The sequence below is a fragment of the Mastacembelus armatus genome, chromosome 22 (assembly GCF_900324485.2).
Source record: "Mastacembelus armatus chromosome 22, fMasArm1.2, whole genome shotgun sequence".
Classification (NCBI taxonomy): domain Eukaryota; kingdom Metazoa; phylum Chordata; class Actinopteri; order Synbranchiformes; family Mastacembelidae; genus Mastacembelus; species Mastacembelus armatus.
Window position 1 is genome coordinate 23,113,512 of NC_046654.1, and position 60,948 is coordinate 23,174,459.

General features: G+C 40.6%; 1 protein-coding gene across 3 annotated transcripts; it reads right to left on the reverse strand.

Moving 5' to 3' along the window:
- Nucleotides 1-17,971: 17,971 nt before the first annotated feature.
- bcl11ba (BCL11 transcription factor B a) lies at nt 17,972-59,496 on the reverse strand. 3 transcript variants are annotated; one of them, XM_026302881.1, is made up of 3 exons: nt 59,220-59,496; nt 49,304-49,792; nt 17,972-22,730 (listed from the first exon to the last, which is right to left on the reverse strand). In XM_026302881.1, exons 2-3 carry the CDS (start codon nt 49,740-49,742, stop codon nt 20,728-20,730), a joined length of 2,442 nt encoding a protein of 813 aa, XP_026158666.1. In that variant the 5' UTR covers nt 49,743-49,792; nt 59,220-59,496; the 3' UTR covers nt 17,972-20,727. The 3 variants fall into 3 exon arrangements, with proteins under 3 accessions (XP_026158666.1, XP_026158657.1, XP_026158648.1); XM_026302872.1 differs by having other exon boundaries at nt 58,995-59,496; XM_026302863.1 differs by having other exon boundaries at nt 49,304-49,795; nt 58,995-59,496.
- Nucleotides 59,497-60,948: the final 1,452 nt, after the last annotated feature.

Here is a 60,948-nt window from a genome sequence, read left to right on the forward strand (position 1 = left end):
TCTGTAATAAGATGTTGTGGTCAATAGTGTCGAATGCAGCACTAAGGTCTAGGAGGAGTATAGAAACAAGTCCATTATCTGAGGCTAAGAGAAGATCGTTGGTGACTTTTGACAGTGCTGTTTCTGTACTATGATGTGCTCTAAATCCTGATTGAAGATTGAAAATGCAACCTCTCGATAACCACTACCAGCAACAATTAGAAAAGTTCTACTCCCCCCCTCTGCCTCCGTCATATCATGGTGCAGTTTTGGGAAAGACTAGGCAAACTGTCACTGTTTATCATACTGCCAATTTGTCATGTTAAACTAACATTTCTCCTTTACATGGGTATTTTCAAGGCAGAAGAATTTACTAATATATTAACAAATATGTTTAAAGTAAATTGAACTTTTAAGAAATATGCTAAATTACTAATGAAGTAATGATATCATTTCAATATTAAAATTTACTCTAAATATGCTTTTTGGTATCAGTAACTCTTTTACTAATCTTGTACTTTGGAGACTAAGTACCAGAAATGTACTTTTACTGTTTTAACACAAGCACAAATACACTTAGTAAAATTTTTGCACATCTATACGGTAAAAGTATAATTTAAGCATGAAACAATATATTTATTTTTCATTTGGGTGTATTCTTGACCAACAATTGAATTAATAAAAATGTTGGCCAGCATACAGTATTTTCAGATGAATAAGCATTGTTAGAATATGTAAACCAATCTCTCTGTACTATGGCAAATAATGTGTTCTATTAAACAAAACACCTAACACACAAACTACTGTCAAGACCACACTATGTTGATGCTAGTGAGAAAGATAAGTGAATAAGAAGAGAATGAAAAGCAAATGTTTAAAAAGAGTGGGAAGAGAATGAATAAGCGCAGGACCAGAGGAAGACAAATAAAAAAGATGAGAGGAGAAGAACTATTTATCAGTCTAATTATGAGAGACAGATCAGAGGCCCCTGTGCATAGTCGGATAGTCTGAGGCAGGGAAAAGAGTCTGGCCAGTCACGTTGCATATTAATAGAAAGCTGTGGGGGGGGGTTCTATTTTTTTTGCGTCCTGTCCCTGCAGCTGAAAAACATCCCCACAACATGATGCTCCCACCACCATGTTTCACTGTAGGGATTGTGTTGGACAGGGGATGAGCAGTGCCTGGTTTTCTCCACACATACCGCTTAGAATTAACGCCAAAAAGTTCAATCTTGGTCTCATAAGACCAGAGAATCTTATTTGTCATAGTCTGGGAGTCCTTCATGTGTCTTGCACTGAGGAGAGGCTTCCATCGGGCCCCTCTGCCATAAAGCCCCGACTGGTGGAGGGCTGCAGTGATAGTTGACTTTGTGGAACTTTCTCCCATCTCCCTACTGCATCTCTGGAGCTCAGCCACAGTGATCTTTGGGTTCTTCTTTACCTCTTTCACCAGGGCTCTTCTCCCACGATTGCTCAGTTTGGCTGGACGGCCAGGTCTAGGAAGAGTTCTGGTAGTCCCAAACTTTTTCCATTTGAGGATTATGGAGGCCACTGTGCTCTTAGGAACCTTGAGTGCTGCAGAAATTCTTTTGTAACCTTGGCCAGATCTGTGCCGTGCCACAATTCTGTCTCTGAGCTCCTTGGGCAGTTCCTTTGACCTCATGATTCTCATTTGCTCTGACATGCACTGTGAGCTGTAAGGTCTTATATAGACAGGTGTGTGCCTTTCCTAATCAAGTCCAATCAGTTTAATTAAACACAGCTGGACTCCAATGAAGGAGCAGAACCATCTCAAGGAGGATCAGAAGAAATGAACAGCATGTGAGTTAAATATGAGTGTCACTGCAAAGGGTCTGAATACTTATGACCATGTGATATTTCAGTTTTTCTTTTTTAATAAATTTGCAAAAATTTCTACATTTCTGTTTTTTTCTGTCAAGATGGGGTGCTGAGTGTACATTGAGAAATAATTTTTTTGATTTTGGCAAATGGCTGCAATGACACAAAGAGTGAAAAATTTAAAGGGGTCTGAATACTTTCAGTACCCAGTTCTCAGTATGTAGAAATACCACAAAGCAATTTTTCTTTTAATTTTACTATGCAGTAATATTGTAATAAGTGTTAAATCTGATCACTAGCCCAGATTTCCTAAAGGTCAACTCCTTTACGAATGAGAGGGAGCAAGGCAAAGAGAGAGACTGGTAAATAAATATATAATGAAAATGTACTGCTCAAACAATGAAAGGCAAGAAAAGATGTTATCATTAAAAGTGACAGGGACAGTTTTTTCTGTATGGAAAACTTTCCTATAGCCAAACCTAAAAAATGCTATTTAAATATTTATTAATCTGGTGACCGCCTCAAATGGCCTCAAACACAATATCTGTGTAAAAGCCAGTAATATTCCAAACATTTCAGGGCAATTCTGAAGTCTGATTTAAAGTCCTAGAAAACAGATTATCAAGTTTGTATCTTTTTGTATAATTTTTGTTCTGGTTGCATCAGGATGAATGCGCACAGCACTGTGTGGAAGGTCTGCCTGGTTTTATGTAAGCCTATTGTCTTGATCTAATGTCATCAACCAATTTTGTCCCGTTTTATGAGAAAGTAGGGATGGTTGTATTGAAGGCTAGCAGGTACTAGGCTGAGTGTTTGAGGCTTGCCAACAGCAGACATTCAACCTTGAAGCAATAGAAGTCGTAGAGCTCGATTTCCTATGTTCCTGTCTTTCCGATAAGGCCAAGCAATCCTGTCACCTGTCTCCAACCCTCAGGCCTTCTTTAGAAAATTGCAGCATTTTCACCACAACTTAATGTATTAGAAACAGAAAGAGGGATAGATTGAAATGCAATGTTTTAATTGAGGACATTTACTCAGTGCATCTGCATTTTCAACAATAAAACTGTCTCTAACCAAGCGCATACACCTTGCAGCATTTCTCCCTCTACAAATGACCTCAATTTGTGGACTTCATTGAAAGGTGGACAACTATCTGAACTCGTGGTCCAGGAGGTAATTGCTAATGTTACTGCTTCTCCTTGGGGATGGAAGATGCGATGCCTCGGCCACTGCTTCTGTTTGGAGCCGGGCCAGTTATTTCCTGTGGAATCAGACAGCATTAACCTCCTGGATGCAGATTCATTCGGTTATAAATTAGCAACTAATTAGAAGGCACTCATCATTTTCCAGGAACTCTGCAGATGAAAACACATCAACAATGAAACAGAGCCATGATAGAGGTAGGTCCTACAGTTGTTTTTGTTTGTTTGTCTGTTTTTTATTTATTGTAGCATTGTTTTTAACACAAAATTAGTACATTACAGACATGAGACGTATAGGAGACAGAACAAAGTGTTAATGAAATCCTTAATTAAATGTTATTTTAGCTAAAGAAAATGAATACTTTCATATTTGCTTTTAAATTAGTGATGAAGGTTCCTTTAAGTGAATGTGCTGCAAGAATTTATTGATACAAAAAAATTAAGTTTTTTAGTTATGTTTACAGATATTCAGTAATACTGTACTTATGTGTCTCTAAATGTTATTAGTGCAACATCTCTACTATTTGTCTTAGATTTTATTAGCTGCTGATGACCTCACCTGACAACCTTTGATTAAAGGCTTGTCCTAAAGTTTATGCGACTTGAATGCAAGACCAAGGATTAACCTTGCACAGTTCCTGTTCATATCATTTAGCCTATCTACATGCCAGGTTAGTGGTTTGGTTACACACAGAGACACCACTTACATTTTCTCAGTAGATATCTGCTGCTGGGGATTACCCAGTGTTAGTGACACTGACAATCTCTTCCTGTGTGTGTGTGTGTGTGTGTGTCTGTGTGTGTGGTCAAGCAGGATGATGGCGAAGTGGATTATGAAGAGGTTGTGCAATCCACATGTTCTCTTATCTCTTCATCGCTGTTTGCCTTCTAGGTCAACACTGTGTTCCTGTAGTGCTGCATAGTTTGTTGTTTGTGTGTTAGTTTACCACCCCTACCCCGTACATATGACAGTTTAAAACTAGACACTATATACATGATAGTTGGATTAATTTGTTAAAATAGGTTTACAATAATTAACAATAACCAGATTATCATTTTATTTATCATCGATGTCTATCAAATTCTCTATACCTTGAAAGAACCCATTAGTGATGTAGACACCCTTTGGACCCGTCAAGATGTATCATCTATTTAAGTTTCTACAGATTAGACTGGTGGTGTAGCCTTTCTGGCCTTTCAAAGTTTGAAAATTTGACCTTTAATTAAGAGGCTCCCTACCGGGCCAATCAGTGGAACATCTGAAACGTCAGACCTCATTGCCAAAATATACCATCAGTTGTGGTTTTGTCAAAATCTAAGAGGCACTCTGAGATCATTTGCTTTAAAAATTTTGACATTTAATCAGAGCGCCCTCATTAGGTCAATCAGTGCAGTTTTGTGTCACCCCACTCTCAGCCCTTCCAAGATTTCCATTAGGCTAATGAATATATTCTTTTTTTTTACATTATATGAAACAAATAGGTAAAAACTAATACATTCTCTCAAATGGCTAAAAGCCTCAGTAGTTGTCACTAGAGGTTGTTATATCAAATGTACAGTATTCTAAAATATGAAGGTGTTGGAAAGAAGAAAAGAGAAATAAGAAAATAAATGGGAGCACTTGTTGTCTACAGTACAGCGTCTACAGTGCAGGTGTCTCAAGGCAGACTCATAGCGGAGACTCCTACAACAAATAGGAAATTCACTGTTGCTTTATTTTGAAAATCCAAAGGGATGCTTCTTGACCAGGTGAGGAGGTGGAAAACTTACTGTGTACAGACAAAAACATAACTACAGGTGTGTCCATCTGTGTGTAGTGGAGACAGACAATGAGCAAAGCATATTGTGCTAGGCCAGCCTAAAGAGTGAAATTAGCTTAAATATGCATTCTTTTAGTATTCACGGACACAAAAAGCAAATGACAAGCAAAATACCAGGACTGTGTTTGGACCAAGCGAAGGTATGTTTTTGTTCATTTCTTTTTGAAGTTGCAATAAGTGAGCTACTTGATGTGGATGTGTTGCTTTATGCTATATCGTGTATTCCAAGAGAATCCTCTGGCATGAGTTTGTGTGCATAATATTGGAAATAGTGATAATTAGAAAGCTAACTGTGTGGCTCTAACAAACATACAAACCACTGAATGGATTACTTTTGTACAGACAGACATAGTTTCCTGATAATGTATTCTGATTAATTTGATTTCCTGTAGCACCACCAGGAGTACATGTGTGTCTTTTAGTGAAACGTCTCAACAACTATTGGATGGATTATCGTGTAATTTGGTTCAGACATCCTTCTACTCTTTCAGATGAACTGTAACAACTTTGGTTATCTTCTGACTTTCGATCTAATTTTCTATTTTTATAATATTTAAATTTATCCAGTACTCTGCTTAAATTTGTTGGAATGAGAGTGAAAGAGCAAGGGCACTATAATCCTGATGAGCTGATATGTACAACCTTGAAATCCCTTCAGCTCCATCTGTCTCTGTGTATTGTGCTGTGCTCTATACAGTCGTGCTTGTAACACCAGTCAAGAACACCATAATCAATTCACCAAAAACATATGTGTGAATGTGCACACACACGCAAGATGCCTTGCATGCCTATGATGCATGTCATTATCTGTTTTTGCCTCGTCACTCTCTTCTTCTGTGTATGCGTGTGCATGCAGTTTGCCACATGGGCCTGGCTGGCACTGAACACAGGAATTGGATAGATAGTAGCACTAGTTCTGTTTGTGTGTGTGTATGTGTCACGTTCATGTGTCTGTGTGTTTTGTGTGCTTATGCGTGTCATGTTCATGTGTCTGTGTGTTTTATGTGTGTGTGTGTGTGTGTGTGTGTGTGTGTGTGTATGTGTGTGTGTCCAGCTGGCAGGCTAAGGCCTTTGTACAGCCTTTCATATTGCCTTATCAGTTCACAAATAAACATGGCTGCCGATGAAGCCCGCAATGCCCCCAAGGAAAAACAATGTCGGCCTGTGAGTGTGTGTGTGTTGTGTGTTTACTGAGCTTCCCTGCCTCATTTGCTTTTACATTCATACTTATAGGAAGAAATCAAATGTGATACCTTTGACCACTTACACAAGAAACTGTGAAACATTCTACATTATTGTTTATAATTGTTTAACTTGTCCATCCATTAGCTCTGAGAGAAGCTGCTCTTTATGCTCTTAGTGTATCCACACATACAGTAAAAGACTGGTGTGGTTAAGATGAACACTGTGTTTTCTGCAAATCTCAGCTCTAGTGGCTCAAAAATCTGGACCCTAAGAAAAAAAGCTGATAAAAGACCTTTTGAAATCCTGCTGGTATTTCAAGTGGTTCAAACACTATTCTCTTTCTCTCTTGCTCCCAATCGTAAGCACAAGCTTTGTGTTGTATGAAGAACGACGTGTGTTTAGATTTTTCAGGTGTAGTAAACATACCACATCTGTCCTCTTTAGTTTGAGTCTGAAATGTGCGTTATCCAGCAGTGTTGTGCTGCAGTAAAGTGACTCCCATCGCTCCATGTTTTGTGTGAGTTTTATCTGAGAGAGTAGCACAATGGGTAAAGTCCTCATGGAGGAGTCTATAGGAGCTACTTTGTCTTAATTACTGCAGGAGGAAGAAGTCAGCTCAAAAGCAATCGTGTCTATTTGTTAAGAAGATGCTGTCTACCTGGACACATTACATTACACATTACAGTTTCATGGTCGTAGGTAAAATAAATGAATACAAGGAGAAGAGAATATGGAAGGATAAACCGAAGAAAGCAACCAAACAGAGGAAAAAAAATCCCAAACATCATCTTTCCCTTTTGTTTCTACCTCATGCTCTCCATTTTCTGATGAGACTCACTCAGTCCGTGATGGCTGACTGATCGTCATTACCAGTTGTCACCCTACCTGCTCCTGATGTTAATATCCTTACCACTGGTTCAAGGTGGAGTACCACTCTAGGTTCATTAGTTTAATTTATTACCAGAGAAAGGCTGGAGTTGGTGGTGTGTAGGAGATGGGGTAAGAAGAGGGAGAAGAAGAGAGTGGAGAAGGTATCTGCAATAGTGGGTCTGAGGCAGGAAGAGTGGAGATGGACAATAAAGATTAGCACAGACAGTGGAAGAGCCAGGGGAAATGATAGAAGGAAGCAATCTAAAAAAAAGGCCTGAAAAAAAGACAAGGAGGGGGACAGATACTGACATGAGAAGGTGTGTGTGTGTGTGTGGTGTGTAGATATAGGCATGCCACATGTGAACTACCCCTCCTTGAACCACCACCTTATCGTGGTGGAGGGGTGGTGGAGTGCCCGTATGATCCTAGGAGCTATGTTGTCCGGGGTCTGTTGGAGAGTGCTTGGTGGCTGGGTCTCCCCCTATGGGGCCCAGCCGGGCAAAGCCCAAAAAAGCAACGTGGGGCCGCCCTTCTGTGGACCCACCACTTGCAGGAGGATCCATAAGGGGCCAGTGCTTATTAGATCGGGCATTGGCCGAGGACGGAGACCTCGGCGACCTGATCCCTGGATGCTGAAACTGGCTCTAGGGACATGGAATGTCACCTCACTGGGGGAGAAGGAGCCTGAGCTTGTGCGAGAGGTCAAGCGGTACCGACTAGAGATAGTCAGGCTCGCCTCCACGCACAGCCTGGGCTCCAGCTCCTTGACAGGGGCTGGACTCTCTTCTACTCTGGAGTTGCTCTCGGTGAGAGGCGACGAGCTGGTGTGGGCTTGCTCATAGCTCCCCAGTTCAGCAGCCACGTGTTGGAGTAATCCCCCCAGAGTGAAAGGGTCGTTTCGCTGCGCCTTCGAGTTGGGGACAGGTCTCTCACTGTTGTTTGGCCCATCAGAGTACCCGGCCTTTTTGGAGTCTCTCGAGGGTGTGCTGAAAGGTGCTCCTACTGGGGTCTCCATAATTCTGTTGGGGGACATCAATGCTCACGTGGGCAGCGACAGTGAAACTTAGAGGGGCATGATTAGGAGGAACGGTCTCCCCGATACAAACCCAAATGGTGTTCTGTTGTTGGACTTCTGTGCTAGTCATAGTTTGTCCATAACGAACACCATGCTCAAGCCTAAGGGTGTCCATCAGTGCACATGGCACCAGGACACCCTAGGCCGGAGGTCGATGATCGACTTTGTAGTTGTGTCGTCTGACCTTCGGCCCTATGTCTTGGACACTCGGGCGAAGAGAGGGGCAGAGCTGTCAACTGATCACCATCTGGTGGTTAGTTGGATCCGCTGGTGGAGGAGGAAGCAGGACAGACTTGGCAGGCCAAAACGTGCTGTGTGGGTCTGTTGGGAATGTTTGGCCGAACCCGCTGTCAGAGGGGTCTTTAACTCCCACCTCCGAGAGAGCTTCAACCAGATCCCAGGGAAGGCTGGTGACATTGAGTCCGAATGGACCATGTTTTCCACCTCCATTGTCAATACGGCGGCTAGGAGCTGTGGCCGTAAGGTCTCCGGAGGTAAGGGATGCCGTAAAGCAAGCACCAAGCATGCTGCAGCCCAGGCGATGACGGCGGCAAAAACTCGGGTATGGGAGGAGTTCGGTGAGGCCATAGAGAAGGACTACCTGTCAGCCCCGAAGAGATTCTGGCAAACTGTCCGGCGCCTCAGGAGGGGGAAACAGTGCTCTACCAACACTGTTTACAGTGGAAGTGGGGAGCTGCTGACCTCGACTGGGGATATTGTCGGACGGTGGAAGGAATACTTCAAAGATCTCCTCAATCCCGTCAACACGTCTTCCATAAGGGAAGCAGGGGATGGGGATTCGGAGGCTGATCCATCCATCACCCAAGCTGAAGTCACTGAGGTAGTTCGGCAGCTCCTCGGTGGCAAAGCACCGCCAGTGGTGGATGAGATCCACCCCGAGTACCTCAAGTCTCTGGATGTTGTTGGGCTGTCATGGCTGACACGCCTGTGCAACATTGCATGGCATTCGGGGACAGTACCCCTGGATTGGCAGACCGGGGTGGTGGTTCCTCTTTTTAAAAAAGGGGACTGGAGGGTGTGTTCCAACTACAGAGGGATCACACTCCTCAGCCTCCCGGGGAAGGTCTATGCCAGGGTACTGGAGAGGAGGATCCGGCTGGTGGTCGAACCTCGGATCCAGGAGGAACAATATACTCTATACCTCTATATCCTCTCAAGGGTGCTCAAGGGCTCATGGGAGTTTGTCCGACCAGTTCACATGTGTTTTGTGGACTTGGAGAAGGCATTCAACCGGGTCCCTCGTGACATCCTGTGGGAAGTGCTCCAGGAGTATGGGGTCCGGGGCCCTTTGCTGAGGGCTATCCAATCTCTGTACAAACGGAGCAGGAGCTTGGTTCACATTGCCAGTAGTAAGTCAGACCTGTTCCCAGTGCACGTTGGACTCCAGCAGGGCTGCCCTTTGTCACTGGTTCTGTTTATTACTTTTATGGACAGAATTACTAGGTGTAGCCAGGGGCCGGAGGGAGTCCAGTTCGGGGACCACAGGATCTCATCTCTGCTTTTTGCAGATGATGTTGTCCTGTTGGCTCCATAGAGCCAGGATCTCCAGTGTGCGCTGGGGCGGTTTGCAACCGAGCGGCTGGGAAGAGAATCAGCACCTCCAAGTCCAAGGCCATGGTATTCAACCGGAAAAAGGTGGCTTGCCATCTCCAGGCCAGGGGAGAGATCCTGCCTCAGGTGGTGGAGTTTAAGTATCTCAGGGTCTTGTTCACAAGTGAGGGAAGGACGGAACGTGAGATTGACAGACGGATCGGGGCATTGGCAGCAGTAATGCGGTCGGTGTACCGGTCCGTTGTGGTGAAGAAGGAGCTAAGCCGGAAGGTGAAGCTCTCGATTTACCGGTCAATCTATGACCGGTATCTCTCACCTATGGTCATGAGCTTTGGGTCATGACCAAAAGGACAAGATCTCGGATACAAGTGGCTGAAATGAGCTTCCTCCGCAGGGTGGCCGGGCGCTCCCTTAGAGATAAGTTGAGGAGCTCGGTCACCCGGGAGGAGCTCAGAGTAGAGCCGCTGCTCCTCCACATCAAGAGGAGTCAGTTGAGGTGGCTTGGGCATCTGTTTCGGATGCCTCCTGGGCGCCTTCTTGGTTCCCATTTGCCTGTGGGATTCCAAAGTACTTGTAGCTTCCCTCAACATCCACTATGCTGGAAGTTTAACTCCTTCAGTCCTGATAACCTTCCCTCTCTTTGTTCTCATTCGACCACACTTGTCCAGTCCGAATGACATTCCAATGTCGTTGCTGTATATCCTGGTGGTATGGATCAGTGAGTCAATGTCTCGCTCATTCCTGGCATACAGCTTAATGTCATCCATGTACAGGAGGTGGCTGATGGTTGCTCCATTTCGTAGTCGGTATCCAAAGCCAGTCTTAGTGATGATCTGACTGAGGCCTATGCAGAACAGCAGCTGCGACAGAGCATCTCCTTGGTAGATGCTACACTTCATGGAGACTTGTGCAATTGGCTTGAGGTTGGCCACTAGGGTTGTTTTCCACAGTCCCATTGAGTTCCTTATGAAGGTTCTTAGAGTCCTATTGATGTTGTATAGCTCCAGGCATTCCAGGATCCCAGTGTGAGGCATTGAGTCGTAGGGTTTCTTGTAGTCAATCCAGGCGGCACACAGGTAGGACTGTCGGGTCTTACAGTCTCGAGTGACTGCTTTATCTACCAGTAGTTGATGTTTTGCTCCCCTGGGGTCCTTACCCATTCTTTCTGGGCCCCGCTCATGTATTGAGCCATGTGCTTACTCATCTTAGCCACTATGATGCCTGACAGGAGCTTCCATGTTGTGCAGAGGCAGATTATCGGGCGGTAGTTGGATGGGACTGCTCCCTTTTGGGGGTCCTTCAGAATCAGGACTGTCCTGCCTTCAGTTAGCCACTTTGGGTGAGTTCCATCCATTAGCTGGTTCGTTTGAGCTGCCATGGAGGGCAATTAGCTTCTTTAGCCAGTAGGTGTCATGTCATGTCAGGCCCAGATGCTGTCCAGTTCTTCATGTTTGAGACCCTTTCTCGGATGTCTGCCAGTGATGGTTACTGGTTCCTGGTTCAGGGAGGTTGCTGTGGTCTGCTCTCAGGAGCTACTCTCACTGAGAGTACACTTTGGATGGTTCGGTGGAGAACATCCTGTTTATTCTCCTTGCTTCTATTTCTCTGGTGTACCTCTTCAGGCGTGTGGCTAGGGCTGTGAGTCGTTGTTTGTCTCCAGGGCCTCTGGTATGGACAGCTTGCTGTACTTCTTACCCAACTTCATCCCACTTCTCTGTAGTTCTGATAAGTTGGCTAACGTGCCGTGTTGCCCTTATTTTTGCCTCTAACCTCCTTCTCCATGCAGGATACTGCTCCTTGGTGGTGGTGTGTATTTTGTGGCCAAGCATCTCACTGTTGCCGTGGTGTATATCAGCTTGTTGGTCTCAGTGATGGTCACAGTAGGGATTGTTCGGAATGCTGCATTCACATCTTCTAGTAGACTTTCAGAGGGTACATCACTTAGTCTTGGTAACTGGCTACGGAGGTTCCAGGTGTCCATCTTACTCACGATCTTCACTCTCAGGTCAGCTGCTCTTGTGTTGAGCATGTGGGGGCTTGTTATTGGGGCTTGGTACCCAATTTCGGGTGGGGATGGTATTGTTTCCCCCCTTACCTTGCGCCCTGGCTCCCCCTTGCCGTAGCATTTGTGTTGTATCTCTTCGAGCTCCGGTTGTGATAGCAGTTGCCGTTTGCGGATGTTGGAATACTGAGCTACTAGTTTCAAAGTTTCCATAGGTCCCACATCCTCTTAATGTAATCCCTATCGCTGAGGTTACTCATGTAGTAGCATTCCAACAGTTCTCTATTCTCAGCCCTCGTCCATGAGTGTCATGTTCCAGTAGTCCATTTCACATCAGGTTTCCCTGGTCCCCTAGCACCTGACGCGGACCTTGTTGACCTGGGCGACATCAGCATTTATATATATATATATTTTATATATATAGATATACTGTATATATGCATGTGACTGAATCTAACACAACTATATACATTCAGTCACATGCAAAACTTGTAACACCATCATCATGGTTTGACATCTTACTGGCTCTTTCCTGGAAGGCATCATTTCAATAATCATGGCCAGTGTGTGGAATAAAGGCTATGAAACAGGGCTGTAGCAGAATGATAATGGTACTGATAGTGTCACTCAAGCTTCACCTCTCTCTCACTATTGCTCTTGGCCTATAATCTGTTTTTCCCCTGTACCCTCCTCTCTATTTCAAAGCAAAAAAGAAAAAAATGCTGTCTGGTCAGATCTATCTGATCCTTTCTCTTGCTGGATTTGATGTAAGCAGATTCACAATCAGCCAAGATGAATCCAATCAAGGGAAAAGGGGAGGCACAACATCTAGTCCCCCTTTCCCAATGGCTGCTGTAGGCCAAGAGATTAGAGGACAGAGGCAGAGAGTAATGGGGTGTGGAGTATAGGAAACTAACTCACATATCCATTCATCACCTTCACCTCCATTTGTCAACTCCTCTTAAAAACAGAAATGCAACTTTCCCTCCTCCTTCCTTATTTACTACTTTTTAAAATAATTTCTACCATATGGACACCAATGAGGATGGGAGTGGGCACAGTGTTTCTTCAAATCAGCATGACTACCAGTTGATTTATCCTCAGACTTTCCTCCGCTCCCTTCAATCTCTTCATCCCTCCACCACAAACGCCCGGTGACGGCTCTCCTTCTCCTCTTCTCTCTCCTATTTCCAAAGCTTAACTTCATTGTCTCAAGCCCCAGTCTTCTTTCATCTTAAGACAAAGATTTATGTAAATCTTTGGGCTGGGCGTTAATGCGGAGCGCAGTGTGAGAAATAGCATCCCTAAATCGTGGCATTGTTGTTGAAAATGACAAGGCAGGCCCGTTAATCCTACAATGCGATCATCCAAATGTGTCATAATGCTGTGTGTAGGCAGGCGAATCTGAATATCAAAAAGACGCCAGACACCTCTTATAAGGCGCCTTCAGTACTTTCCACCACTAACACACTACTTCCCTCTATCTTCCTCTTCCTCTTGGTCTCTTTTTTAAAAAACTCGCCCTGCTTGTCTCTTTACTTGAGAAAAACCCAGAGAATGACACCCTCTGAAGTTCATTGCAGAGCAGGAATCACCATCACATTTAGCATTTCTTTTTTATTTAGCTTTTTTCTCCAACACATGAAAGCTCATTCAAATAATAACAAACTACATCTGTGTAATTGGCTAAGTGGCTGTGATTGTACAATGAAATAAATTGATGACTTCTGCTTTATTCCAAAGACATATTTATTTCAGAAACAGCAATATGAGGCTTTGTGTTGGAACAATATGCAGATACAAAGGGAAACAAAGGGCTGTACTAACATGTACAGTCAAGTCACTACATGTTTGGAGCGTTTAGCCAACAATCCTTGTAACCTTGTATTCCTTTATTTGGGCTTTGAGGAGTAGTCAGTGCTGCTTCTTCCTCTTACATGTACGCTTCAAATTGATCAAATTGAGCCCACTGATGGGAATTCATTTGTATGAGAAAACTGACAGTGTAAGTGAGGCAGAGACCATGATAGTGATTTTTTTTGGGGGGGGCCATGAAACAGGCATGCCAATCAGTTGGACAGCGACCAGGCGGGTTGATGATAATGTTAATATTCACCAGCCATGTCAAATGACTCTTCCCTGACTATCCATGAAACCTCTGCCATAGTTAAATGCCTGCCTGACTCCAGCTCTTCCTGTCCTTTCCCTACCAGCTCTACCTCCTGACACTGTGACACCTCCTCATCTGACCCCTTCTCTCTTTCTCCTCCAAATACCCACCTTCAATCCAGTGCCAATCTAGTCAGGGAGGAGTCCAGTGGGGGTATTTTGTCAAGAAGAATAGTGGCGTTGATCTTGAAGGCTTAAGACCCTACTGTACCTGTCAACAGTGTGGCTTTGGTGCTGACGACCAGCAGCTTAAGCCATTTGAAGTTGCTTTTTTTTTTTTTTTTTTTTAACAAGGAAGGAGGAGGAGGGGCAGTGAGTGCTGACAGCCAGTCAGGGTCTTGAAATAATTCCATACCTCTGAATAACCAGAGGTGTCTGTCTGACTTAATCCAACACAGCCATCTCTTTCTCTCTCTCGCTGTCTCTCTCTCTCTCTGTCTCTCTCTCTCCACACACACACACAGGTGGCAAAGAGTGGTGTCACTGTGGAGTGACTATGAGCCAAAGACAAATTTCAAATGGCCATCTTTTATGATAAATTACTGGGATTTAAATCTATGCCCACAACCAACACTTTTTTATGTACTAGTTTATAATAAATATTTCAAATGTATCATTTACTGTATTCTTTTTAAATATTGTAAAATGTCTGTCATTGTTTCTCAGTCTTCAAATGTCTTATTTTGTCCAAGTGCATTTTTTTCAGTTGATTACTGTGGAAGACTGAGACAACGTTCACATCAAAAAGGCAAACAGGAATTTTCTCTCATGATTTCAGCTCTAATAATAATGTCACTGCTTTAATATATATTTCAACCCTGAGAGATTTCTTTGGGGTGTTGTTTTACCTGCGATACAAATCCATTCATCATTCATCATTTCAGCCTTTTAAAAATGAATTGCATGCAATTTTTAATCTCTCATTACAGTGGCGCTTCACTCCCTGCTTTCTCAGTTTCTCCCCCTCTTAGTGGGTCTCATTTCTTCGCACTCACTTTCTTTCTTTTTGCTGGGATAATCCCCCCTGTAGGGGACTTCAAAGTGCAGGCTGGCCAGGGAAAAGCCTTAATTACCAATTGCCTTGAAATGCAAGCCAAGTCACAACTTACCCTGGCCTGTCCGGCTTCGCTCTCATGCCTCCCTCAGACTAATTGTGGTTCTGGATTTCTTTCTCATTTTTTCTGTTGCCTCCTCTGGTGTGGAAATGAAAAATCAGAAATATTGAGGCATGATGAGAGTATTATTGACCTTATTTTAAGGAGCTGATGTTCCTCCATGTGAGTTTCTTGTGAAGACAGTGAAATTCAATGACGCAAAGAATCATCTTTGAGACAGTGCTGCAGTCAATGTGCATGTATTTAAGTTTCTTTGTAAATGTTGTCATTCAAAGTCATAGGATTGCAGAGTTTTTGAAATGAAAACAATACATGATCTCTTCTGTTTTATGTTGCTTTTAATAGAAACAGTTCTGCTGGCCAAAGATTTGGTCTTCCTTTACAATCATTAAATTATCATAACTTTTCATTTATTCATTGTGGTCTTTGAAAAATATTGAGCACCACAGATTGATGGCAAGGTTTAACATTTTAACAAGCAGCAATGCCACCTCTGAAGTGGTGCTCACTTTTTGACAAGAGATGCCAATCAGAGCAGCAGGCAGGAGAAAAAACTGCTATTGTGGATGATAATTGTGTTCACAGTGACTTTTAAATTAGCTGAAAAAAACTAAAGGGTTAGACATCTTTTCATTGAAGGTTTCAGATTTAATTATAGACACTCAGAACAAATTCACATCTACTTACAGACTAGGAAATAATCCTTTTAATGACTGAGTGCAACATGCAGATATTAACAAAATGATAAATTCTGATGTGACCTGTCCAGGGTGTACCCCTGCCTTTCACCCGAGAGAGAGCTGGGATAGGCTCCAGCAGATCCCCGTGACCCTGGCTTTCAGGAAAAAGCGAGTATAGAAGATGGATGGATGGATAAATTCTGATATGTTATGTTTACTGCCCTTCCCATAGTTACTGTATCTGATAAAGAGATAAAGACATGCAGCATTGGTATTTAGTTTGTTTATTTAATTTTTTGCTGGAGGTTAAAGGTTAAACTGCATATACTGATAAATTAAAAGATGCACAGTATATATATACACAAAAACTGTGACAGCACTGCATAGTGTAATCATGAAAAAGATAGCTCTGGCTACGGCTCATAGTTCAGACCACAAGTACAGATACCGCCACTAAAAGTTTGTGATTTGATTATAGATGCTGACATGGAATTACGTTATTCTTACACTGTATCTATAAAAGAATATTCTGAAGAAACATTTGAGTGTAGTCTACACACAGGAGGGTGACATATGTTGTTACTGACAAATTCAGATTATGTTAAAGACAAATTAGACTGTATACACACACTTCAAGTATAGTATTCTGTTAACTGACTAGGCTACAAAGTCAATCTGTTGTCAAGTTGTACGGGGTCAGGAAAATGTAGTGTTGGATGTGTTTTCAGTGAAGGTTTCAGGTTTAACTGTAGATTCTCAAAAGTAAAACACATCTCTATTATATGTATTAAAGTAACTTGTCAAAAGTTATTAATTAATGTTTTTTAAAGTTTTAATGTGTAACCAAATGTGTTGCAAAACCATCTGCACTTGAATCCTCTGCTGTGGATGTGAGTGCTTATTTCAGTGTATTTCTGTGCTGGTAATGCACTAGAACATCTCATTCGGTACAGAACAGAAAGACACAGTGGGAGTGTGCATGTCATGTTTACTGAAATCAGCCACTGAAATCACTTTCACTAGCTGCATCTCATTGACATCATATAGAAAACAAACCACAGCCCATGAGAGTCAGTTTATGTATGTAAAGTGACATCACAAACAGCATTACAGCCCTACTCCAAAAAATCCACACCCCTAGTCCAATCCCCTCCCCTTTGCATTTAGAAAGTTTTACCTATAAAAAATGAGATTTTCACAAATTCACTGCCACATTGCTTTTCATTTATTATTTTATCAATTTTAATTACAAACATAGGGAAATATGAAGTATGCTGTCATTATGGAATGTGGTATTGATTACATTTCTACATTTCTTCTCATTGAGAGAGGCAGTAAAAACAAGAGAGCACTGGGAAAACGTCTGCTGTCATAAGAAAAAGAAATGCCGCTTTACTGGATTAGCTTTAGTTTCAGAGGAGGGTTGTTGATGGAAAATCCAGCAGCTTTCAAAGGTTGTATTTAATCAACAAGCTTTTTCTGTGAGCTTCAAAACACATTAAAGGAATAAAATATTCAAGTCATATTTTCTTCTTCATCATCTCAGCACTACTTTGACTGACTGGTAGATGGTGTTCCTATGTTCCTATGTATTGTGTCTAAAACCTTAGTGCATGAAACACATTTTAGATTTATGTTGTAATCATGTTTTTTTCTATGGCTCCTTTCTGTCATCTCAAGGAACAAAATGAGACAAACTCGCAGATGCTGGATAATTGTAACAGCTTGTATTTGTGCTCTGTTCTCATGCTGAGAAATATCAATGGGAAAGGCATGTGCCTGAAAACTGACATCAAGGTCACAAAGGTCAGACAGAACACCCCCCCACGCCCCCTCCCCACGCCAACCCTGAAACATAGGAAGTCACTGCCAGTGCCAGTTAAATATCACAAAAAAATAAAAATAAAAATAAAAGTCAAACAAATTTAAAACAGTGTAGTCATAGAAAACTATGTACAACCAATGCAGCAGTAAACAAAACATTGATGTTGAGTCACTAAAAGGCTGTCAACCAACCGTTAATGATCGTTTTTTGTACAACAGATTCAATAGCTATAACAGTACAAATTCATCAGGTTCTGTTTATCCTGCCAAGTGAGAGGAAAAATAGATCATGGCAGAGTGTGAGTTGTGTCTTTATCATTGGAAGGAAGTCACCCCATAAGAACAAGATGTCCAGGTACTCACAGTACCCTATTCACACAGATGCACATAGCCTATTAGTTATAAAAGACAAGCTCCTTAGGAAAAGACAGCAGGTGCCTACATGGGTATTTCAAACCATCCATGAAGAATAATCCATTCCAGAAGAAGAAAGTAGATATAAGTCAGGATTCTCAGTGTTTTTTTTTCCTGATGAGCAGAACCAATGTTCTGTTGTTTCTATGGGACAAAATCTCCATCTGCACCCACCTATCCTGATCCCAAACCCCATCTCTCCAAGCAACCACCCAACCACCAAATCCAAGTGTGTAACCGCTCAGTCATTTTTTAATTCATTTATTTTTTTTTTATTTCATTACACCCAAGGCAGAATAAAGTTACTAAAACTCAAGACTTTTACAATTACAGTGACAAAAACAGTTAAAGAGACCCACAATTTAAATTGGACTGCAAAATAAAAAATAAAAAAACATTTTTTTCTATTTTTTGTGAAATGCCCAAGCATTCTCCAATTTTACAAATACTGGTATACTTTTACAGGAAACAAGAAAAATGTCTTATATATTCATATATATTTATATATATACCAAAACCCCGTCACCAAAAAATAAGGAAGAAAAACAAAATATAAGAAAGAATATCAAAAGAAAACAATATACACATTGCCACTATGGCATTCAGAGAAGCTTTAAAAGCAAAACTGGAAAAAAAAAACTTAATTCAAAACACATACAGACAAATATTATTTTACCCTTGTACTTGTTTCAATACTGTAAACTTATTTTAAGACAGAGTGCACTAAATTGTTGGGTTTTTGTTTGTTGTTTTTTTAAAGTTTCTGTAGTTCCTGATTTTTGTCCAGTCTTTCCAAGATGTTTCCTGTGGCCTTTGTTCACTCCTGGAATTTTCTGTTGTGGGACAGACTCCTGTCCTTATGAGTGAGGAATTTGATATATATCTATATATAGGTTTGTGCCTTTATATGTACATATGCATACATATATACAGACACAGACACATCAGTATTGTGCTGGGTACCCTTAAACTTAAACTCAGCATTGTTTTATTAATTTAAATAATTATATTGAAATGTCAAATTATATGTTAATATTTTACAGTTTTTTGTCATGCATTTTGATGATAAAAACTGGTGCATTTGTCTGAGACTATAAATAGGAAGATCATTATTCAAGGCACACTCATGTCAAATTGAATGGCAGTACAAAAACTGTCCCAAATATATATAGTTTTTTATTTTATAGTGCCAGCATTGGGAAAGCCAAGCCTAACAACACTGGGCACTTCAGTGTCAGGAGATCCCAAACTCTAGACCCTTTAGTACCTTTTCTGTCCGGCTCTCTTTGTGTGTCGGACGGAAAAATCATAAAGTGCGGGTCTGTTGTTAAGAGCTCTGAATTTGTACATTGATATTCAAAACAGATCAGATTCAAAAATTAAAAAAGTGGGGTTATGATATTTAAAAAACAAAAACAGCATGGAGCAAGCTGATGCTGCTGTTTTAAAATTTGTCTTATCAGGATATGCTGATATGTTTTTCTCTTCTATACAAAAATGTTCCACACATAAAATTTGATTCTTTTTTTTTCCCCTGGAGAGGTGATTTCATTCATTAGATTATACAATTATAGAAGGACTATAACAATACAAGCCAAAATTGACAAAAAATTTTAATATATTTTAGCACAAATGCATAGGGATTTTGAATTTTATAAATTTCGACAATAAAATCTGAGTAGCACATTTTCTGCAGAAATTCAGTTAGAGTGATGTCATTTGCCATGTATACACATAAATTTAACCCTCTCTAAACTAATTTAAGTTGTAATTACAAGCTGTGACTTCAAATATAAATATCTACTTTGAAATGAGGAAAAGCCTGGTCTCTAGCCAGATAAGGGGGGACAGAGGGAAGCAATGGATGCTGTAGAGGATATAGCTACTCCTCATGTTATCAAGATATAATGAATGAAAATGTCTCTGGAACACAGGAAGTAAGGGGTAAATAAAGAAAAGTAGTATAGCTCACCCTGAGATGTTTCTGTGCTCACGCTTGTTTTGTTCTTACATCTGTTTCTATGCATACTCATCTTACATGGCTTCATGCTCAATTTACACCTAATAAATAATAGCCTAGATCATATGGCTTCATGCAAAATAGCAAAATATAATATATGGATGTATGAATATAGGAAAGATGGTAGTAAGTGTGTGTGTATGGTGGGTGGAGTTCACAAGAGGGTGGAACGCACAAGAAATGAAGGATGGTTGTCGTAGCGTTGTCACGGCTTGGTACTACATACCAGTCAGCAGCTGCCTTATCTAGAATCTGTTTCTTCTCACTGGTTATGGTGTTCTTAGGAGGAGACAGGGTTTATGAACCTTGGGATTTGATTTTACATTTACTGTCAAATATGATACTCAGTGCCACATATCCAATTACATGTTTTAGAGTCAGTTCATGCTACAGTGCCAAAGGATTGTTGTCCGCGTTTCATCATCACACAAAATAGACTAATTCTAGCATTCTCAGTTAACTCCACTTTCAAACTGAAGATTCAATTCTGATTCTCTTCAAGAAACCACATTTAGCTTAATATACAATTTCCTACAAGCAGCGGCCAAAAAAGTTTACTCAAAATTGACATTTGTTTTCTAAAAAACTCTCAGGATATCATGTGTTTAAAAAAACGAAAAGTCAAAGTAAAACAAATTTTAAAAATGCCTAAATAAAAATGTACCTGCACATGCCAAAATATAAAATTCAATAAATACAGAAATTATTGCACAGTTAAAGGCTCCACATGTTATAACTTAATTGACTGATTGCTTAAAAAGGAACGCCAAGAGAGGCAGTTTAGACAGCTTCAGTTGGTGTTAAGATTTCTGTTCTCACTTCTTCTCAGTTGGCAGTTTCTTAGACAAAAACACAAAATAAATCCAAAACCAATATTTCAGGAGAAGAGTATCCAGCTACCCCGTTTTGTTCATTTTTTAAGTCAAAGTGTGGTGCAGAGTATGGAAATAGGGAACCTACTTTTAGGTTCTCTCTGCTTGTTCAATTTTGACCTCATTTGTCATCAAATGTTCTCCATGCCACTTTTTCATATGTTTTTCCAGAGTGCTGTACACGCTGAAGGGCATTTGGCAAATGTCACAGCGGTAGACCTCCTTACCTAGCTGGCCATGTGTCTTCATGTGGCGTGTCAACTTGGAGCTCTGGGCACAGGCATAGTTGCACAGCTCACACTTGTACGGCCTTTCGCCAGTGTGACTGCGCCGGTGCACCGTCAGGTTGCTACAGTTCTTGAACACCTTGCCACAGAATTCACAGGTGTCACACCTTCTGCCGTCCTTGGAGCTAGGCCGGCCCGGCCCGGGGCCTCCACCCAGATGAGGTGTGCTGCCCCCACTGGCAGTGCCGCTACGCCCTGACAGGCCACCATCCAGCAGGTCACCTGGAGGTGTTGAGAACCGTAGGCTGCCATTCTCTGAGGAGTGCTCAGAGGAGGTGGCAAATGGAGATTGTCTCGAATCGGTGAAGCCTAGGAAAGGGTCTTTGATGAAGTGGCGTGAGGCAGCATAACCCACCAACCACTGGGAGTAGACATTCTCAGAGGGGATGTGGGGTGCTGGCGGAATGTCTAAGTCCTTCTCAATCTTGATCCTTTTATTTGACGAGTTGGACAGGCTGGGGCTAGTGATAGGGGTGGGCTTACGGGGGAACAGGCCTGAGAAAGAGTCGCCGGAGCCACAGTTCCGGCCATTAATGGTTGTCCTCTCTTCCTGCTGGTGGTGGTCCATCTCCCCAGCCACTGAGTCCTCATCCCCAGTGTCCCGCTGGCCTTCCAAGCCCCTCTTGGAGAAGGGTATTCTCTTACGATTGTCAACTATCAAATTATTGTACTGCTGTATAGAGTTGAGCCCCCCACCTTCCACAATCTTCTCAAGGGTGAGTGATGACTTATCATCTGAAGGCGGCTTAGAACCATTTTCCCTGTTCCGGTAGAACTCAGACTCAATGCTGAAGTTGGATTCTGGTCGACTCTCATTCTCAAGTTCCTCTTCTTCTTCCTCCTCTTCCTCCTCCTCATTGCCTTCCCCCTGGAAGTCCCCATCACGATTCTTCATGCCCTCACCTGTGACATCACTAGTACCTGGTTCTGGAGAGCTTGTTGTAGACAGTCCATCATCTGAGCGCCCTGTCAGGGATCCAGCCTTGTGCATGTGGGTCTTCATGTGCCGCTTCAGTTTGCTCGCCTGTGAGCAGGCATGGTCACACAGCTGGCACTTGTATGGTTTTTCTCCAGTATGGCTGCGCCGATGCACCACTAAGTTGCTCTGGAACTTGAAGGTCTTACCGCAGAACTCACAGGACTTGATCTTGTTCTGTGTCTGTGGAGGGGTGGTACTGTTAGGGGGGATTGGCGGCAAGGGTGGTGTGCTCAGAAAGGGCGATTTTGGCCCAGGCTGAAAGGGATTGGGGTTTAGTAGTCGGTGTATAGGGTTGGTCCTACTGGGTGATAATGGTGGTGTGGTGCTGTTGGTGTTCCCAGCCAACTCACGTAGCCGCCTGGAGAAGTCCATCGACTGGGACTCCATGGCCATGGGCGTTAGCCGCATCACCCTCTCAAAGGCACTAGGGTGCTGGGAGATGAGGCCCATTTCCTCTGCACTAAGGCGCTCCAGCCGATGGGGATCTAGATGGTGGCGCGGAGGTGGGCTGACAAATGGAGGCGTGTTGGGAAGGCGGCTCTCCACAAAGCCTGGGGGAGGCTCCCGGAGCAATGGACCCGTCATCCTCAAGAGATGAAAGGGGTTGTTGTCTCCAAGAAAGTTGGTGAGGGGGGACTGGGGGATGGAGTCATTGCCCATGGGGGGAGGCATAGTGATGCGTGGGGTGAGGGCTGTGTTGGAAGGGTTGGATTCTAGGTAAATGCGAATGCCGTGGGTGTTCTGGGCATGCTGTAGCAAAAACCAGGCACTGGGAAAAGGCTGCTTACACGTAGTACATATGTAGCTGGAAGGCTCATCCCTGCCACCTGCAACACACAAAGAAAAAAGTCCATATTTCAGCTGAGATCCACTCAGTCTTCTTGTAATCTTAGGACTTCAGAAATATCTGAAATAATATTTTCTTGTCTCACTTTTTAAATGCTGTTTAAAATGCTGTTCATGCTTTTGCCAAGTGCATTTTCGCATTGGATTGGCCAACACTGGATCAATGGTTTAAGAGGTGCTTAATCTCACACTTAGAACGGAGTCAATCTCCTACTCCAAACCTTAGAAATAATACAGTGTGTGTGTCTGCATCTGGGTTTACACTTACAGTAAGCATGATGGTAGATGCATGTATGTGTGGGGGCATTCATGAATGTGGTGAGTGAATGATTTTAAAAAACTGGGAACCTCTCCAAGCTGAGTCTGTAATGTTTGCTTAGAGATGCCAGACTAAATGTTGGTGAAGATGGAGATTGTACAACTTTAAAAGTTATTTAAGGAAGACTAATCACACAAATAAATAAATGTCTTAGCTCACTGAAGGGAATCAAATAAAAAAACAAGGTTATGAAAAACACAAATAGTGAGTTATTAACAGTGCAAAAGCCATTCATATCAGTGTTGTGACATATAGCTTGACTAAAGAACTCACAGCCCTCAATACTCAGTGTATCAATACGAGTACAACTATAATCTACAAAATCTAAAAATCTGTTTATATTTTTATGTATACACATACACTACAAACAAGATCTTCTGCTTTCTTTTGTTAAATGTAACAAATAAGATAAGATATACTTTATTACTCCCCAAAGGGAAACTCGAATACAGGAATCAATAATAATAATAATAATAATAATAATAATAATAATAATTTAAAAGAAGAAGACTTAGTGTTCTACAACACCAAACAGGCTGAGGGTCCTAGAAGGATTATTTGGAGGGGGGTACATAATGGTAATTGTGCTTTTGTTCTTACTCTTGTACTTATTAACCCTCCTGTTGTCTTTGGATCAATTTGACCCATTTTCAAAAGTTAATATGTGATAACTTTGGTTTTCTTCCATATAATTAACTAAAAATGACATGGATGGTTCCATACTATATGTGCAAAATATATGTTAATATGTTGGGTAAATTTGACCCAGGAGGACAAAAGGTGTGTAGTAAATTTGAAGACAATACGACATACCTTTTGTCCTCCCGGGTCAAATTTACCCATTCTGTTTTGACTGCTTATAAAGCACGAGGTATAAAATGATCACCATTTTTTTTAGTTTCACCTTTTTAGTGAACTTGTTTCCAACATATTAACATATATTTTACACTTATAGTAGGGAACCATCCATGTCATTTTTAGTTAATTATGTGGAAGAAAACCAAAGTTATCACATATTAACTTTTGAAAATGGGTCAAATTGACTTGAAGAGTCTAGTACTATCACTCAATTGCCTGTTCCTGTATGTATGCTACTTCTAGCAGCCACAGACACATACAGATAAGTTCTACATTAATGTTTTAAGTGTATGTATTTATATATGTGCTTATAACAGAATGCATTACTGTGGGAACAGTAATGCATTCTGTTATATTTAAAGTTAATTCTCACATCATCGACCAAGCTCCTGTCTGAAAAAGCATTTCCTTTAAAAAAGAAACTGAAATGATATGCATGAAAACTGCAAAAATATAACCAAATCAATAAATGTAAAATATATATAAAGCCTATATGATATATGAAAAATATATAGGCCTAATAATTTAATATAACGACATATCAGCCATATTTCTTATATTTTTTTTTTGGGGTTTGGAAAAACTTAATAATATATACCTAATATATATATAATTTATAAGGAACTTGGCACTTACATTTCTCCCTATTATACATAAAACCACCAGTTAACATCCTCTCATAGAAACATCTCTCCCTGTCTTGCTTGCCTATCTGTGTATGTGTGTGTGTGTGTGTGTGTGTGTGTGTGTGTATTAAGGAGGACAAGCAAGAGGCGGAACAGCTGTTCACCTCCACAGTCCTGTAAAGCCTTTTGACTTAATTATAGTGGACAGCAAACTCACATGTGATGGCGTAATGAAAATAACAGCTCCCCATGTCTCAGCTTTGGTTTGCAGCTCTCTGTCCCTATGCCCACACGCACGCACACACAAGTTATTGAATGTTAAGACCGAGAACACTCCAAAAAAAGAAACATCCACCCCTCTGCTCTTGCTCCCTCTCTCTCTGTTTGCCTGATCCATTGATCCATGAGTAAGAAAGAGAGAGAGGATCCTCCCTCCACCCTCCGTCTTTCAGTTAAACTACTCATCTGACAACAGAATTCATCGGGGGGGGGGGGGGGGGGGGGCGTTCAGTTCTACCCCATAATTAAGAGCACAAGAGTCTGTGTGTGTGTGTGTGTGTGTGTCAGTGAGAGAGACATAGTGTGTGCACTGAAATGCAATTTCTCTCCAGCCACAGTGTAAGGATGGGGTCATGGTATTTGTTTGGTGGAAGTGTAGGAGTAAATGTGGATGTGTGTGTGTGTGTGTGTGTGTGTGTGTGTGTGTGTGTGTGTGTGTGTATGCACCGTCCCAGGGGAAGGGAGTCCAACGCAGATGGCAAATAAAGTATGCAGCCTGAGGCGAGAGCACATTATGCTAATTCTAATGTCAGCTGTACTTTAATATACGACTCTATTTAATCACCCCATTATTTCCTATTTCCATATGAAAAAACAGAGAGAGAGGGAGCTGTTCATCACTTTATTTGGTAGAATGCAGAGCCCCATGTTTTATGGAGTGTTGTGTGTGTATATGTGTGTGGAGGGTGGGTGGGAGTGAATGAGAAAACACACTCCCTCCTCGGCATCTCCATAGATACTTTCTTCCTTTCTCACCTTACTCTGTGTTTGTCTTACAGGCACACATCCAGCGTTTGAATTATAACCTACTGCATGTGCATTTACAGTAAGTGTAAGATTATTTTTGTGAATGGGTGGGTGAGCGTGGTAGAGGTTACATTCGTTCACTTTCTGTTTCTGACATGCAGCTTTCTTTTTGTAGAAATATTAACTCTAGAAAACAGTCTGAGTCTCTTTTCTTTACAGATGAGTGGAAATAAATGAATAAATGCAATTTAGTACTCCTTTGAAAAATGTTCACTGATTAGTGTTAGCTTTCTATAATAAATCCTACCTTGATAACTAGCATGTGTCCTTCTGACCAGCTCTGAAACATCAAAATCCCCTCTTCATTCAAAGCTGTCACTCACGTGTGTGAAAAATACTAACCTCTTTGTGATCTCATCAGATTCTTTTAGAGTAGATATTAACTTTAAAGTTATAACCTTTAAGTTTTACTAAAAATTCTTGTTAGAAATATGTAAGAAAAATGTAATAAAATGTAAGCAAATATCCACTGTGTGAATTAGCTGGATAGAAAACAGAAATGATACAACGTGAGAATGTTTTGAAAATAATAATTGGTTTTACATTGACAAATAAATTCTCCACACACAAAATAGGTTTCCATTTCAATACAACAATGCAATGTCCTCACCATGAAATAACCACATGAAAAGAATAAAATCAATGTCAAACACAGAAAAGTGACTTCAGTCTGTCAGTGAGACTCCATTCAAACCATTCCTCTACATATTTCTCTCTCTGTGTCTCTGGTGTCTCTCTCTCTCTGTCAGTGAAGTGTGGTCTGGCCCTTTGCCTGTGTTTTGTTTGGCTCACACACACACACACACACACACACACACAGACAATGTGAGGAAAAGGAAAATATGTAGTGCTGCAGATGTAAAAGTTCTTTAATCTACATTTCATCATAAGTATTGTCACACACATATTTAGATATTACACACACACACGCACACATATATATGTATATATATATATATACATATATATATACTGTATATACATAGCTGAAATTGTGTCATTGCTCAGAAAAAGATGTGATAATATGAAGTCACAGTGTGTTAGAATCTGACATTATAAATACTGCAGTGGTGTTCGGATCCCCTCCAGCAGCAGGTATATGGAGAAGAAAGAACACAATAAGAACAATACACAGTGACAAACACACTCACATCCATCTCTCCCTCAGCATCCCTCTATCCGTCAGCAGTTCTCACTTCTCACTGTTCTCTCCTCTTTGTTGCTCCTTTCCGCTTCAGTTTCACACAGTATAAAACTCTCATTACTGACTGATTCCAGTTTTCACTATGATTCAATTTGCCATAATTACTGTGGCTGCTGCTAATAAAAAAGGGAAGAGAGGGAATGGCTAGAAATCCGGTGCGAAGGTCAACTGGCAGTTAGCGGCGTTCATTTTCATCTCAGTGTATTCATCTGGGGCGGCTAATGGCCCAATTTTCTCCCCCCGCTCCTCAATAAATATTGCTGGAATTACAGGTTAAATAGCTAAATTAAATCACAGCTATTACAGATGAGGGAGGGAGGAAAGAGAGAGACAGAGAGAGGGAGTCAAATATGTACAATTATAGTGTGAGCGCCAAACGCCTCAAAGTGTGCGATTAATGTAGCAGGTCTCAGAGGAGCGCCGGCGGATTAGTGCATCAGATTATTGCATAGATCACTTTTCTGGAGGAGAAGACAAACATAAAGAATGGACCACAAAGAGCAAGTGCACTTTTTTTTAACTCCACTTACAGTAGAAGGACACTTGCACATTATTATTTTGCTCCCTCCCAAATTGGCATTGTTGTAATGATTCACTTTGAGCTTTATTGCTTTTTTAATCATGAAGATGAACAGTAAACTAAATCCCATCACAGGGAAGATAACTGTACTAATGAGTAATCCAGTAAAACTCAAATCCCCCAGGTTCAAATGCAGACTTTTTTCACTCACTGAACTTTACTGCATCAACAGCAAGTGAACTAGGAGCTAAGAACATTCCCTCATGGATTTGACCAGGTTTCTCAGTAGCAGGCATCAATAGGAGGGAAACAGCCCATAGTTTGAAGAGATTTCCTTAAAACTGTAAAAGATTTTCACAAAACCATGCTCTTGTTAGGATGCACTCTTTTTTGGATTTAAATTTTTTATTAACTTTTCCTGGAGAGCATTGTACATATATAAAAGGAAAGCAAGGCTTACCATAAACATTATGAGGATACATAATGGGGATGTAAGAAACCCCGAAGGCCATACCAAAACACTCTTAATACTTTTAATTACCTGATATAGTTCATTGTTTTCATAGGGGCCCTGTCTTAGAGTGGCTGCCTGTGTCAAAATATAAGTTAAAAACCATCATTATTTCAATGATGTGTATGTGTGGTGCATGTGTGTGTTTCATCAAATTACCACACAGCAAATTCTGATTTGTTCTACCTTAGAAATCTGGACATTTTGCATCAAGATGCAGAGGAACATGGGTAGCTTGTTTTTGCCCTAAAGCCTCTGGCAATGAACAAGACTAAATTTATTAATCTCTTATTATTTAAGAGATATGAGATTATATCATCATGTGATTTTGTATTAGCATCAAATTATCACCTAACAGCTTTGAGAGCAAAACTCTCCAGAGTAAAGTAAAGAAACTATGAAAAACCTTTTGACTGAACAATGATCCTGGCTGTTTTCTTGATGATAGTCTGTGATGATAGTCTGTGTTCATTGGTCTTTTGTAATTAGATGCTTCCTGAAACCATATGAGACTTAACCCTAGTAAAAATAAGAAACCAATCAAATATACAGATCCTGTGCAATCAGCTACAAAGAAAGATGAAAACGATAAACTGTGCAGACATAGAAGTGTCTGGTTTGAGACAATAATGTTGGGGGTTGAAAGAGAATAACCACATATGTGATGCTGACTCATCTAGCTTTCCTTCTATCCATCCTTCTATGTTTCAGTCCATTTCTCTGGGTAGTGTATTAGAATAGTACTTTCCCCTTGACCTTCATCTCTCAATCAAGAAGACTTATTGTACAGCATCACCCACTGGTCCTGTCCAATCAAAAGTGGATTACAGACTTGAGCAGGTTTGCATACAGGAAGTACAACAGCAGAAGGTCTCAATGTAAGCGGGACTAATTTAGTGCTGAGGCATTTACATACAGAATGAAGCTGACAAGAACCAAGGGTATAGTGTGTGTGTGTGTGTGCGTGTGTGTGTGTGTGGGTGTGCCCCTCTTGGCCTTTTGTCACACTTGTAAAAAGTTTGCTGACTTTTTTAGGCGTTGTTTAGCTAGCAGCGTCATTAGCATGTGTCTAGTTGCCACACACATACAACAGCACAAGGATTTCTCACCTTGCATGGCTAATGTCTTATCACTATCACAGCACAGCAACAATTATATGCAAATGTATCAGTGTGTGTGTATTCGTGTCATTGCATTTCTGAAAACACAACACACACACACTCCTACATGTGTATAGCCTGTACATACGCCTATACTACAGTAAGAACCAGAGAAATATTTGTCTCTTTTGCATGTGGAAAGTGAAGAAGTGTTTATTCTGCATGAGCATCTCCTCCTAATGAGCTCATTTCACAAAGCTAAGCTTGTTTGGCGCCAGCTTTCTAGTATTGTTTAAGTAGTCAGTTAGTTTTGAATGAAGTGGTTTGAGTGCTGAGTTTTAACGTCATTCAACAGGCTTTTCAAATAGGCTTTAATAGCTTTTGACTAAAATCACTACAGGCCCACACAGCAGCTTTAATTAAATTGGCCAAACTGTAATGGAATGAAAATCTAGCACTTTTCCTCTGACATTAGAGCGAGTATAGGCTTTATCTGCTGCATCTGAGATGGTGATTCACTTCAGCTACTTCACAGCTCCTGGAGGTTAAAGTCCTTCTGGGAAAACTGAGTCATGTCGGAGATCAGCTCACCCCAGATATTGTTGGTTAAAGACCAAGAGGCAAACCCCAAACCTGTGCTGCTATATGGGTTGTTGCTGTCAGCTTACATGCCGCAAGCCTGGTTTACATTGTTTTTTTAAATTATACATGTGTCAAAAGCAAAAAGCTGAAAAACTCAGCAAGTGCTTTTGAAGAATGCTATGCTCATTTAAAGTAAGTATTGTCTGAGAATAAGGAATTTGGCAGAATAAGGTGGTATTTGACAGCTAAAAAAGTGGTTATGTTATTATTTTGTTCAGACATCTTGGTTAGAAATTCCAAATAAATACTGTAACAGAACCACTCTCAAGAGGAGTGTGTAGTTTACTCCATGTCTAAAAGAAGATCCAATACCATATATTTTTCTGTTTTGGCAGAAAAAACACATCCCACTGTTTGCAATAACGTTCATGCTACCATACTACATGGATTCTTACATGAATTGTTGTTTAGTTTTGCTTAACTCAGGAAAGGTTCTAAGTTCAATATCAAGTGCTGTAGTAGCTTCTAATCGATTCTAACAGCTCCTCCAAACTAAAAGAATCATATATATATATGGTTTGTATATGATTTACAGAATCACTGTTTGTTAGAAACAGTTATTTATACCTAACCAAACAGTAGTGACTGACATATCTGTCCCACTAACATTTTACAAAGAAGCTGTAGTTAGCGTTTTTTACAAAAACTGAACAAGTTCTCACTTTTCTAAGTTGGCTTACAACCTCATTAATATTTGTCACCATTTTGTGGCCATTTTTCTTGTATGGCTCTGGCACACAGAAGGTAGATCTGCATCCTAGCTATCAAATTCTGTCACAGGTACACACATAATTAACAAGAATGTTTGTTTTAAGGCAAGTGATTGACACCTACTTAATTTGTGTTTCAATTTTAGCAAAATCTCAAAAATGTTCACGAACCTGACTTCACAGAAGGCTGGAGCTCGACAATATCAGCGGGTATGACCCAGACAGAAAAGGTTATATTCCAAAGAACCAGTAAGTGTAGCATTTAATTTTATTCTCTCTGTAATGCTCTATCCTTTACTCTGTCTCTTTCAGACTCTACTGAACTTTCTTTCATTACAGCATGTGTTGAACTTTAGCATTAGCCAATCTTCTGTGCATGTTATCCGGCAGACAAAGGATTATCATTGTGCAAGGTGTGTGTGTATACAAGCCCTGACAGTCATAACAAGGTGTGTGTCTGGGGGGGGTGACACTGATGTTCTTATGTTCTAAATTTTAAAGGAAGGCTTAGCTGATCATAGCCAAATTAGAAAGTATTTAGCTTATTAGGAGATGAGGAAAAGCAGCAGTGAGAGGGAGAGATTCTGTCCCTTACACCTCACACCGCATGACAAGTAGAGCTGCAGCCAAAATTAGGAGTGAGATGCAATCCAAAACAAACTACCATAGCAAGTGCATGTGTCTGTCTCTGTGCCCTGTTAACAAATTAGAGGGATTACCAGAAGAGAGAACCAGAGCATAGCAGCTAATCCTACACATTGGCGTGCACCACCGCACCTGGGAAATGTGTGTGTGTTTGTGTGTGTGTGTGTGTGCTTATGAGGGGTGTGGTGGCAGGAATGGCTCTGTAGGAGCATCATCCCCCACTAAACCAGTGCTCTCCCCAATTCCAGACACGAACATACACACACAGACCATGCAGTATGCACCTGGTACATGTTACTTTTGCTGTGTGTATGTTATGACACAGTGAAGTTCGGGTATGAGGAACCAATAACCAGAGGAACCAGAGCTGAAGGGTAACTTACAAAATAAGAAATACTTTATGTTCGAAAGAGGGAGGGTGAGAATTCATTGAGAAAGTCCAGTGTCAGTGGAGCAAGTAGTGTATATTTAATCTTTGATGGAGGTTAAAAGTAGTGGATGAGTATGTCTGATTTTCATTTCAAGTGGCCAGGGTTTTGTGTTAGAGTTCACCTTTTATCCACAATAATGATGTCTACCCAAACCAAGTGTTTCGGTTGCCAAACCTTGCTACAGTTGCAACAACTCATTTGTTCATTTATTTTGAATGATCTTTTACAGGGTGAATAATTATAGCAATTTATAATGTATTTTTTGTATAAATAAATTTCTGGAAAGTCACACTGGAAAGTCATGAATTATTTAAAGAAACCAGAATCAGTGACTCAGATCCTCTTGATGAAAATAGAAGAAATGAAAACATATGGAGGAATGTGGAAGAACTGTGCTGTTATTTCAGTGGAAGAATGCATAAGATGATCAGTCTCTTACTGCTGAGGTGGACCTTCAGCACTATGTATGCTGTTAAGAGTGTTTTTGTCTTTAACACTGACATCTTGTCAGGTGAAGAGTTGGCGTGGTTGCTGTAGCCACAAAAGAGAAACTCTGCCACAGGCCCAGTGTGACTGGGACAGCAGTCTAACACATTTTTGGATCCTCTCTTCCCCTTTATGGATCGCTGTAACTTGTCCCAAATCCTCTACCTCCTTCCCTCCCATTATATACAGCTCATCCAAATTGCACACTGCCAAGTGTTAGTTTCCTGGAACACACACACATGCATATGCACACATATGCCAAAGCCCCTTACCAGACTATGATGTAGCAATGCCCCTCCTGTCTGAATAAGACATATTACAGCACTGCCTGACAGCAACATCAAGAAGAAAATACATTTCTCTCTTCTTAATTCTCTCCGCTGCTATTCCTGCACCTTTCCCTTTCGCTCCAGCAGTGAACCAGTGAGTTGAGTGTAATCCCATGTTTATGAATTCAACATTATGCTTTCTGATCAGCTTCACCTTTTCAACTTTCAGAGCTAAGCAGAGATCTTTTCTTGTAGATGTAACCTTTCACAGCTATTTAAATAGCCTCCTTCTGATAAAATGGGAGAAGAAAAGAAGTGACATTTGAGTTGACTTAGCTTCACCTGCAAAGACAGAAGCAGAAAGGAACAGTTTGCTGAGGTGGAAAAAGAGGTGAAGCAGGGAGGAGATGGGGGTAAACTGAAGTTGCAAAGCCCAGGTCTGACTGTTATGGTCAGACTCCACTTGTTTACACAAAAATGGCAGCAAGAAGTAGGAGGGGGGCAGGTCGAGGACAAGAGCAGATCCAGACCAGATGGAGGTTAGAGGAGGGCATGGAATGGAGGGATGGAGGAATGGAGGCAAGGATGAGGGGACAGGTCTGTGCTGGAGGCCCTTATAAGGCCTGGGTGACTTGAAAGCTCTGGAAAGACAGCGGAGTCACTATAAAAACATATACTTTCAAGCAGGGACACAGAGCACCGCATAGCAGGGGAACCCAGTCTAATGGCACTTTAACTTCCATCTGAATTTAGAATAAAGTGGCAGCACACTATTTATTCTGAGGTGCTATAGTGTCAATCACCAGATTCTGTACATGTTGCGGTTATCTTATTTTCACATTTCAGTTATTGATTACAACTTTTGTCAATCTACCACAATGCATGCTTCCAGTTGGAGAGTACCATATTAGTTGGTATTTAGCTAAAGGTAGTAGTATATATTTTTTCAATTTTTATTTATTTATATTTCTCTATAGATTAATCTCCTATTACTACTGTTAATTGACAGTCACAATTGGCGGATGGAATATTCCGTACAAAATATAAAAGCTCCAACTTTTTTTTCTGGAGGAGAGGAGCTCCTTAATACTCCTGCTGTCTCCAAGCTAACTGGAAGCAGGCCTGCTCCCATAACCACTACAATCTGTTTTCATTTGCTGAACCTCATACTATCACACACACACATACGCACACACACAGAGTCTGAAGTGCAATCTTGTAAGTCATCTATCTCTTAAAGGAGAAGTGCACTGGTTTTATTATTATTTTATTTAATATTTCAAAAAACAGTTACACATAGTCAGCGAAGCAATAAGTAAGGTACTTACTCTGACCAAAAAAAGTAATTCAAACAGTACCTTTTACTGTACACCAGGTTAGGTGTGCACAGTGCACACAGCAACATGCAGCCATATCCTGCCACATGCTGTAACCGCAATCCACATGCTAGGATTCATTGCAACATGATGCAACATGGGTCCATGCTTGACAAGGCCAAGCATACTGCTTTTCATAATACACCTCAATATCCTCCAAAATGCTGCATCTAACCTTTGCAAGTTAGAAAAATAAGGCACCATAATTAGCACAAAGGTAAGAAGGCTACTAAAAGACTCTTCTTTTAGTAGCCTTCAGGTATTCAGAGCGTTGGACAAGGAGAAACCAGAAGAACTGGAAGAATCAGTATTTCACATGTCTCGCTGAGCCTGGAAGGAGACACCATGGAAAAAGCCTCATGCTATTATCTCAGTGGTCATACAAAAGCCAAACAACAAAGACGTGAACAGTAGTAGGGAAAGGCAGATGAGCATAAGGACAGAATGTTTTTTAACCCATGTGAACAACAAAGTATTTTGGTAACAAAGACATTAAGCCTGGTCTCTGTGGTCATATTTCACGGCCGTTTATTCATGGCATAAACCTTAGGAGTTCATGAAAGAAAAGTTCTTCTTAATTGTTCCAGTGAGGATAAGATTGTACCACCGAAAAAGTAAAAACACTTATGTTCATGCTAAACTCTAACTCCTAGCATAACACAAGTGAAAATGCCACCAAAAAGAAAGAACTATACTGCAAACTTCAAAGTGCAGGTAATAAAGTCTGCAGCTGAAACAAAGTTTGGAGTGTCAGTATTCAGACACTGCAAGAGAAGACACCGCTTCACCTTCTCCCTGACGTTGGAACAGTTGTTAAACGTCACCTGACACCAATGAATGAATTTCGTAATTTATTTCTGCTGGTTGCTATGTCTAGCCTACATTCTTCATAGGCTAATTTAGACTATAGTTAGTATAATTAGAAATGTGACTTATACACCAAAGCAACTTTTTTCCTGTTCAACAAGGCTGTTTTTGCTAAAAGTATCTTATATTCCAGAGTGACTTATAAAAACTACAGTATTGTTTTATGCATCCTAAATTTTAATGTTTTTCTACTTACAGCATGTGCATACCTTCACCTCTGCATATACCAATATACTGTACCTCACAAAAGAAATATCTACAATATAAGACTAGTCTGGCATTGCCTTGTGACATCAAATTTTTAACCTTAAACATAAATGCAGGCAGCACAGTGCATTAGTGATTAACACTGTTGCCTCACAGCAAGAAGGTTCCTGGTTTGAAACCCATCAGGGGCCCTTGTGTGTGGAGTTTGCAAGTTCTCCCTGTTCTTGCGTGGGTTTTCTCCAGGTACTCTGGTTTCTTCCCACAGTCCAAAAACATGTATGTCAGGTTGATTAGTGGCTCTAAATTGCCCATAGGAGTGAGAGTGAGTGTGTGAGGTTGTTTGTCTCTATATGGCCCTGTGATGGACTGGTGACCTGTCCAGGGTGGACCCCTGCCTTTCACCCAAAGAGAGCTGGGATAGGCTCCAGCAGATCCCTGTGACGCTGATTAGGAATAAGTGGGCATAGATAATGAGTGAATGAATGAACATGAATGCACAAAAGTAACATGTAATGTAATATGATGAATAATGTACTTGCAGTTCCTGAGTTGGGATCTTCCAGTCCTTACCTTTTGGGATAGTTTATTAAAGATCTATTTCAGTGTTTGTCTCTGCATTTGTGCATAACATAGAGAGCTGTTTTAAATATAAAGAGCCATATGGCTAGTGGCAGCGTTGGTCAGAGCTGGGATCCCAGCCTTCTCCACTGCTCTTGAAGTACTGATCATTAAGGTCAAGGCATATGTATGTGTGTGTGTGTGTGTGAGAGAGAGTGTGTGTGTGAGTCCTTCGTGGTGGTTGACTACTACAGCAAGACAAACAGGCTGATATGACAGGAGGCCTTCCTAGGTCTGAGTTGTGCTGTATCCACTAACCAATCACAGCTGGACACAGGAAGGAAACATCTCAGGTCCTGTGGTTGGTGTGAATTCCTGCATGGGTGGTCGCTTAATGTTGCACTGTACCTAAGCATCTTGAGGACTTTATAATGTGCTGTAGAAACAGGGGAGCAAAACAATGGAAGAGCCCTCTCATGATTAGGCAGCGTCAGACAGGGAGATAGAAAACACAGTGCCCGCCAACCTTAAATTTCTTAACTTCTCCTAATATGCCTTTTTTCTCTAGGACTTCAAGGGGCAGTTAAATTTAGTTGTGTATCATGCACATGTAAAAATGTGTGCAAACAGTATCTTTCACTGACCAAGATGCATTCTTGGTCAGTGATATGGACGAGCATGTGAAGACGGTTCTGAAATTAACAACAACTGTACCCAATAGTCAGTGTATTTTCAGTAATGTGGGCAGATTAGGAGCAGCTTTTTATATTAACAGCTTTGGCTCTCTGAGTACTCAGAGTAAAAAAGGAGGGAGAGGATCTGCCTGTTCTAATCGGAGGGGTTGTACTGCCAGTTGTTGGCCCTCAGCCAGCATTGTTTACTTGGCCAACCCCCAGCCTTGCTCAGAACAATAAATTATGCCAGTGAGGGCAATTTTAGCCTATCCAACAGGTAGAAAAGACTGTTCCCACATGGAATGGCTCCTGATCCATAGATATATGTTCTCACTACCTAAATAACAAAGTAGATGTAATTTAAATACATTATTTGCTTTCCTGGGAAACAGGACATGGGTTGCTTTCTCAAAAGAAAAACTATGCATGTTATTGATTTATTTACAGATAATAAAAAAAAGAGACAGCAGCAGCCCAGCTCTTCTCCTCCGGCCCTCTTTTTGTTATCTGTGATGTTGCCCAGAGAAATCAATAGAACAACTGTAGATAGCCAGCTTTGTTTATCTTTTCCTCTAAATGAATAATTCAAAGGTGTCAGTGGGGGTGAGGCGAAGCTTTGATACGAACGAAAGGGTTTGTTGTTTGGGGGGAAATCTAACCCCCTCCTTATCCCCACTCTTCTTCGCACAAAAGTCCCAAGGAGATGAGAGATTCTGAAAGCAGTTAAAAAGCTGGTTCTGTGTGAAAGATGAAGAAAGACTGCCACTTGGGTTTTACTGCCCTCTCACCAGGAATGTCCCTCGAAATAAAAAGGTGGATATGAACACCGAACACAGCAACATCTGCTATATGTGAATTGAAAAGCAATAAAGTTTTGTCTGGATACAGTGAAGGAAGGGGTGGTGGTAAGTGGTTTGCAAAGGTGGTGAAGGGCTTTAAGTAGCACTAGGGGATGCTAAGGCATTTCAACCTGCAGCAAAGACTTCTACTGCAAAGATTTAGTTTTAATTATGCAAAAGGAGGTGAAAAGGGATGCTAAAGGCAGGGGTTCCCTTGAGGCAAAGTGTCTTCCAAACATGTGCAGTGGTGATGGTGTTTACATCTGTCCCATGATATAGAACTATAGTGGTGTAAAAAGTGAAGTAAGGTAGATCAGTTCCTGAATGCTTGCTTTTCCTTTTAATGCCAACCATTGTAGTATCAGGCTTTTAGGGGTGCTCATCCCCCAAGGAGAATGTGCAATTTACACAGGGCCTTCTGTGCTTTTCCAGTGGGCTATCTGGAGACTTAAACCCTGCTCTCTCCTTTTGTCTCCATCACTGTCCTCCTCTGTGCTGTCAACCAAATAGCAAACTTAGCATCCAATTAGAGATTCTATAGTCTAATAAGCAGTATAAATTGATCCATATTGACTTATAATATTATTCTATCGGAATAATACCTTGATATGAGCAATGCAGTCAGGTAGTGTCATTTTCACCCCTGAACCTTGTTTTCTTTGAAAAAAAATCCTACTTTTAATCTAAACATAAAAATGAATATGTGATTTATTTTATCTATTAATTTATTTAATAAAGAATGATAATTACAATTCTTTATAATACTGCATGGCTTTGGATGTTTTATCTCCACTTAAAAGAAAATAATAAAGTGCATCAGTTACAGTAGCTCACTACCTGGCAAGTGTGCAGCTAAGTCAGCTAACATTGTTTGACAATATTCACACCATGGGGCTGTAACCTTTCTAAGTCACAGTAATAACAACTCAGTGTTCACAGGCAGAGCAGGCCGCAGCTGTATTGCTTTTCAACATACATGAAATCTATTGCTACTTCCTTCTTCTTCTACATTGCTTATGTGTGGTGGAACAACGTGTTCATGATATCTGACATTAGTTAATAATAGGCCTAATGATTTATTATGCCCTGTGATGGACTGGTCCAGGGTGTACCTCTGCCTTTCACCCAAAGAGAGCTGGGATAGGCTCCAGCAGATCCCCGTGACCCTAATTAGGAATAAGCAGGTATAGATAATGGATGGATGATTTATTATTATTATCATTTTTAGGGGTGCTGAGATTAAATTTAGGTGTGCTTGAGCACCCCTAAAAAGGGTCTAAAATCACCCCCAATGTCAACATTGGAAAAGTGTTGGTAGAGATTTATTCAAGCTGAAGATATAAAATGCACTTTCTCTATAGCACAGTGATGCCTTAGGTGAGTTTGCAAGGGTCACTAAAGAAGTCACGGTAAAGTGTGGTGGAAAGTCCTATGAGTTAAGGTTACTAAGGTTAAGTAAAGTTCTTTAAGAGGTTTTAAGAGATGGGAGCTGCAGTGGCCAGACACGCTGATACCAAACTGCCTGCTGTTTCCATGACATGGTACAAACAGAGTTTAATTTGCTGTTGTGTCATAAATTTTGGTTGTAAGTCATCCCTCCTCACTTGTAGCCTGAATTGTGTTAGTATCTGAAAATGGGAAGAATTAAACTGTCTTAAACAAGAGGATCAGCATGTATTTGTCAGGCTATACCACCCTTGCTGCATGCACATACATACACAGGCCCCCACACACGTGGACAACAAGGCAGCAAACATTTTCAGCAAAGTCACTAACCTCAGCATCCCACCTTTACTATGAACACACAAAAGCCCTCAGTCCCTTGTAATTGAGGTTTAAATCCTCTCTTAACATCTCCCCCATCCCTCATTCTTCACCAAACATGGATTGTGCCTACACAGGGCCCCTAATCCTTCCCAGTTTAACGAAGTGAGAAATTAGCTTTTGTTGAGTGGTGATTTGGCCGGTGCCAAACACCAACAGCCCATTGCAGTGGAGAGAGACACTCATGAGTCTCCCCAACATAGCAAAATGCTGTAGTAATCCCATCCTGTCCATGTGGCCAGGCTGGAGCTGCTGCTGTTTGCTGTTGTTCAATGACAATATAAAGTTATTTTTAGTTGACAGCTAGGTCTCTCTCTGAGTTGTCCACATAAGTTCTGAAACATCAATGCATCAGCCTGGCTGCAATATGTGTTACCTATTTCTGAAGTTTTATGTATATTCTGCAGCATCTACAAGCCTCTCAAACCCCCTGCTTCCCCTTGTGGCAATCTCTGACTTTATAAAATTAAAGTAGTTTCAGTGAAAACTACCAATGTCAAGTTGATAGACAACACAAGAAACATCTGCAGATTCAGATCCTCTAATCCAGTGAGAAAGAACAGGCTGTTCTGCAGGAGAGAAGGTAAAGCACAGTGTGACTCAACAGGGAGAAAACTCCCGCAGAAAATCACTATGACATGGTCTTAGTCCGTGCAAAACTCATGAGTTAATTCAGCATGTTATGAGCAACCTTGAAGGTGGGAGAAATTTTCAGGTTATTAAAAAAGCTGAAAGAAGACCAAAAACTGCTAGAGAGAACAGGATGGCGATGGCCTGTGAGCCAAACATTGTTTATGGCCAATCCCAGGCCAGACTGTCAAGTTTATTCCCCCACTGTGGTAGGAAGATACCACAGTTCTACTGAGCAAAGAGGTACACACAGAGAGTTAGATGCCTTTATGTGGAACACTATAACTCTTTGCACCCTAATTCAAACAGTGTTACCCAAATTCACCTTTGCATAAAAGCAAATGAGAAAACCTAAACGCAGTATTCTTGGAGATTCATTTTTTTTTAGTTTGTTTTTGTTTTTATGTTTGTTTTTTTGTCTTAATCTGAGGTGCCAAATGCTTGTTGCTGCTTTACATTTTCAGTGGACTCTGGATATGCTGTATCTCACCCCAACCACCCACTTTTTCTTCTTTTGTTTATTCCAGCCTAAGTGAACTTCCTGTACACAGTGTCATTGAGGGAACACCTTCCAGACACCAGGAACTGAGGATGACAAATAATAGTGCTAGTAATAGTGTTTTTTTTTTCTTTCTTTTGTCAGTCCATATGTGCATGGCCTGCTGGACACTTCCTTCTCTGCTATATTTATATTTAAATTTTAATAACATTCTTCCATTTAAGTACTATATAAATTTAAACCTCTGTGTTGGAAAAGACAAGTTTTCGGATCACTGAGTTAGGTTAATCTAACAAGTACTCATATGTAGCTCAGACTGTCTGAAATATTAAAAAACCAAGCTACTTCTGACAGCAAATTTTTTTTTTTTTTTTACAAACAACCCTTAAACACTTCACATTCTCACTTCACATTCTCAAATGACAATCTCACACACAAACACACATTTGCCTGGCACAGCATACACAGAAGTTACATATTTGCTTAGAGAAAAATTACACTATAACAGACACATTTCAAACTGACAGATAAAGGTGTAAACACACACACAAAGTACAATGACTTTCAGAATGAGCGTGGGGTGCAATCTTTCCTTGAGGTTTTGCATTCTGAAATATCACCAGCAGTGAGTCTGGGTGAATTCGGGAGAAGTATAGCTTTGCATACAAGTATTGTCACCTCCACAAAGCTTCCCAATCAGCCACCTTCAGCCATTCTCCTCTCTCTATTTCTCATACTACCTGCCTGACAACAGCTCTTCACTCAGGCACACAACTGGAAACAAACTTGTGGTTTATTGCCTGATCTGATCGCTCAGAGTGACAAAGCCAACATACTGCCTCTCTCATCCTACCTAGTGATTACCCACCTAGGAATACATTTTATTCAGAGATTACACTTCCCTCACAGCGGTCATTACAGCCCTGATGGCACATCAATTCCATTTCAATTCAGTTTATTTGTATAACGTCAAATCACAATACAAATCATCTCAAGGCACTTTACAAAAAAAAACCAAAAAGCCCAACAAATCCCTTATGAGCAGCACTTGATGACAGTGGAGAGGAAAAACTCCCTTTAACGGAAAAAAAAACCTTTAACGGAAAAAAAAACCTCCAGCAGAACCGGGCTCAGTTTGGGCGGCCATCTGCCTTGACCAGTTGGGGTGAGTGGATAGAGGAGAGATGAAAGAACAGCAATTGACTTGACATAAATGGTGCAGATGTTCTCTTGTAACTATATTTTGTTTCTATTAGACTGATTTTACAAAACTGACTGAATTTTAATACAGAAAAGTTTTTACAGTTTTTTCTGGTAAGTCTTTATTTTCCACATTTACCTGATATAATAAATGTAATGTTTTAATTACTTTTTATCATGTGCTTGTTAATGCTTATAAGTGTACTGTTATTTTACTTTGTACAAGTGCATTATCTACTCATTTACTTTAGGAGAAGACTCAGCCCCCAAGAACATGATTAATTTCTTCAGAATGAAAATGCTATGAAAGATGGAGAAAGAGTTGGTGGTTAGGGTTAGGGGTTAGGGACCAACCCCTAACCAAACTGCCACTGGGCAGCGAGAGCTACAGTGGCTGAACTGACAAAAACAAGTGCCACCTACAGAACCTATAGGGAAAACACTGACAGGTGATCAGTGGGAATTTGCAGAGCAAAACACATACCTCTCATTAACTCTCACCACTAAAAATATAGCACAAACAAACAAATGGAGAAAAGTTCACTTTAAAACCCTTATCCACGGTTCCTTATGATTCATGTCCGTTCTGTTGGAAATGTCTTTGCATTGGCCGGTGCCCCGGACTCTCCATGCTTCTAATAGTTTCTGACTTTAATTCTGTCAATGTGTTTAAATGAATCAGAGACCACCAAGAAAAAAACACACATTTTCTCTCCTCTTCACCGGGGCTCTCTTTTTCACTTGGTTTTTGCGCATCGAAGAAAAACACACAACGCATACATTTAAAGTGCTATGCCAAAACCAGGCCAAATAAATTCCGTGAATAAATGGCTGAACTCTAGAGGGACCATGAAGAAACTCTCTAAGTGGGTTTAGCAGGAGGTTTGTTAAACCTGATCGGCCCTGTGGGGAATTCAAATGAGCTTATCCTTGAGGGAAAAGTTTTAAATAAATGGAAAGCTCCTAAAATCAACCTTTGCTCGCTTATATGCCATTTTCATCCAAGAAAAGCAGATTTTTGAATACTATTAAAAGGCAAACAGCAAAGCAGATGTCACATCTCAATAGCCGCTAAACCAAATGGTTTACAAAGTGGGGTCCAGGGACCTCTATGGGCCCTCTACAGGGACAGTAAATACAATGTTTATCATATGGCACTAAATCTATTCACATGGGCTGTATTTAGAGATCATATAAAAAATGTACAACCATATTTCACTACAATCCACACATACGCACAAAACAAAAAGGATGCAACTCAAATGGAAATCATATTTTTACTAGAACCAAATTAACATCTTTAAAATGCTGTGAATATCATCCAGTCTTGATCTGAGAGCAAAATAAAGTCTCTGCTGTTTGAAATGAAGAACTGAGAATAAACAATAGGTTCACAAATGGCTGCCAGCCAGCCTCTGCGAGTCACATGTGAATGTGTGTGTGTTTGTACAACAAAATGAGTGGAGGGATTTCACTGAAAATCCTCTCCTGTTACAATTAAAGGAGATTTCATAAAAGTTATGGACAGACATGGAAAGACAGACGTTGCCTAACAAAAACAAAACAAACCACACCAATCTGCCATCTACTCTGCCTCAATAATACCGCAAACCCCTCACTGTCCCCACCCCTGCCTTCATCGTCTCCACCCTATCGTCATCCCAAACACATACACACACACACACAGCCTATTACACCAATCTCATCCCTGATGCCAGGACATCAATTTTCACAAGTCGCCGAAAATTACCATGCATGAATGCAAAAAAGGCTGATCAGGAGTAATTAACACGGCTTCATATGCAAATTTTATTAATGCAGAACTACAAAGTCATTATGCAAATGAGGTTTTCGTCAAGCCTCTTGACAAATACTCCCAGCTCCAACCATCCAGCAGCCAGGATGGATGACAAGTCTGCTTGCTTAGTTTAGACTGGAGGGATGCCTGTGTGTTTTAGTCTAGTTAGCAGATTAACACTGGTTAGCGCTGGTGGCCAGTATTGTGTGTGTGTGTGTGTGTGTGTGTCTGTGTGTGTGTGTGTGTGTGTGTGTGTGTGGGTGGGTGTGTACGTGCACTTACATGGGCTAGACTGTGTGTGTAAACTGTGTGATTAAGAAAGTGGCTAATGGCTGCACAGCAGAGTAATGAACCTGAGATCCAGGGGATGGAGGGATGGTGGTGGTGGAGTGGGTGTATGCATATGTGGGTGGGTAGGGGGGCATATGAATATGCATGATGTTCACTGGCTTTGATGATTAAAGAAAATTTTAATATTTAAATGAGTGCATGCAAAGCGATAAACACGGAGAGAGAGGCGACGAGGCGAAAATCGCAAAAAGGGATTTTGGTAATGCTAAGAAGGAAATAAGATGCTGCTTTGCCTTTTATGCTGTGTCCCTGTATGTCTCTCTACCCTGATCTTGCTGTCTCTTCCAGCCTTCAATCTTGCTCGTTTTTGCTCTCAGTGTCTGGTCTGTGTACATGACACTGGATTTACAGAGGAAAGGTACAGCATCATTTTGTGGCTAGAGGGAGGAAAATGCCTTACACACACATTCAGATACACACAGCAAGTTTAAGTTTAGATTGGTTAATTGTACTGACGAAGATTATGGAGTTACCTGTAGGTTGTCTTATCTACATGTTCTGCCCTGTGATATGGTTAGCTAGCCACTACTATGCCTCTGTTTAGGAAGGTGGGATGTCAGCTGCTCATTTAACCAGAGTCTGGTGTACTATTTCTACCCTTAAGCTGGGTATTATTTGAAGTGTGAATTCCTGTACAGACACCAATACATTTTGTTTTCAATAAGTATGAATACATTTTTCTACAAACCTCTTACCTAATGGAAGAGTTTCTCAGATGTTAAACACAAGCAAGCATATGACAACTTTGTCTGAATAACTTGTCTAAAATTGGCTCAGTTCTGATAATAATCTGCCACTATATGATCAAAGAATAAGGAAACAAGGTGTCTGATATTTGTTGTGAGTGCTCAATACATTTTGATGCTCTGTGTTTTGAGACACATCTTAGTCAGCGCCTCAGAAATACTGATGTACGATGGAATATGTGGTGTGTAAATGTGATGTGAGGCATAAACTGTGAGGCACAACCACATCCATAACAGGAAGGGCATATTTGAAATGCAGTGATGTAATGTAACATATTATGTAATTAATTGTTCTGGGAGCAATTAGTGTAATAATATAATTATAATTATTCACTTAGTAATACAGCACATTTTTCAAGTAATTTGTCCAGCACCGTTCAGACAAGCAAGCATAGTTTCTTCACTTCTTGAGTTGTGTGTGCATGTGTGTCCACATCCTTTCAGGCCAATTAAAAATGCATCAAGACTGTAGCCTGCAATCACACACAGACACACAGACACACGCACACAGACATAAGTGAAAATAGTCAATAGCACACAGGATACGGAGATAGAGTGCAAGCAGCAATACAAACCAGAGTAATTACCACTTCAAAAAGGCCAGTGCTCTATCCAAGAGGCCTCCCAGCTTTATTGAAACAACGCAAAAAAGCAAGAGCAGTAATGCTTCTAAAGTACAGGCTGTTATATGAAACACACACACACACTGCGCTGTACTCTTTAAGTCATTGTGCAATTTGATTTGGAAGATAAATAAGCATAAGGTAAATATTTTACGGACTGTGTTCAGTCATTATTTATTATTAGGATGTGTGTGTGTGTGTGTGTGTGTGTGTGTGTGTGTGTGTGTGTGTGTGTGTGTGTGTGTGTGTGTGTGTGTGCATGTCTCTATATGAGTGTGTACACAAGATTCAAACATCTTGAATTTTTTTAATGGTATATGTCTGCATGTGTGCGCATGTATTTCTGCAACCTACTGTGCATATATCACATATCCTGTTTAAAAAAATAACTAGGGAATGAACTGGAACAGCGAAAAACATAATTTTGGAAACAACAGAAAAAGTGGGTGTGAAAGCAGTGGTAGAACTAGACAGCTGGCATGCACACACACACACACACACACACACACAAACACACGCACACACACACTCAGCCTGTCTAATAGCTCTGTCAGATTAAAAAGGTGTCATCATCGTTGAATTTGTCAAAACTACTTGCACCTTTATACATGTACACTATTTGTGTGAGAGAGAGAATGTGTGCTCTACAACTGGACTTTGTTAAATGTCTGAATTAAACTCAGGTGACAAGGCTTTAAAGGCTGCACAGCATTGTGTCAGGTGGTGTTAAACACTCCTCAGTGATATGTGTACCCTTCATGGATGTGTGTCTGTGTGTGCACTAGTTAAAAATGACATGTTTCCTTCTCTTTTATTTAATCCTACTGTCAGGATTGATTTACTGTGGAGGTAACCTGCAGGTAGGTTTCCTGCTCAAATCCCCACACCTATAACAAGGTGTGCATCAGCCAGGCCCTGCCAGCCCAGGTTTCTGGTTGTATCTTTGTTACTCTTTCACTACATGGACAAATGATATATGGTTTTTGTTTGGTTTGTCTTTTAGGAACAGATTTCTCCAGTGATAGGGCATGGACTAATTTTCTCTTACCAGATAAATGTTAACCTATGTGCTGGTAACTTTTATTTCTTGTAAAAGAGAGTGCTTTTATTATTATTATGTTAATCATTTTTGCTAAATCAGCCTGCTTAGTTAGAGACATTTAACTCTTAACAACTGTTGAACTGAGCAAAGTATAAAGGAGCATGTCCAGGTGTTTGCACACAGATATTGTTCCAACAACACTGATACCTATCATTACTGTCCAGGAGACATGATTAGAAGTATCATTCCATAACACGGCCTGTTTTTTAAGTTGGTGGCCATTAGGTACTTCTCTTACAACTGTAGTTTCTCTATTTTTCTTTAAACCAATACAATGTTTATACTGAAGGAATTCGAAATGGCTGCTTTCTTAAATTGCCAACTCATGCAAATAATTTCATGACAGCCAATAAACAACAAAACAGCTTCCTATCCAGCATGTCCATGTTGGGCCCCATAAGGGTTAAGTTTGGGCTGCAAATATGGGTGGCGGCCACCATGGTTTCCAACCTGTATTTGCCCATATGGTTCAAGTGAGTTCTGACTGGACTCCTTGTGGGGCATCAACTGGCCCAACCTAGGTATGCCCCATATATGCAATGTGTCCTTGTGAGAGAGAAAAGGCTACTGAGTGCCTTCCTGTTCTAAAACCATTGGAACTGTTCATCAGTTTTTCAGTCCAGTTTGAGTTGCACAGACTGAAAAAAGCTCTGTGCTCCATTTTATAGCGTCTGCTGTGTTACCTGCAGGTGTATACAAGGAAAAGAAAAAACACTCAAAGAGCAAGAACACTTCTAATTTAGAGTTAAAACATGGCTTGATGCACATAGGAGTGTGTGAAAATGTGTGTGTTCATTTTACATAGAGAGCAAATGGAAGTAAAAAAGCTTGAGAATAAAGGAGTAGTTTGACCTGCTGGGAGCCAATTACAAAGCATCGTCGTCAGTCATGTTCTGAGCTGACATTCAAACTCCCTGATCACTTTTCCCCTCGCTCTTTCTCTCTCTGCTCTCCAGCTTTCTCCCCTATGTCACTTGCTCTTTGTTACCGCCCCCCACTCCACCCCCTGTCCCTCTCCCTCTTTTACCAGCTAATGGAAGGTGTGAAAAAGCTCGGTCTAAGTTACAAAGAGAAAATTCCACCTGTCATATTTCAATCCCCTGGTGATTATGAGCGTGTTCTCTGCAAATTAAACTCTGGCTCCATTAATAAACCCCTCTGTCCCCTCTTCATGTTAATAAGGTGCTAGTTGGACATATTTCATGTGGAAATTGAGAAATACCAAGGGTAATTTTGAAGCATAAAATGTTATTGCAGCAATATAGTTTACAGTTGCTGCAGTGCACATCCAATTGAGCTGCTAATATGTTTTTGCTTTTAATGTGAAAATTATTGCATGTTCTGTTATGAAGAAATATTGTGCAATTACAATTTGAAGCCACCCAATGCTGTACATGTGGAGTTGATTTCACAGGAGGATTATAGATATATTGCAAGCATTTAAATGCATGCAGAATATACTTATGCTCATAAATACGAATAATGCTGACCTAATAGGAAGTTCATTCAGCCACAGACTAATTCCCCCTAAAGCCAAGACTGAAAGATTCAGGAAGTCTTTTGTGTCCACGGCCATAAGACTCTATAATTCCTCAATATAAACAATAACGCGCGCGCACGCACACACACACACACACACACACACACACGCATGTACGCACACACACATACACACACACAACCCCCCCCAAATAAATAGTTAATTACTTTATTAATAACTTTATGAATTACTATTAATCAATATAATTTAAATAATCTAAAATTTAATAACTGCTATAACAACTGAATTTCCCCTTGGGGATTAATAAAGTACTTCTTCTTCTTCTTCTTCTTAATAATTTGACCAACACCAATCAATTAGTGGGCACACCTGAGTGCAGCCCTGCAGACATTGTGTATTAGAGCCATTTGCACCTTGTAAAGTCAAAGCAAAGATACAGGGCTAAGTGGCATGCTTTCGAAGGGACAGGTGACTGTAGCCTGGCACAGTTAGAACAGCCTGGTAAAATATTGATGAAGTTCAGTCCCAAACACAATGTTTTATGGTGCAGGCCAAACCACAGACTGTTATGTTCAGATGAGCTCCATCCTGCTGCTACTTTCTAAATGGGGAAACAGTGTTACCTGTGAGTGCATTTCCTCACATGACTTTGGTCCAGTCTTTTCTTATAAGTTTAGTTCAGTGCCACTGATGAATTTTGTTAAATTTTCATCCAAATATCAGGAAGGCATTTCACAAACCTTTTGGACAGTGTTATAAACACAGCAAAAAAACGCATGTCTCTATTTTTTTTTAATTTTATTTATTTTTTATTACATCTAGATTTTCTATTCTTAAGCACTTTAAATAGCCTTAATGTCTGAAGCAGTGAATTGGAAGGGTCAAGGAGAATTTTGGCTCATTTCTGAACAAGCAGCCATCTATAATCTGTGATGCCTGTGCAACTACAAGATCTCTTAAAACGAAACATGAAGCTACTTGAAAAGTCTATGCTTAACTTGCCAGTATGGCTTTGGTGTTAGCCTGAAACCATGAGTTTGAACGGTAACCATCAAGCTGTATCCACAAAGCACTACTGGCTGCAGGACAAAGCCAACCCAAACGGCACTGAAACATGAACACCTGTGTGTCCTATTACATCGGCAAGACACCTCATGTCAGACTGGAAAATAGTTCTTTTTCTACATGCTTTCATCTACGAGAAGTTCTTATTTAGCTGTTGACTGATGGGTAATTTTAGCACCTGCTGGATTTTGGAGCTGCAGACTTGCAGTTCTGCAAACCTACCTGTAGGAAGGCAGGACAGCTGACATGAGTTGTTCTGGCAGACTGCTCTTCCCCTGCTTTTTGACTGGTTTGAGAGAGAACTACCAAGAGAGCTGCTCTCTACTGCTAAACTGCCTCTTTATTTAGACAACTAGCCTGTATTTCATTTACCTTTTTTTTGCCTCTCCTCTTAGTGTTTTTTTTCTCCTTAGCTTATTTGAATTTTAATGAGCTTTTCACCTTTTTAAGCAGATGGCTTAGGCTGGATTTCTCTATAAAAGTCAGGGTGAGTCTCTCTGTCACATCTTGCACATTTTGTTTCAACTAGCTGAGCCCTTGAGGGCGTGTATGGCTTTGAGTGGGTAATATGCCTGTCTGTTTCCTCTTTCTCTTGACTCCCTCTCTCCCTTTCTAATGATATGATCATGTCTCTCTCTATCTCTCTCTCTTTCTTACTAGTGAAGATGGGAATTTAAACATGATGCCTTCACATAAGCTGAAAAAGTGTGTGGATCTGTTCATTTGAATATTCAATCAAAAAAGTTGACTATATTTTAAGGTCTCATACTGTCCCAAATACAGGAACAGCCCTCCTTCCAGTCTTTCGCTCCTTACTTCTGTGGAAAAGTTCAGTATTTTGGGAAACATGCTCACTTCCTCACATACTGTTTTTTGGCCCAATAATAAAATAGGACCTATAGGACCTTTGTTTGGAAAACACTGAACCAATTCACTGTCAAAGTTGTTCATAATCATACTAAAAAAAACTTTCTGAATTATTTATAATAAACAGAATCAAGATGCTTGCAGTCCAGAGTGTCTAAACCACCAGTAATTCCACCTACTTTACTTTTAGCCTAATCATTACCAAGTATTGGATAAAGTTTTTTTTCACATTTTCCTTTTCACCTCTTCTGTTCATATTCAACTAACCATATATAACAATAAGATAATGTTTTATAGCAAGCTCACTAACCATGTGCTGACTCTGTACTTAACCAATAAAGTTGATATTCATCTTCTAATTACCTCTTGGGGAAAAAAAAGCAAATAAGCCTATTTCACCAGTGTATTTATCATGCCTACCTGCAAGTGTATTTTCTTGCTTTGGGCAAATTCCTTTGGTGGGTGTCCTCTCTCTCCTCTCACCTCCTTCCCCTCCTGCTCCCACCTCCTCCTCCTCAGGTGTCACCTGTATGCCAATCTCCACTGGTTCCACCACCTTCCTCAGCTCTACCCGCTGGCCGTGGTGATGAAGGCCCTGCAGCGTGGGACTCCCATCTCCTCCTCCTCCTCCACGGTCGGTCATCTTGTCGAGACAGCCATTGGTCAGCAGTGGTGTTTGGCACTGCTTTTTCTTGTGCTCGATGAAAATGAGGATGTCACCCAGTGGGAAGGTCATCTGACACTGGCCACAGGTCAGCAGGTCATGATCGGCGTGGACACCAGGGGGCAGGGCATGGGTCAGGTTGGGGTCCAGCGGGTGGGCAGGTAAGCTGAGCGGATGGGAGGACAGGCTGAGCATGTGGGGGGGTAAAGCTTCGGAGAGCAGGCTGCCATCTGGATGCTCAACCTCTGCTGTCCAATAAGAAAAAAAGAAGACGTGGTAAATTAAAACCTGGACGTATGCTTCATTGTCACACTGCTGAGACTTTATGTATACAAAAATGGTGGTATTAGCTCCTGGACAGGCTAAAAATATTCCCATTTATATGATTCATCATGAACTGCACTTCTATATGATGGATTTGCCCTTGAATGTAGCTGGTGTAAACAGGTATGTACACATTTGTCTTTAAGTAGCACTTCAAAAACCCAGTTCATTTGAAAGATGTTTGAAGGAGTCTTTTCCTGAAAAGCTGGCTAGCACCAGGCAGCATTACACTGTCTGTGCTGAAGCAAACACATACTAATAAGTTGTTGATTTCTTCTTTCTTTGGAAAGAAATTCAAGAGAAGAGTGTACAAAACTATATTTGTTCATGTCAGTGGTTTCCCAGCTGTTCTGGCCCAAGACAAAGTAATTTCTACATGAAACACCCTATTGCCTTCAAATGGCCTACCAGTCATAACCAGTTGAGCCAAACCAAAAGGTGATTTTGTTTCAGGTCTGAAAAAATAAGAATAATTTTGTGAAGCAGAAATCAGACTTTATATTTATCAAGTGTACCCTTCTAGGGGTCCTTCCACCACTTTGGGAACAACCAATTTACATGTTCTTGGAAAACTGAGTGCTTGAGTTATAGCAGTCTATGCTTTTTTTTAACAAAGTACATTTTTTTCTATATTTACTGCAAGAATTAACACATTTATATAGGCAATTATCCCTACTTTGAGTAATGTTAAATAAAATAGCAGTTTGCTGCTGTCATAAAAGTGCTATGAGAAGTTCTGCTGGAAAACAGCAATGATGCAGCAGATACAGGTGGAATAACAAATGTAAAAGCTTTCATGGACAGACTAAGTGATGGGTTAGATTATTTCTTGCAAAAGACTGAAAAGGTGTGGGAGAGATGAAAGAAAAGACATAACCCACAGTGGTGAACAGGAAGAGCGAAAAATCATCATCATCCCCCCTCTCTCTTTCACCCTAATACAAAATGATGGATTAGCAGCAGGTTGGCCATTTGTCTCAGCCTCAACATTAGAAATGCAAACAGATTTGGGATGTCAAATGCAGATGAAGGCTCCAGATGGAGCAACCTACCTCAATGCATACCTGATTTAAATCTGCTTTTAAACTGCCACTGAGTAACCCTCGTCTTTTCATACTAGGAAGATGTTTGCATTATACTGACAGATGTTTCTATTATTTTGGCCAACCCATTTATATCAGTGAGGCCAGAGTAAATAACAAGTAGGTGTCTGTATAATGCAGTACTGTCCAACAACAGCACAAACTCCAGCCTCCAAAGTCGTCACACAGTTGAATCAATGACTCTGTGAAACACCAACTGAACATTATCAGCTTCAAGAAGGAGGATTCATTGCAGGTGTGTTTCATCAAACTGACTTTGTTTTTATCTGGGGGCACCTAATAAACTGCCAGTTGAGTATATATATGAACCATCTGAATCCAGTCTAAATATATAGTTCCAGTTCCAAACCCTTTTAGCTTCTGACCTCTTAACATGAATGTTTACAAACCAAGTGATTGAGAGATATTTTAAGACATATTTTACTTTACTATAATGAATGAACATGCATTTCTTACTTTATTAAGGATTATGTGAGCCCGCAGATTTATTTGGTGGTTCTGGGGGTGGTGGGTGAAGTAGAGTGGGGTGGGGTAAGGGGGATTAGTTTTATATATATATATATATATATATACACTATACAATCAAATGCAATATGCAATATTGTACGCATTATTATTATACTCAGAATCACAAAAAACTAAAAACTGTTTTGGTTAAAGCTTTTATTATTTTATTTACTGTGGTGCTACAGCTGCAGGAAGCAGGTGTGTGTGTGTGTGTGTGTGTGTGTGTGTGTAGGTCTACACACACCAATTCCTCTGCTTCCTCTATGTGTGTGAAAATGCTTACATGCTTGTATTGCAGGCAATCATATGTTGTAACATGTTTAGACACACACACACACACAAACATACATACACATTTGCATATGCAAAATGCAGTGGCCTGCAGGCTGCAACCATCTATCCTTTGATAATGAAAAGAACATCCATAAACAGTAGTGTGTTTCTCCAGTCATAAACACTAAAGAGATTACCAGTATGTTCACATCCGCCAAGCCATTCAAAATTGTATTTGATCAATGCCAATGACGTTCACAGCGTGTTTTCAAATGAGAGACGGAAATGGAGAAATGTCACTTTGGCCCAATTTACCTAAAATGGCTCTTCTCAGTCAGTCAAGAGCATTAATAGGATTTCAGTTACTGAAACAGCAGCAGAAAAATAAAAAAAATCTAAAAAGGAACATTTAAAATTTAAATAATCTAATCTAACACAATCTGGAGTTAGGCTAATGCAACAAGTATTTGGAGAAATTAAACCTGGCATTTAGTGTGTGTCAAGGCCAAAAAAGCACTGCTTTGAATTTCTGATGTCAGGGAGAAGTTTTCTCCAAGCAAGCTACCATTTCTGGTGTTTGGTTTCCTCTGTTTACCGCCTATCACTGTAAATGTGCTGCTAATCCATCTAGACCCTTCACACTCTTGTCACAGCCATCACATTATATTCACAGACACAAATGGGATAGCATATTAGCAGCAAGCTGCTACTGAAATATTTGTTTTCCTCTTTCTTTTCAGCAGTTGTTGTTACTTGCATCATAACTTTACCAATTTTAACTCATGAAAGCCTGCAAATTACACCCAGAACAAGAAACGTTCTGCAAGTTCAGACCAATGATAACAATGTATGTGTGTTTCTGTGTGTGTGAGAGTGAGGCTGGAGTCTGGCCCGGATTAAAAGATACGTTGATACACATGCAAGATCTGAAATCAAGACTAAATGTTTGTGGGCAAAACTACACAGTACAGTGACATAGACACACACAGTGTTATTGCACACTCAGCACGCATATGCACACAAACACACCTGCACCATCAGAGTCATTCAATGCCTGTAAGCTACAGCCACATATTGACATTTCTTTAAACCTGAAGAAACTGACAGTTATACATATATACACACACACACACACACACACACACACACACACACACACAGCTGGGACACTATAATCTGTTTTGCCACCTGAGACTTGGTTGTAAAAACTAGTCATTTTTTTGGCAAATATTGCTTTTATTTTTAAAATGTGTATGCTATATCACAGTTATTTCCTGGTTTCCCGTTGTCTACTGAAACTACCCAAATGCTTCAAAATAACAGCAGGTCACAGAGTTGATCATGCATAGCAGTACTTCTGCACACACAGAGCATGATACTGTACATACATAATATTACAAGTACTGTATGGAAAAACTGAAACAGTTAAAGTGATATGTCACTGCACAGCCTGTGGAAGTTAACACTAAGACAGTAATTTTATTTTTGAAAATTCTGTTGGTTCATTATACGCACAATACTTTCATTGTATTATAAGTTTTCCCTTTTACAGGGAAATGAACTTTAACCTAACAAACCTTTCACTTTAATCGTTTTGTACATGTGTAAATTGTACGGGCACATTGTTGTTGCTAACCATGTTATGACCATGCTGCCACTTTGCGCCTTTGTTGCATGTCATATCCACGTTTTCCATTCATTTCCTGTCAACTATCAAAAAGATGTCTGTAAAATATTTCACTGTAGCAATTTCACTTTTACTAAGGTAATAGGACATACAGACTGGACATTTTGGTGTGTAAAAAATAATGTCACATTATGTTTGGTGTGTAAAACATAATGTCAAATTGAAGCAGAAAATAGAGAAAATATAAGAAAAATACATGTTCCATCATTACGTTCTCAGTGCCTATTTTCAGATTTGACCTGATTTGAAATGAAAACCTGTTTACCTCAAAGCTAATTCAAGTTCATACTGAGGCTAATCCCCAACTCTGGTTAAAGATAATGACACTTGGATCAGAGGCAAATGCACAAATAATTCTAAACATTTGTTTCAGTGTGATTGTGGTCTTAGCTGCATTCACATGTGATGATGCAGAGCGTTTAGAAGAAGTAAGAAAGGAAATGTGTGAATTGCACAGAGCTAGTCCACTGGGAGGTGCTCTGGTAGGAATGGAGCACGCCTCAGAAAGCACAGTACAAAGGCTCCCAACAGCAGATCAGCTGTGTTAGAGTTTCCTCCCCAGAATAACAACAGAGACCTGGAGTGTATTTAAAGTAGTTATCATATTCTATAAAATATTTTTTGATTTGTCAGTTTGCCCTGGGTATTCTGTATCACTGACTATATTATTGAAGCAGTTTACAAAATGTAATCAGCGTTTAAAAGGAAAAAATGCACATCCTCAAATTATTGTGATAATTAAGCATTTAACAATAAATAATACAAAATATACACTAAAAACAAGCAAAAACTGTAAAAATAAAGATACAGCCACATCATTTACATATAATTTTAACTTTAACTTTGATAGCTAACGCACCATATTAATGGCTTATGTTTACATACACACTCACAGTGCTGCTATAGATGTCAGTCAGCTGCTGTGAGGAATTTACAATAAATGCTTTAAATTAAAACTTTAACCGAGAGACAAACAGTCAAGTACGGAGGACTGTGCAGGTGTTGACAGTTAAGAGGTGACTGCGGCCTTTCAGCACTCATGTCATCTGATTAACACACACACACTGCATGTTCACATTCTGTTACCCTCTCACTGGCAGAACAAGTGCAGCACAAACAGCCTGAGAGCTCCCCCTAGCCGAAAGAGAGCGAGAGAGAGACATAGACACAAACAGAAAGAGAGAGAAAAAGAGACCCAGAGAAGTAGAGCGACAAGGGAGACGGAGGGAGGGGGGTAGTGAAGGGCGGGTGATGAGAGACACACAGACAGTTCACTGAGCCTCAGCTGAGCAAAGCAACACATGCGGGCTTCGGCAGGCAGTGTGTCTGCAAGTAGAATCAGTAGCCTGCTGATCAGCAACATGAGTTTCGGCATGCTCTTTGGGACCTAGAAACATTCATCCTGTGGATTCATGGACACACACACACACAAACATTTGTCTTTATATAGCTGTCATCACACTGGCAAAATGCATTACCAAATTTCTTAAACCTAACTTTAAATTGAATTCTAAAGGCCTAACCCTCAAACAGTCCTTTAAACAGGTGACAATCATGGCCAAAAAGTCCACACAACAATGAACTGAACTTTGTCTACACAACTGAAGAAAAACGCCTGTGCGCACACACACACATACACACACTTTAAAAATGTCACACCTTTTATGATGCATTTATATGCAATTTCCACCTGATTTTTTTTCTCAAAACCAGAAATAACTCAAAGTACCATTTAAAGGCTCCATCTCCACCTAATTACAAAAAACCTATTGTATTGTAATGAATCATTTTTTTAACAAATTTGATAAAGGTCATGTAAAATATTTGATAGCTATATCTCTTGTCAGGAAGAGTCACTGTGTTACTTTCCATAATACACAGACCTCATTGTTAACAGTTATTGGAATTATATTTTTAGTTTCAATAAAAGCTGCTCAGAATAAGAAAATATGTTTTGTTAATTAGTCTGAACTGACGCTTTAAACTTTTCCTGTGCATGCTGTATTTATAGAGGGCATTTCCTTTTAAATAATGAATGGTTAATAAAATGATTGTGTACTCATTCCATTCAGCTGTGACACTTAATAAGACACAGCACAGAGCTGTATTTTTATTTATGGCATTTTAAAAACACGTCATCTACAGAGTGTTCAAGTCATATAAAACACTGAGTTGCTAGGTTTTCTCCCTCTCTCTCTCTCTCTAACAAAGACTTAGCCCCAGCAGGGTGCACGGCTATTTGACAAGCCAAAGGGAAACATGCATCTCAAGTGGGCGACTGCAATTGACACACAGCCCCCCACCACCCTTCCCGTGTGTATGTGTGTATATGTGTGTGTACACGCGGCTACAATGGGAGCTCTCGTCCTGTTTGCCTCTCTTCACACTAAATCAGCCTCTCGGAGGAAAACTGGGGTTATTTGCAGTGAATGAGAAGCAGAAGGCATGTCTGCACCTTTGGGTGTAAACTGTCTGGCATGGTGACGACAAAACACACACCGAATCTGCCTGACAAACAAATAAGTATAGATTTCCATCCACTGATTAATCTTTCCTACGTGCCACAGAGGGAGAAATTCTTACACCAAACTCTCCCACTCAAGACGGACTGTTTGATTTTAACATGGCAGGGAATAAGTGTGAATTAGGAGAGCTGGAAACCACGCAGTGCTAGATTTTGTGCAGCATCAGACATATTTACTGAACAAGATGACAATAAACACGCAAATTATTATTCAATATTCATGGTGTGCACTGAATAGTTGACTGAAGGTCAAAACTGGAATCCCTTATTGACTTTTTTCTATATCTGTTCTGTTCACACAATAACAGAGAAAAAGAAAGAAGAAATTAACAGAGATGTGTTAAGCTTTAATATGGAGATTGTGCAAAAAGGACTGCAACTCTGTGAGGAAGATGTTTGAGATTTTCTACACTGACTTTAAAAATGTTCTGACTGAAGCCAAACTGTATTTAAAAGACCAGCAATTTAACCTACAGGAAATCCCAACACTTTCTCCCGCTCAGAAAAAAATACAGACAAATAAAAGAAGTGGAGAAACTCTTCTTCTAATAAGAAATAGAACTTGCACAGTTTAATTTTTTCCAGTGTGCAATGTATCATTTTGCAAAACCCCCAAAAAAATGCTCTGAATAAAAACCTGATTTTTTATGATGTGATGGCTCAGGAAGAATTTAGAATTTTGATGAGTGGAGGTTTCCATATATGCATTTGCATATAGGTGCATGTTGACATTCACGCATGTCTACATGCATATATAAGCGTGTGTGTGTGTGTACTCAAGAAAACTAAACTGAGGAGAATCTCTTACACATAAATTATGGAATATAAAGAAACATGCTGCAGCCTAAACAGTGCAGTGGTAAATCAAAACAGACAGACAGGTCTGACACAATGATCATGCTGCATTTTACACTCCATACACACTCACAGGCACACACACAATGTGGGTAAAGCAGTTTGTCACACGGTGAACAGGAAGCTAATTTATTAGTCTCCATCTGCATGATCTCTTTCACATCCCATGGATGTCCATCTACCTATTAGCATGTTAGTATAGGTTATCTGCTCTTAGCTGCAGAAGTTGATGTCACAGCACAGCGTGACCCATTTCTAAAGGTGTCCAGGTCCACAGTGCAGGCCTTTGTACTAGCTGTCATACACAAGTTGTAGCTCTGTTAAGCAATCAAATCTTCTCTGCTTGTCAGGAGGTGACATCTATGTCACAAGCAGTGTCTTTCGGTGTGTACGAGTGTGTGCCTCTGTTTACGACTGTGGGGGCTGCCAGTGCAGCGTCAGGCCATGCAGCAAAGGAGGGCAACTATAGACAGCCATGCATCATGGCACTAAAGTCTGGGCATGGACTCTCAGTGTACAGCCACACTGAATCTTTACTGTGAATATGGCTATTATATTACACAACAAGCCACCTAGGTTTACACTAATACACTGTAGTGTAAGTGATCTAATTTGGGAGGATTCACAAAAGACACATAAGTCTCACCAAACAACCTCAGACCCATGTAAAGATAGTGGTAATACATTTGTTGATACCAAACAGCTACTAAGACAGGCTTCATCTTCTTTGTTATTTATTTATTTAGGCTCAGTAACGCAAATCTGTAAATCAATAACAGGTGCTTTCATTAAGTGTCCTTATCCTTATTTGTGCTTTCAGGAGTTAAAGGTTCTGCTGCTCCTGTCAGGACACATCAGTCTGCATGCTGAAGCTACATCAGCTGAGGCCAGAAAATCATATTGTCGGAAAGTTTAGCGCAAAAGTGTCAGCACAAAAAAGCGATCAAGGGTTTACGTTAATTACGAAGGAAACGTTGTGGTTCCTTTGTCAATTATTGTGCCTAATTTACGTTTGATTTTATTTCGAATAAGTGTATTTTCTTTGTAAAAAAAGCTTTTATTCTAAACAGTTTTAAAAAAATTTTACCAATAAAAATATTCCTCTGAATATGAATCCTTTACATAAATGTAGCTACTTCATTTTAACATATTTTGTCTTTTAATGTTGCCTCTTATTGCGCTCAGCATAAAAGTTCCTTGTGAGAAATCCCTGGATTTTTCGCTGTCACGGTGTGCAGGGTGCTAAATAATCCAAACACAGAGTTAGTATTACGGCCAGGGAAGGTAGGCTATAAGTATTACACATATGCAACATAAAACACCATTAAAGGGACAAACTAATTAAACTAGTGAATGGCACGAACCTGGAATATGTCTATTAAAAATTCAAAAATCTAAAGAAAATGAAAAAATAATAAACAGGCAGCCCGTGTCTTCTCTAAAGTGCGGGGAGGAGAAAACCTTCATGTTGATTTAATTAACTCTTATTTTTCTTTATGGCAGCTGCTAAAAGAATCCAGTTTAACAGTTGTCTGATGCGTTATGATAAAGTATCTTCCTTTTTGTTGAAGTTAAAATTTAAGAGAATTTGTTAGAATTAAATACTCGAATTAAAATGTGACTTCTTTTTGTGTGATTAGCTAATCGGCTTTGAATAGAACAAAGCTGCTGTTTATTATGTTCATCCATATCAGCTTTAAAAAGTAGCAGTGGAGAAGGTGAAATTGTTTTATTGTCAGTTGAAAATTGCATGTAATTGCAGACGTCAGAGCTGGTTATAATAAATAATTTCATTAAAAATGTGAGTGTAATAAGTATATTAATGCTATAATACTGGAGCCATGTATACATGAAGTATCAGTACGGCTCTCCGACTTCTCCGACTAACCCTAACCCGAACCAAAATACTTTCGTACTATGTGCTCCTGTGTAAATTTGCTCCAAATAATGGGAAGTTCTTTATACATCGTAATAATCAGATACGTCAATTAATTCTTTATCTAATTTTGACAAAAAAAGAAGCAAGTAACCTTAAAGAAGCACTTCGGCAAACTTTCTGGTCCAAGTATGAAAATGATCATATTTACGCACCGATCATCCAAACCAACGGAATAACATCGGAGAGCGAAAAAACCTAATCCTGTGCTGATGAGACTTTTGGGGGATTTACTTACGCGTTATTTCTCTCTGGGACAGGTGCTGCGGGTTCCCTTGCTTGCGTCGGGACATCGCCCTGGCATTTACACTGGCATCGCCCGTAGAGCGGCGTTGGAAGGGTCGGCTCTCCTCCTTCTGCTGCTCCTGTATACCGACCGCAAACTTGCCCCAAAACCGGCCGATCGATGGCCACCCCAAAATGACCGCTCTGCACTGGCCCTAAAAGTGACCCTCGAACTGACCTCTCCACGACGGACCCGGCTCCACCAGGTAGCGTCTCCTGCGCTCTGCAGTGACCAGCCGCGGCTCAGCGTTGGGCGGCCAGGTACTCGGTCGGAGTTTGGTGCCAAGTGGTTGTGCGCCTCCCTGCTTCGGTCGAGAGGTGGTGAGGGAGTCGAATAGTCCGGTTCTGCTTTCCGTTGCCTTCACACCATCTGTCAGTGGAGAGCGGAGAAGGAACGGACTGGAGTGGAGGAGTGGAGAGACGCGACAAGAAGGGGGGGGGGGGGGGGGGGGGGGTCGGCGGTCCTGATTTGCCAGTCACTACCTGTGTCCACTCTCCGGCCGCCCTGGACACCACGCGTCCCTGTCCCAAGAAAGCGGGTGAAAGAACGCCAATCAACCTCGGAAAGTGTAAAATAGGAATCCAGTTTTTTTCTCTGCACTTCTCGGGTGTCGCCAAGTGGTGGGCACTTCTTCTGCTGCACTGGCAGTGCCAGCCAGACGGGCGGGTGAGACTTAAACTCTTTAAGTCAAAGCCCAGTGCTGGTCTGAGGACAGACTGACACCCTCTTTTCTCTTTGTGCTAGCTGCAGAGTCCTGCATCCCCGGGCTGTCTGCGGCTCTGTGCGGCTCTGTGCGGCTCTCTGGCTTCTACAATGGGAGAAAACTCAAGTTCAAGTGCGGACGTGACGTTCAGTCTGCGGTGAGAAGGGAGAGTGGAGACTGAAGAGCACTGGGGGCGACTAGTGGTGGCTTTCGCACAGACTGACACACACACACACAGTGCCACTCTCACACCCTCGCACACACCTGGGAGTGTGGCGTGCACGGCGGTAGTGGTCAGGGTGTTCAAGTAATACCTGCCGGTGTCACATCACTATTTGAACGAGATTTATTTGTGTTACAGTGTGACCTGAGGGACTTCCGTACCTTGTCCACAGGACGCTGGACACTGTACGAGCTTGTGTTCACATTTAAAATGCATGCGGGCTTGAAGTGTGCCAGTATGTTCCGTTCCTCAGTTATGTGCGTAAATTTCTCTGATTATTAAATATTGTTCAGGTTAACCTTAATTAACGCTTGACCTTATGAAAATCACTTTGTTACATGTGCGCGCGTATACATCTTACCATAATAAATGTCTCTTAGTGCGCACCTCATTGATTAAAATGAAGGAAAAAATACGAATAACTTTTTATAATTTTGGTTAAAACCCAGATTTTATAACTCGACCATTTAATAAGTCTTCTGTTTATTTAAATCTTTAACTTCTATAAACGGCTGTATATTTATCCGACTTGCAGTCCGAGTGATGCGTTGTCGTGGCCTAAATACACGCTCAAAAACACACATTTCACTAAATCATCCGTGATCATCAGTTTGCATATTACTGTTCATGAAAAGTTACACCATTATATCTGAATTCTGATCACATTAATTTTACAGCGTAAGCAACATGAATGATAGGATTCATATGACCTTACAGTGCTAAAGTGACTTTAGCTAAAGTGGAAGCATTTCAGATGAACAGTGATTTCCAGGCATCAGTAGTGACAATGTCTCAAATCATATTTGTCAATAAATTCATTGTATTTTCAAAATAAAATCACAATTAACAGAAGAGTGGAGTAGTAAGTACAACGTCAACAGCACACCGTCTAACATAGGTGCGGCAGTGTGTGTGTGTGCTTATACAGTAAGTGTGTGTTATTCTGTGGATGCGGGCCAATGATGGATAGCTGCTTTGGT

Excerpts from the sequence above, each read along its gene's own strand:
- bcl11ba (XM_026302863.1), bottom strand. The coding sequence starts at position 59,049 with ATGTCCCGACGCAAGCAAGGGAACCCGCAGCACCTGTCCCAGAGAGAA. Across the intron at positions 49,796-58,994 it reads GTCCCAGAGAGAAATAACGC|CAGAGGTTGAGCATCCAGAT; the intron begins GTAAGTAAATCC and ends CTTATTGGACAG. Across the intron at positions 22,731-49,303 it reads GCAAGAAAATACACTTGCAG|GTGGCAGGGATGAGCCTTCC; the intron begins GTAGGCATGATA and ends TGTGTGTTGCAG.